Here is a 67006-nt window from a genome sequence, read left to right on the forward strand (position 1 = left end):
CATGCTCTCTCTCTCTGTCTCAAAAATAAATAAGATGTTAAAAAAAATTTTTTTTAAATAAAATGCTATTTCAGAAAAATAGTTTCTGTGGTAGCAAACTAGATAATATCAGCCCATCTTAAATTGGGCCCTTTGGAGGCTGGAAGACTGCTACAGAATAGGACAAACTAAAGAGGCCTAACAGGTAAATGCAACTTGTAAACTTTGATTGGCTGTTTAATCAGGAAAAAATATAACTGTAAAGAGTGGTATATAGTTCAACATATGGAAATGAGTTAAAGTGATAAACCATATTAACGAAATGAAGGATAAAAGTCGCATGGTCATCTCAGTAGATGCAGAGAGAGCATTTGACAAAATTCAACACACGTTCGTGATTAAAACTCTCAACAAACTAGGTACAGAAGGAATTTCTCTTAATATAATAAAGGCCATATACGACAAGCCCATAGCTGATGTCATACTCAACGGTGAAAAACTGAGAACATTGCCTTTAAGATCAGGAACAAGGCAAGAATGTTCACTATTGCCACTTACATTCAACATAGTACTGGCAGTCCTAGCCACAGCAGCTAGGCACCAAAAAGAAATAAAAAGCAGCCAAACTGGAAAGAAAGAAATAAAATAATACGTTTGCAAATGACATGATCTTAATATAGAAAACACTAAAGATTCCAACAAGCGAAAACAAAAACCCTGTTAGAACTAAGAAACAAAACTACAGCACTTAAAACGAGAGAGTACTGGCATAAAGACAGACATATAGACCAACAGAGCAGAATCGTGAGCCCAGAAATTAATCTTCAACAAGGCTGCCAAGAGCACACAATGGTGCTGGGAAAATTGGCTATCCACATACAAAGGAATGAAATCAGACCCTAACCTTACACCACACACACAAAATCAACTTAAAATGGATTAAAGACTTAAACACTAAAAAAAAAAAAAAAAGACTTAAACATAAGACCGAAAATATAAAACCCCTAAAAGATAACATAGGGGAAAAGCCTCTCTTTTTTATTTATTTATTTATTTATTTATTTGGGGGGGGGGGGGGCGGGGAGAGAGAGAGGGAGAGAGAAAGAGAGAGAGGGAGAGAGAAAGAGAGAGAGGGAGAGAGAAAGAGAGAGAGGGAGAGAGAAAGAGAGAGAGGGAGAGAGAAAGAGAGAGAGGGAGAGAGAAAGAGAGAGAGGGAGAGGGAAAGAGAGAGAGAATCCCAAGCAAGGTCCATGCTGTCAGCTCAGAGCCCCCATGTGGAGCTTGAACTCACAAACCTTGAGATCATGACCTGAGCCAAAATCAAGAGTCAGATGCTTAACCAATTGAGTCATCCAGGCACCCCAGGAAAAAGCCTCTTGACAATGGTCTTGGCAGTGATCACTTGGATATGACACCAAAGGCACAGAAAATAAAAACAAAAACAGACAAGTGGGACTTCATCAAACTAAAAACCTTCTTCACAGCAAAGAAACCAATTAACAGAATGAAAAGACAACCTACAGAATGGGAAGAAGATTTGTAAACCATATTCCCCATAAGGGGTTAATATCCAAAATACATGAGATTTCTACAATTAAAACAAAACAAAGCAAATAATCCTATTTAAAAATGGGCAATGTATTTGAATGTCTCTAAAAAAGACATACAAATGGCCAACCGATACATAAAAAGGTGAGGTGCTCAACATCACTAATCCTCAGGGAAATGCAAATCAAGAACACAATGAGATATTGCCTCATACCTGATAGGATGGCTATTATCAAAAACAATAAAAGTAACAGGTTTGATGAGGATGTGAAGAAACTAATACCCTTGTACACTGTCGGTGGGAAAATAAAATGGGGCACCTGCTATGGAAAGTGGTATGCAGGGTCCTCAAAAAATGAAAAGTAGCAATCCCACTCCTGGATATTTATCCAAAAGAATTGAAATCAGGATCTTGACAGATGAATACCTAAAATGTTCTATACACATACAACAGAATATTCAGTGTTAAAAAGAGAAAGAAAAGAGAAGAGAAGAAAAGAAAATCCTGCCATATGTGACAACATGGATGAACCTGGAGAGGACATTATGGTAGGTGAAATAAGCCAGTCACCAAAAAATCATATGATTCTTCTTCAAAATAGTTAAATTCAAAAAAGCAAAGAGTGGAATGGTGGTTGTCAGAGACTGGGGATAGGAGAAAATGGGGAGTTGTTCAATATATATAAACTTTCAGTTCAGCAAGATGAATAAATTCTGACAGTCTGCTGTTCAACACAGTGCCTACAGTTAAAATACGAACGGTGCACATAAAAAAATGTTAAAAGGGTAGATCTTACATCAAGTATTCTTACCAAAAACAAACAAATGAAAGGGTGTGAGGAAACTTAATGAAAGTGATGTGCATGTTTATTATCTTGATTGCAGTGATGGCTTCATAAGCATATTGCATACATCCACACTCGTCAAATTACCTTCATTAAATATATGTAGAATTTGTGTGTGTGTGCGTGTGTGTGTGTATATATATATATACATATATATGTGTGTGTATATATATATGTGTATATATATATATATATATATATATATATATATATATATATATGCTGTTAAGTTAAAAAAAAAAAAAGGAAGAATGGTGTGTCATTAAATTTTGTTTAACAACTAGCCAGGGGTAGGGAGGATCTCAGACTTCTAGTAATTGCCAATTTCCATGGTATAAATATTCCCACTACGACCAATGTCATGCTACTGTTATATCACTGAACTTGAAGTTGGAAGAGATGCACACATTGTCACTGTACAAGCCAACCTCAGCATGCCATTGGATAAGAACGTTTTGGAGACAAGGGGAGAAATTTGAAAGTAGACTGGATGTGTTGGATAATATCAGTGAATTTATATTGATTTTCTTAGATGTGGTAATGGTAATGTGATTGTGTGGGCAAATGCCCATATTCTTGTGAGATATATGCTAAAATATCCTGATGGCATCCTGATGTTTAAAGACTACACTTGTGTGTGTGCACGTGGGTGTGTGCACGCGCACGCACGTGCACGCATGGACACGTTTGGGAGGGGGGAAAGGATATATTGGTCTTCATTAACAAAATTGTTCTTTCAACTTTTCTATGAGCTTAATATTTTTAAAAAGGAAAAAATTAACTTGTGGCCAACAGAAGATATCATGTAAAAATCTGGATTTTCGTTTTCTATTGAAAAAAGCCTAAAAATGCAATTTCGGACTCATGCTTTCAAAAAGCACCATACCTGAACCTAACAGACAGGAGATGTGCTTGCCGATCAGTCTTACCTGGCCCTTTCCTCCTCTGAGTTACCTTCTTGACCCCTGTGGGCATTTGCATTTGAGCTCTGGGTCCAGAAACGGGTTCAGCGAACTCAAGATGGCCTTTTATGCTAGCTTCCAAGCACTCAATGGAGAAGGAAAAAAAAGAAAAAAGAAAAACAAAAAGATGGTGCCTATTTAGTATTCTGTTCCTGCTTCTGGAATTATTGTTTTCACTGTGCTCTAGGCTAAGATCTAAAACTAATTTTGTGCTTTCTCAAACTCATTTTACCAGCTCTCTCGGCTGACCCTTTCTGAAAGGATGACAGTATTTAAATTCCTTACAAGTTCTGGATTTTAGAATCATATTTCTCGGGTTAGAGACCTATAGACATGAAAGAACTTGGCGAGGTGATAGTCACCGAAATGACTTTGTCATTTGGACGGCTCCTAGGATGGCTCCGGGGACTAAATGACACAGAAGAATCTAGCAAGCAGAATGCCTGTTTCACGCAGGGCTGTGATGTTGGCGGTGACTCTGGCGCCCTCTAAAGGCTACTGTGAGAAAAGCAGCCGCTTACCACGTGCTTTAAGTTTCGGGCTTTGCCGGAAGTGTGACGTTTGGGAGGGAGGGGGGCAGAGGTCGTGTATGTTCTTCGAATCCAGAGCCAGTAATCTAACTCGTCATTTAGCCCTCCCCTCATATCGCGGAAGTAGCAAGCCCTTGTCCCACACAACTTTTCATCCTCAGTGAGGACGATACTCTCTGCTGTCACCAGCAAGACTGGAAACAGAGAACTTGATCAAAGTCTGCCATTCCTGTGTTGTTGTTTTTCTTTTAGAACAAAGAGTTTGAGATGCGAATTTTTTTTTAAGGCAAGCACTATCTTGTCTATTTGCTTTGAGAAATAAGTTGTCAGAGTATCTGCTCTGTGCCAATAAGGTAAGTGTGCTGGGCTATTCTTCATTGTCATTGTCTTTTTTTCTTTTCTTTTTTTTAAATGGGGAAATGTTTCCAGAAACCTCTTTTGCAGAGGATGAATATTCCCCCTGCTGAGTGCCTTCCTTAAGGATGAATGTCTTCTTCAGGAGCCTCTTGATCAGGGTGAAAGCAACAGAATTAAGGAGAAAGTCAGAAAGCAAAGGAGCTGTTGTAAGGAAACAAAGTTACGTGGTCGGGAGCAACCATCTGAAAGAAAGCTGTCAGTGAGAATAGCAGCATCTCAGGACTTTCTGTAATTCTCTTCTCCCCTCTGATGTCATCTTACGGATTACATAGGAGTGCCAAGCGTTGGGAAACATAAAATACTCCACAGGTGTTAGGAAATACTATAGCATTGGCGAGTGATAATAAGAAATATAAACAGATCAAATTCCAAACCCAAATGAACCATGATCGATCGCATGATTTGCAGATCACCCAAGTCTCTCCATATTTCAGAAATGATTCCTACATTTTCTGGTCTGGCAGGTCTGGGATGGGGTTTTCGTGCCGTTCAAAAGTCCAGTTCAATAGACTAGGGCTCATTTACCAAAGAACTCCGATTAGAAGCAACCTTTGAGCTACAGAGGACCTTACAGTCATAACACACGTTATAGTTTAGAGAGAGCATACACACACCTTATGTCCCACCACTCCCCCTGCCCTTCATGCCTGCGGAATCTCTCCTCCCCTTCAAATCACACCTATTTTGGTACCAATTACTTGGCATTCAGACATTAAAAACAATTCTCTTGGGCTGGAAGAGGACAAAGGGAAAACTACTAGAACCCTCTGTTTTACAAATGCAGGAACAATCTCATGGTGAAATAAAGAATTTTAAGTTCCTGCGGCCGGTCAGAGCCAGAACCAGAACCCAGATCTTCCTATTTCTAGTTCACTCACCAACTCCCCTCATTGACTCGAAGCATACTTTTTACATTTACGTACTTATTTTGAGAGCGATAAAACGAGACAGAGTATGTGGGTGTGCATGCGGGAGGAGAGGGGGCAGAGGGAGAGAGAGAGGATCTTAACCAGGCTCCTTGCCCAGCAAAGAGCCCGATGCGAGGCTGGATCCCACGACCCTGGGGTCATGACCTGAGCCAAAATCAAGAGCCAGACGCTAACCAACTGGGCCACCCAGGCGCCCCCCCCCTTTTTTTTTTATTTAAACTTTTTTATTTGAAGCATATTTTTTAAATGGCTGCCCCCACTCAGAAATTCATAATCTGCAAGTGTTGTGTAATTCCAAGAGGTGTAAATTCCTAATTTGTTTTTGCTGCCTGTACAGTTTCTTAAGTGGCTCTAGAAAGGACAAGGTGTTTTGCCCTGGAAAAACAAAGCCCACTCTGTGTCTCTAACCAACAGAGACATTGTTGCTCTGTGTTGCTCTGTGTTGCTGTGTTGTGTAGCCAAACAATCCAACAGGGCCTGTGAACGTTGGTACCTGGAGCACACAACCGTTACAGGAACGCACCACATGATGTCATGTGTGTCCACATCTCTCCATATGGCAGCGTCTCCTGTTACGGGGCCTTTTCTTATTACTATTATTTAGTCACTGTGCCTTCATCATCTTTGGGTCCCCACCCTTGGCTCTCTAACTGCACTTCGAGGTACCCGGGTGCATCCATCCATTCAACAGAATGGATTCATTTGCTGCTCGCCTGTTCACTGGAGCATGTTTTGCACTTTGCCAGTTCAATCAGCAACCATTTCTTTTGTGTTTTGATTGCAAAGACAGAACACAGTTGAGATCTACCAACTTCAGCCTTCTACCTAGTAGCCTAGAAATTCCAGTGTCCTCATTGGCAGAGGCCATTTACTTCTGTTTGAAAGCTGTCTACAAATCCTACTCCTCACCCCAAAGGAAGCTACAGGTATGTATGCCTCCTTATTTCCAAACTCGCTGATGGCTTTTGTCTGTGTGAGCTGTCTTTTCTAGGGAAAAGAGAGGAAGTGAGGGAGATAATTAGGGAGGTAGGGAATGAACACTGATAAATATTTGGTGCTGGGCACTTTTGTGTGAGTAATGTCACTTTGTTTAAAACTCAATTCTACATAGCTCTTTTTCTTATTTTATACGCAATAAATCTTAAGGTGTTCAAGTAGGTTGTTTGGAGTCACATGGCCAATCAGTTGCAGACACAGGGTTCAAACCAGTTCTGCTGCCTCTAAGTCCAATCTGATTGCAGCCTACCTAGCTCTTTCAATTCAATAGAGACTCCCAAGTCAACCAAGAGTCTAAGGGGAAGAAGTGTCAGTTTTGTCGTAAATAATGGAAGCCAGACCTGGAGGTCTCAACCCTACAAAGGGCAGGTTGGCAAGTAAGATTTGGAAACAGCCCTAAGAAATCCCTCTGTATCTCCTTGCAAGTCCCTGGATCTGCTCCAGGACCAGGTGAGTTCGAGGGTCTGAAGGGCTCAGAAGTCTTCCTCGCCCCCTGTAAAGTTGATAAATACACTTTGACTCTGTGCCTGGGGACTCTGATTTGATCTAGAAGGCAAGCTGCAAAGGCATACGACACATTCCGCCAAGTCCATCACAAAAATGTGACGGCAAACCTGAGCACAGGTGAGGGAAGGGGCTTACTGATGGGAACCACAGGACACCTTAGCCTCTCAGACCAACGAGATGTGCACATCCAACCTCAGAGTCAGAGATCTCGAGACGCTGCAGACTCAGCCCCTTACTAGCAGTGTGGCCGCAAATCATGTCACACGATGACGCTCTTTGTTTTCTCATTTACTGGTGCTCAGGTCTCAATAAATATTTTTTCTCTTGGTTCCCCAAGGCAAATAGCACTAGAATAAGCGGCATCACGCTACAAAAATCACATAAGGGTTACACAGCGAGATCTCCCCTCAAAAAAAATACCATGTCTTCAAAGGCAAAGCCAAATCAATTATACATATATATTTTTTAGAAAACAAATACTTTGACGTCTTGACTACTCTGTGTGTGTTTGGGACTGGCCAGGGGGCGCTGAGGGAAAGGCAGCACTGGCTACTGAATCCACCTGACATGTCGAGGGCCTCAGCGTGACATGTCTGATTTGCTGGAATCAACTGAGTGGTTCGCCCATCTGTCAAAGCAAAAGCTACGTTGGTGTTGACAGAAGCCCAAATTGTAGTACCAAGAAAAACTGGTTCTCAATCCCTATGACACTTATCTCCTCCGGTCTCTACTGACTGCCACGGACATCCCCATGTCCAGAAGACCTCATCCAGAATGCGCCACGTAGCTTTCCTTGGGGACTTTGTTCTGCGTTATGGTCAGCCAGTCTTGCCTCTGTGCGAAGTTAAGAACCCCCCACTCGATTCGTGTAATATCACCATTGCATGGTAGGGGATGACCCATGACCAGCCGTTCTTCAGGACTCTAGAGGCTATGAATAAAAACTAATCTTTTTTGCTAGCCACAATTCCTCAGGTCCAGAGAGACAAAGTGGAAGCAGAGGGTCCTTTTCATTGAGGGGATCTAAAGTCCCAAGGGCATCAAGGTCCTGACTATACTAGTTAATAAGAACTAAATTTAAGTGAGCACTTACTATGTAGGAAACAGACTTCTACAATCCTTCCGACATATCAATCATTTAATTCCATAACAAATATTTAAGAGCTATTATTATTATTTCCATCCCCACTGTACTAAAGAGAACACCGAGGCCCGGAGACAAAAAAAAAAAAAAAAAAAGCTAACCCAAGGTCACGCTGCTAGTAAGTGACACAAAGAGTTAAACCAGAACAGTCCCATTTCAAAGCCCTCATGTTTAACCACAATGTGAGTCTGCCCCAGATCAAAGATGACAAGAGGGTGTTTATGCCACCATGAAAGTTGAATGCTATGACAGGAGGCTCCTTCCAGTTTTGTCACAGGAGGACGCTCAGGCCACTCTTCTTCCAACAGGGTGCCATGGCCAGGCGAGTCGCAGTGATTGGGGCGGGTGTGAGCGGCCTGTCCTCCATCAAGTGCTGCTTGGATGAGGATCTGGAGCCTACCTGCTTTGAGAGAAGTAATGACATCGGGGGACTATGGAAGTTTACTGTGAGTAGCTCGTACCCTCCCACCTCTATCAATCATAATCTGGCTGTCGGCTTTGTCCCTGCTCAGGCATGGTGACTTCAGCCTATCTTGGGGACCACATAAGAAAGCAGCTCACTGGGTGGGGGTGGGCAGCCTGGGTGGCTCGGTCAGTTAAGCTTGCTGACTCTTGATTTTGGCTCAGGTCATGATCTCACAGTTTGTGAGATCGAGCCCCATGTCAGGCTCTTGTTCACATTTAGCACAGAGCCTGCTTGGGATTCTCTCTCTCTCTCTGTCTCTCTCTCTCTCTCTCTCTCTCTCTCTCTCTCTTTCAAAATAAATAAATAAACGTTAAAACAAAAAAAGAAAGCAGCTCACTACAACAACACGGGATTGTGCACGTAAGGTGCCAATACTGTGCAGGATGCAGTCTGACAGGTGATGAACCCGGAGACTTAGCAGGGCAGGGCAGGGACAGTTGGAGGAGGGAAGAAGGAAGAGTTAAGTCCGCTACACATAGTATTGGAAGTTACAGTGGTTTCTGGACCACATTCTGAGGCAAAGGAACAAAGTGTCACATAGGTTAAACTGAATGGTATTGGTGAATATGGAGCAATGACACTTTTAGAAGGACGGAGGTTGGCCTCAGGGAGTGAACCCCCAGCCCCCAGGCATTGTTTGGGTCTTCGGGAAGAGAACTGGCAAGAGTGAGGCAAGAATCCGGACCTTGTAGAGTTGGGGGTGGGTAGCTTTCACAGCAGTATCAGAATAAAAAAGGTCGAGATGCTGATCAATCCTAAGGAGAGGGGTGTGCATCCTGGGGGGTTATGCTTAGGGTTAGGCCAGCTGTTAGGTGACTTGAGCAACAGAAGTAGGGGCTGGAAGTGGCTCAATACCACCTGCCTCTGGCTGGTCCTGGGCATCACAGGGCCTTCGGCAGGGACCTAGGGATCTGTCCCAGCAGTGAGGTATAAAATGTCAGAAGATAGGAGGCCTTGGGGGGGAGAGAAAAGCAACATTCAGTGGGAGCTCCGCATGGAGGAGAGTACTTCAAACTGGTATGAATGAGGGAGGCCTTCATGGAGGAGGTGGCATTTGCCATTCATCGACAGATGGTGAAGAAAACAGAATAAGCAAATGTATGTAAGCGGAAATGGTCACAGCCCTGTGATTATAGTGTACTAGGGGAGAAAAGTTTCTTTTGCTGTACCGTGAGCCTGATGGAACCAAATGGAGCCAAATGTCAATGTGGACAGAAAACACTGGGTCTGGTTTGTGTCCCTTCTGCTATTTGACCCCACAGTTTGTTTGGTTTTCTTCCCCTAAAGTAAGATAGATAGGGGAGCCCGGGTGGCTCAGTCAGTTAAGCGTCTGACTCTTGATTTCCGCTCAGGTCGTGATCTCAGTCGTGAGATCGAGCCCCGCATTGGGCTCCGTGCTGAGTGTGGAGCCTGCTTGAGATTCTTTCTCCCTCCGGCCCACCCCATTTGTGTGTGCATGCGTGCACACACACGCTCTCTCTTTCTCTCTCTCTCTCTCAAAAAAATAAAGTAATATAGATAAATTTTAGAAAATAATACTGAGTTAAACAAAAAGAAAAGTACAAATTAAATATAATATCAATACCCATGAGAATTATATACCTGCACTATTAAAATTTCTCTGTATGTTGTACATCTGAAACTAATGTAACACTGTGTGTCAACTATACTCAAATTAAAATAATAATAATAATAAATTTCAATGTAATTTCTTTCAGTCATATTCATACTATTTCTTTTTCAAAAATGCAGTGATAGTATTAATGTTCACCCATTCACCAAGTACCTGAGTACCTGTGCTTATAATGTCCCTCTACCAGGATGGGGACAAAATAGACAAGGACCCTGCCCTCCTTACAGTCTAGTAGGGAACAAAAACAGTAAAACACATTGCACACTGTAAAGTGCAATGTGATCAGGGCTGTGTTGAGGGTGCAGGGTGCTATGCGGCCGGAACAGCTACCTTAGAGATGGTGTCTTATGGAAATTGACAGCTAAGAAAGATACTTAAAAGAGAAATAGAGATTAGCTTCAGCCATCAGAAGTTCATTGAGGCCTTATTTTTTAGAGAGAGAGAGAGAGAGAGATTGACAGAGCATGCAAGCTGGGGAAGGGGCAGGGGAAGAGAGAGGGAGAGAGAGAGAATCCTAAGCAGGCTCCATGCCCGGCACGGAGGCCGATGTGAGGCTCCATCCCGTGACCCTGGCATTATGACCTGAGGTGAAACCAAGAGTCAGATGCTCAACCAACTATGCCACCCAGGTGTCCCCATCGGTGCTTTTAATATGCATGTTTTTGTTTTGTTGGTACGTTTTTTGAGTGTGTGAGGTTGCAACAAGACAACAGTGAGTTGAAGAGTCGATGAAAAAACAGAGGCTGCCAGTATGTGATGATTTTTTTTCATGAAGATTGATATAGGACACAGAGAGACAAGGCTGGAAAGGGAATAGATATAGGTTGAAAGGGAGTGTTGTTTTGTTTTTAAAAATTAGAGTCTTCAGTATTTTAAGTGCTGATGGGAAGGAGCCAATAAAGAGAGAGTGATTGAAAATATACATAGACGATAAATACAAAAATCAGTGAGGAGTTCTCTGAGTAAAGTCAAGAGAAAGAGGTCTAGGGCATGAGTTGAGGGAGTGAGGATGGCAAAGAAGGGGGAAAAAATAAGCAAGGGAGACCATAGGCCCCATGTTCATGGAATCGCTTAATGGCATTGTTAGTCTTGGAGAACCCTGTTAAATTTGTTAACTTCTTTATAGTTTGATAAAGATACTATGTTTAATAAGTCCAATCCCAACAACGATTTCTGATAACTATAGCATAGAGACCCAGTGCTGCATTTCCGTGGAATTCTTTGGAATGGTGAGTGGAACACTGACTGCTAACGATCTCTTTTCTCTTCCTCCTGACTCCCCCACCCCATCAAGCTAACTGTGCTCTCACCACAGGAAACTTCTAAAGATGGGATGACCAGGGTCTACAGGTCATTAGTGACAAACGTCTGCAAAGAGATGTCATGTTACAGCGACTTCCCCTTCCAAGAAGATTATCCAAATTACATGAACCAAGGAAAATTTTGGGACTATCTCCAAGAATTTGCTGAGCACTTTGACCTTCTGAAATACATTCGGTTTAGGGTAAGACACCTTGGGTCATGGAAGGTTAATGAATGGGGGCTGCTCATTCGGCAATCTAATGGAAATGGGATATTTAAGTAAATTCATTCCTGATTTTATCTCTATATGAACAAGGCAGATAATAAAGACTCCTCACTTCTCCTGCTTCTCATGTTTTACTCAAATAAGGCATTAAAATACTGAATATCGTGGTTCCTCTTCTGAATCCAAATTCTTATTCAGGATGAAATTTAGAATGTTTTTCTTTTTGAGAGGAAAGGAAAAATAAATTTTGCTCATGAAACCCACTGGGAAGAAGTGACTAGGAATCTGGACCACAGAAATTATAATGAGCCAAAATTCATCTTCCTGTAAAACTGAATGTTTCTTCCTTCCAGTGAAGTCATTCAGATGTTTTGGGTCATGCTCTCTATGACTACTTTTGAGACTGCGTACAAGTTACTTAATTTCTTTTTTTTTTTTTTAACATTTATTTATTTAGAGAGAGAGCACGTGAGAGCACAAATGAGGAGAGAACAGTCTCCACACTGTCAGCACAGAGCCTGAGACCGGGCTTGATCTCACAAACCATGAGATCATGACAGGAACCGAAACCAAGAGTAAGACACTCAATCGACTGACCACCCAGGTGCCCCAAGTTGCTTAATTTCTTTAGGGGGGAGATAAACCAATATTGACAGACCTCCTATCCTGAGACTCACTCAGCCTGCTTGAAGTAACAAACACGGTTGCCATACCAGTCATTACATGAAGTCCAAAGGTGATTGATAGAAAGTGAGTGTTTGGGGGTGCCTGGGTGACTCAGTCAGTTGAGCGTCTGACTTCGGCTCAGGTCATGATCTTGCGGTGTGGGAGTTCGAGCCCCGCGTCGGGCTCTGTGCTGATGGCTCGGAGCCTGGAGCCTGCTTCGGATTCTGTGTCTCCCTCTCTCTGTCTCTCCCCAACTCGTACTCTGTCTCTCTCTGTCTCTCTCTCTCTCTCAAAAATAAATAAACATTAAAAAAAAACATTTTTTTTAAGTGAGTGCGTGTCTTTTACTTTCAGACCACAGTATGCAGTGTCACGAAGCGTCCAGACTTCTCTGAAACTGGTCAGTGGGATGTTGTCACAGAGACAGAGGGAAAGCGGGACCGAGGTGTCTTTGATGCTGTCATGGTTTGCACTGGACATTTCCTGAATCCTCACTTGCCTCTGGAGTCCTTTCCTGGTGAGTCACTTCTACCCGAGATCGTGCCTACTCTGCTGGGTTATTCTAGAAGAAAGTTGTTTATTTGCCATTGGAAATAATTCATGATGATTATAAGTGACTTGATGCTCAACCTCAGAAAAAGTGTGTACAAAATAACTTGGAAAGGTAGGAAGCTATGGAGGTGTCAGGCCTTATTACTTACTTATTAATATAAATGCTGTTATTATTTAAGCTTTATCGTGCCTGATCTGATTCAAGTTCAGTGATCACATAACCCTATCAGATGTGTCATAAAAAAAAAAAAAAATCCAAGCTTTTGAATTCTGTCATTGAATTACAGGTCATTTGAGTCAGGAGTAAACTGCAAATCAATAACTTAATTAATAAACAAACAAACAAACAAAGTGAGAGCATAAAGAAACTTGACAGATTTGTTTTTAAGAAACATAGCAGTTGGGGCACCTGGGTGGCTCAGCTGGTTAAGCGTCCAACTTTGGCTCAGGTCATGATCTCACGGTTTGTGAGTTCAACCCCCGCATCAGGCTCTGCACTGACAGTGTGATGCCTGCTTGGGCTTCTCTCACACCCCCTGCCCCTCCCATGCTCTCTTTTTAAAAATAAATAAATAAACTTTAAATATATATATTTAAGAAAGAAAGAAAGAAAGAAAGAAAGAAAGAAGAAAGAAAGAAAGAAAGAAAGAAAGAAAGAAAGAAAGAAAGAAAGAAAGAAAGAAAAAAGCAAGCAAGCTTTCAAGGAAGACTATGAAGAATAAAGCTTGCAAACCTGGGCCAATGAAGAAAATGAAATGTAAATCTTATAAACATAATCTCATTATCATCAAATTAACAAAATATCGTACTCAAAAAAATGTCTTAGAGACCCAGCGGGAGACCTCAATGCATACTATTGCAAAGAAGCAATATTGTAAATGATGGTCCAGCTTGCAGCTAGCCTGGGGGCTCAATCCACAATGACACAGCAGTAAAGAAATATAGAACCGCCTGTTATAGCAATGTTTCTATGGGGAGATGTGTTACAAGATGTGATACTATGTTTTGGAATATAGTATCTTGTCAGGTTTGGGTTGGCTCGCCCTCAGTTGTACTTAGACTCTGACTAAAAGATGCTGTTGCAAAAGATCAACCAAGAGCTGAGAGGTGAGGATCCTTGCGGCAGTATAATGTACATAATCTGGGAGAGCTGGTCCGAAGGAAAGAGACACAAAGGAGAATGACAAGGGAGTTTGGGATCAATACAAGAGCAAACATTTCTGCATACTTTAATGATCTCTGGGGCGGGGGGTGCGGCTGACTGCAGTAGAAATAGCCGTGTGCCCTTCTCTTTTGCCACAAAACCCAGATTATAGAGAAGGAAGAAATCCACACATACAGATGTCAGAGACTCCTCCTGAGGAGGTCTTAAACTAAGACCAGACTTCAGAAGGATTTGTCACAGGAGGACACCAGGCCAAATATGCCAATGTCCTCTGTGTTCCTAGCATGGGGTATCTTGGTGAGTAGGCATGCTTTCAGGTTTCCAAAGAGTCCTGGTCTGCTACAGTTCCCCCGGGGACATTGGCCCTTGGTGATAAGTGGCATTTAACATAATAGTTATGAACAAAGTTCTTCATGCCCAGCCCAACATGGGGCTTTAACTCATAACCCTGAGATCAAAACCTGAGCAGAGATCAAGAGTCAGACATTTAATTGACTGAGCCACCCGGGTGCCCCTAGGAGCAAAGGTCTAAAGTCTGGAAGCCCGGACCACATGCCAGCACTAATTGCATAATCCTGGGCAAACTTAACCCAGTGATTCCATTTAGAGAGTGGTTTAAGAATTAAATGAGTTCAGGGCACCCGGATGGCTTAACCAGGTAAGCGTCTGACCAGCTCAGGTTCGTGGGTTCGAGCCCCGCGTCGGGCTCTGTGCTGACAGCTCAGAGCCTGGAGCCTGTTTCAGATTCTGTGTCTCCCTCTCTCTCTGTGCCTCCCCCGCTCACGCTCTATCTCTGTTTCTGTCTCTCTCTCTCTCTGTCTCTCTGTCTCTCAGAGCAGGCCTGCTCTGTGGGGCTTGCCCTTCCTCTCCCCTGCCACGCAATCTCGGGCCATTCCCACCACTTTTCTGTCAGATCACGGCAAGCCCTCTCATCGCTTTAAAATCACCCAAGAAAATTCTCATTTTCCTAACGAAAACATCTTGCCTCGTGGAATAGTCAAAACTTGCAACCACATGTAACGGTGGGGCTTCCCCTCCCCCGGCTGGAGCCTGCTTTGGGCTGGACGCTCAGTGGGAACAGGAGGCACCCATGGCTTTCCCCCTTCCTCTCCCAGTGCCTCCTCTTGCCAAACCCGTCACCCACCAGCTACAGTCTCTAACCCTAGACCCTTCCGGAATTAGAGTCACAGGGGGCAGGGAGGGTCTTTCTTGACTGGCACCAAGCAGGCGCTAGTTTTCTCTGGCCGCAGACGTGCCTAAGACTGACACTTTGCTGGGTGCTTTCTTGGTTCTGCTTCAGAGGGACATTCCATGAAGGGGGATCTCTCAGGGCAGCCCCTTGGCATGGGCCGCACCCTCTCGCTGACCACGCACAGCTCCTTGAACCCTAGCTCCTCCCCCAGTCATCTCCACACAGACTGTCTTTAGGGTCTCATTGCCTGGACAGATAGATGCCTGTCTTATGCAAAGTTCCTTTCAGTTGGCATCAGGGGCACCTGGGTGGCTCAGTCGATTAAGTGTCTATTGATCTCAGCTCAGGTCTTGATCTCAGGGTCGTGAGTTCAAGCCCTGCGTTGGACTCCACCCTGGGCATGAAGCCTACTTAAACAAAAAATTGGGCTCCTGGGTGGCTCAGTCTGTTAATTCTTGATTTCGGCTCAGGTCACGATCTCACAGTTTGTGAGTTGGAGAGCCCTGCATCCGGCTCTGGGCTGATGGCTCGGAATCTGGAGCCTGCTATGGATTCTGTGTCTCCCCTCTCTCTGTTCCTCCCCCAGTCATGCTGTCTCTGTCTCTCTCTCTCAAAAATAAACATTAAAAAAAAAAGTTGTTTTTAATAAATAAATAAATGTTACTGAGTAAATGAATCAGTCAATCACTGTGATAGAAGATTGATATATTCTAGGAGACAGGTTCATTTTTTTATATTAAAATTTCAAATGTACTTGAAGTATTGGGGTGAGAAGCTTTTAAACTCTAAACTGCAGGGCTTCCTTCCAGATTCTTCATCAGAGTTTCATCTCACTGATGGTCACTGTCCCCATCACTCTTGTTTCCTCTGCCACCTCATAATGTCCATTTCTGCAGCCACCGCTGGAAATACCTCTACTTCCGCTGTTGCGACCAGTCTTCATTTTTATGAATCCATGGCTTATGTCTTTTATACGTGCCAAGGACATAATTACCAAAAATAAATCAAGAGAAGAAATATTTGGATACATGAGTCCTTCTCATGTATACAAATACCATAAGAGTGATACTTGTATCAACGGTGTTCGGAACTTGAAAAACCAGTCAGTAACACAAATGTAAATAATGCAAGAATAGAGTATAAATAAGCATATGGTATAATAAAGCATTAAGCCTATAATAAAGAATAACGTAAAATAAGCATAGAGTATAAGTAGCAAGCCTAAGCCACAAAAGTCATTATGTATAAGAGAACTTGCCACAAAATTTCTTTTGTGGAAAATTATAATTGAATTAAAATTCACTTGTAAATATGTTCTATACACAAACCATTTTCTTATAGAATATATCTGTTGGGTAAAATAACATGCATCGGCAATCTACTTCTTGCTTACGATGTTCAGGGTCGTGCATGAGATGTTTCTTATGGTCTGCAGTGACCTTGATTTCCCCAGGTAATTGCTTTAAAAGGGAGCACTCATGTGGAATTTAAATTCTCCCGTATTTTTAAATCTCCTGCAGGTTGTACTAAAGCTATACCCAGGCTCAGAGAATCCAATGGGAGAAGAAAATGATACGTGGCTTCTATGTCCTGCAATTAGCAGCAGGAGCAAAAGGCTGACATATTTCTGGAATGTTCCTTTTCCTACAGACCCTATGCCTGCATACTAGGGAGTTATAAAACTTTAGACGCTTCTGACTTTCTGATCCCTCCCTCCCCTCAGGTATTCATAAATTTAAAGGCCAGATCCTGCACAGTCAGGAATATAAGAGCCCAGAAGGCTTTCAAGGCAAACGCGTGTTAGTGATCGGTCTTGGGAACACTGGAGGGGACGTGGCAGTGGAACTCAGTCGAACGGCAGCTCAGGTACACAAGGGTGAATCCACACCCCCACCCCATCATCATTTCTGGTGGCTGGAGAGAGGGATACAAGACTATAAAGCACATTGGCCGATTACTAAATCATGTGGACCCAACGTGAGTGAAAAAAAAAAAAAATCCACACATCACAGAATTGAAACATCTCCAAGAGGGGTCAAGGACACTGTGTGGATGCCAGACCACGAGGCGTTTTTTCAGAGGCACTGTCTCAGGAACAAGACCAAATGAACAAATTACTCCACCCAGACCACTGATCTGTTTTTACACTCTCTCTTCATAATTCTGGCGAAACCCCCATATAAAAATAGAAAATGGAAGTTATTTTCTGAACATGTCCAAATTTTCTATTAGAAGTCACATTTAGAATTTGTTTTCAGATAAAAACAGCCTTCACTTTGCCCACGAAGTGTGCAGAATGACTTTAGAAAGTCCAAGCATAGATTGGCAAATTAGAAATCTGTTCCACTTTAACATATATTATAGGACATTATTAGATTTGGGAAAGAGATGTTGAAGGTTTCTATTGAACTCAGTTAAAATTGCTTTCCCAAAACTCCACTTTACATTCTGTATTATTTATATGTAAAAGATTGCCAGGTCAACAGTGCGCATATCTACTAGCACTATAATTTTTATAGTGAACATGATAAAAATACTTAACAGATATAAAGATCAGGTAAAAGTGACTTATAAAAACGAAAACAACAGAAACAGTCATTTGTAGTTCTTTTTTTAAAAAAATTTTTTTTTCAACGTTTATTTATTTTTGGGACAGAGAGAGACAGAGCATGAACAGGGGAGGGGCAGAGAGAGAGGGAGACACAGAATCGGAAACAGGCTCCAGGCTCTGAGCCATCAGCCCAGAGCCCGACGCGGGGCTCGAACTCACAGACCGCGAGATCGTGACCTGGCTGAAGTCGGACGCTTAACCGACTGCGCCACCCAGGCGCCCCGAGTCATTTGTAGTTCTATGTACAAACTCACCAGTTAAAAACAGAAGCTATGAAGGAAATCTTGCCATTTGCAACAACATGGATGGAGCCAGAGAGTATAACGCTAAGTGAAATAAGTCAGTCAGAGAAAGACAAATACCCTATGATTTCACTCACGTGTGGACTTTAAGAAACAAATGAGCAAAGGGAAAAAGAGGCAAACCAAGAAACACACTCTTACCCACAGAGAACAAAGCTGAGAGCACCAGAAGGGAGGGGGTGGGGGGATGGGTGAAACAGGTGATGGGGACTAAAAGGGCACTTGTCGCAATGAGCACCGGGCGATGTGTGCAGGGGTTGAATTACTATATTGTACACCTGAAACTAATATAACACTGGGTGTTAATTAACTGGAATTAAGATAAAAACTTCTTTAAAAAGGACAGACGTTATAAGAACATTTGAAGCACATCAAACAAACATACTACAAAATGATGTACATATATTTATCCTTCCTTACTTTTTAGGTACTTCTCAGTACTAGAACTGGTGCCTGGGTTATCCACCGCTGTTCAAATGGGGGTTACCCCTATAATATGGTGATTACAAGAAGATACCTTAATTTTATGGCGCAAGTTCTGCCCTCGTGTGTACTAAACTGGATTCAAGAGAGGCAAATGAATAAAAGATTTAACCATGAGAATTATGGACTAAGTATTACAAAGGGGTACTTAAATTTTTTATTTAATGGGAAAATTATTGAACCAATAATTTTAGGGCACCTGGGTGGCTCAGTCAGTTAAGTGTCCAACTCTTGATTTCGGCTTAGGTCATGATCCCAAGGTCATGAGATCAAGCCCCCAGTCAGGCTCTCCACTGACAGCATGGAGCCTGCTTGGGATTCTGTCTCTCCCTCTCTCTCTATGCCCCTCCCCCACTCACTCAGGTGCATGCACGTGCTCTCTCTCTCTCTCTTTCTCTAAATAAACATATTTTCAAAAAACAATCAATAATTTTTAATTCTACTTTATTCAGAACTCAAATCTTCAGTAATTATTATACTGCCTTTATTTATTCTGCTCTGGGCTTAGTTCTTAAGACAATGTCCATCAGGTACCACAAATAGGAATATTCTCTGTCTGGTAACAAAAGTAGTAATTCATGAGGCTAGAATATAATGAAAGATAAAAACTTTTCATTTCTTGAAAAGTCAGGATGTTAGCTTGAAAGTCAGGATGTTAAAATTGGCTTTGAGGAGTCTTGAAATGGGCACCATCTACAAATGGAATATTTGCAGCATCTTGAGTACAGATGGCCAGCTCTTGCCAATGATTCTCTGGCTGAATGATTAGAGGATGAATTTCCAATAGGAGTTCCTAAAATTAAACATTTTAATATAACATGCATCTGTATGAAGCTGCACATGGCAAGGAAAAGAAAACTTTTGAAATGAATGTAAGGTCATTAAATGTGACTTCTATTTTATGCTTGACCCAAATATTTTTTTTTTCATAAGACAGCTCTCAACTTACAAAGAAAATTAACGGCAGTGGATGATTTGATATGTCAATTTTATAAAGACATTATATGTGCCATGATTAGATGGAATGATGTTCGTAATAAAAAATATTTTTCAGCATAACTTGGTTCAGATTTTTTTATTTTTATCCAAAAAGTTTCTTGCCAGTTTCCTCTTTGTCTAACGTCAACCCTTTGAGGCCTGGGTGATGTGAGACCCGATTCTTAAATGGATTGCTGTATACTCCGTCCTAATTCTTCGAGAAGAGCATTGCTCCAGAAATGAATTTCAAGAGACAGAGAATTTTAAACCCCAGGCAGGAAAGAATAGGTTTAGCCATTTTCCACATGCCTTCTACTGGAAGCAGAAAAACAAAAGATGCTATTGAAACAGTAAGTTGGGTAGACAACTTTGAACAAGACATTGGTCAATTCACTCCCTTGGCTTAGCAGATAATTCCCCTGAGCTGACCAAATAAATAATTTGCTCAACCATCTCACAGATACAACTACAATGAATAATTTTCTCTTCTGTGTCAAAGGAGAAAACCAAAATTCATTGTGAATGATGAACTGCCAATCTGTATCCTCTGTGGGACGGTCACTATGAAAACCAGCGTGAAGGAGTTCACGGAAACCTCTGCTGTCTTTGAAGACGGAACAGTGGAGGAAAACCTCGACGTTGTGATCTTTACGACAGGATACACATTTTCTTTTCCCTTCCTTGAAGAGCCTCTCAAAAGCCTTTGTACAAAGAAGATATTCCTGTATAAGCAGGTCTTTCCTTCAAACCTGGAGAGGGCAACATTAGCTATCATTGGCCTCATCAGCCTTAAAGGATCCATCTTATCAGGCACAGAGCTCCAGGCACGTTGGGCCACAAGAGTATTCAAAGGTAACTTGACTCTATTTAAAGCCCTACGTGATCAACTGAGTTTCCAATTAGTGTCTTGTGATTCAGCCAAAATGGAACAGATGTGAGCTAAAGTACCATAAGATATTTCAAGTTTAGGAAATATTTAATTTCATATATGAGTAATATTGTCATGGGTGCGCTTATGTCACTAACGTGACGGTGGAAAAAAGGTTTTGGTTGTGTGGATGGGATTAATTTGCACAGCAAGATATAATCATGTTTCTCAGATTAACTGAGATTGTTGGAAGCTTTGGGATCCTGTATTCTGTTCTACTCTAGCTTATTTACTTCTAAATCTTTCTATTTATTTCTAGAAGTAGAACTCTATATCCCTTCCAAAGGAAGTTGCTGGAATAATGCAGACTGTGAATAAAGTTGAGTTCTGAGGAGATGGTAACCTTTGAGTAATGCCTATAAAAAAATATTTTAGACACTAGACACTAACTGCTGTCAGTTTTCACAGTAAGAGTACAGATGATGGAGTCGGGGTTACCAGGGTCTGATCCCGACTCTAAAACTCACTATCTTTGTGAGGACCTCTCTGAATCTCAGCCCCTTCGTCTGTAAAATGTGGATAATAAAACCTCTTTCACAACAGTTTTGTGAGATGGATAATGTCTGCCGACCACTTATCGTGGTACCTGGCACACAGTGAACTCTACTAATTGGTAACTGGCATTCTTACTCTTACTGTTACTATCATACCTCTCCAAAGTAGGGCAGGTTTTAGATTAGTAAGCATTTTAAAGAATTGCATTTGCATGATTTTTTTTATTTTTTTAATGTTTATTTTATTTTATTTTATTTTGAGAGGGGGAGAGACAGAGCGTGAGCAGCGGAGGCGCAGAGAGAGAAGGAGACACAGAATTCGAAGCAGGCTCCAGGCTCTGAGCTGTCAACACAGAGCCCGACACGGGGCTCAAACTCACAAAGTGTGAGATCATGACCTGAGCCAAAGTCGGATGCTTAACTGACTGAGCCACCCAGGCGCCCCTGATTTTTTAACTATAAACAGCAATCACAATTGAGCCAACCAGGTGTTCTTTAGCAGAATTGTGTCATTAATGAATAAAAACAATCACCAGTAATTTATCAATAGTATATAACGCAGTACTAAGTTGTGTCGACTTCGTTCACCCTCTACAAATGTAATAGACCTCAGATTCTGCACATTTTCATTAAATGATCACAAATATTTCTTTCTTTAAGGCCAATTAAAGTGCTTTCACAACATTATCTGGTTATATTAAAACCTCAGAAGACTCTTAAGTACGTGGTGTTTTGAGGTTTTTTTAATGTTTTGTAATGAGCTCAAAAATGCTCACCAGAATGATAGAGCTGACAAAACAAAACTCAATTAGATGACGCCACAGGAGGAACTGCATGCTCCTCCAGAGAGCCTCCAGACGCAATCTGAGAACCAGTAGGTAAAGCCTTGCCCGCTTTTTACAGGGTAAAGTGACTCTAGTGGCAAGCACACGATGGGGCTAAGTCAGACCTATCTCAAGCGGATACTAACCCCCCACCCTGGAGCCAGCACTTGGCTCCGGTCGGAAGAGCAGAGTCCAAGAGCTGAGACCGTCTAGGAGAGAGACCGAGAAGGAACATGCCCACAACCACTCAAGAGGTCAGAGCCTAGTCTCTCTGTGAGGCTGAGGGACAGGAGTGAAGACATGTCACAGCAGGGCTATAAAAACAAGGTCATTTTAAGTAGTTACATTTAACCCACAAATAGCTTTAACACACACATACAAATACAAACGGGTATACAAACAATAGAATACAAACAGTATATATGAATATATGTAATGTGCAAGCGGGTAAATGAGCTGGAGCAGGTACCGATGACCGATGGGTCAGCGCAGGCTGAGGGCTGGGTGACAGGGACGTCCATCCTCATAATTCTGGCAGTAGAATGCCACGAACCCTGGTGAAGTGAGTTTGGAGGGGCATTATACTTCCAGAAATTACCTCTAGTTCCAGTCTAAGCTTTGACTATTACACGTCCTAAGGATAGAGCAGTGGGGGGCCAGAAACGAGGGAGAAGAGAACGCAAAGGAAAAGGCACATGTGACGTTAATGTTCTTTCCAATGTTTCTCACAGGACTCTGTAAGATACCTCCGTCTCCAAAATTGATGGCTGAGGCTACAAAAAAGGAGCAGCTCATAGAAAGGTATGACACGACATGCAGCTTCTTCGGGAAAACCTACCAATGTATTTCCGTACCCACAAACCTGCATCGGAGCCAGAAGAATATGCTTTTAATCCCAACTGTTCCACCAACTAGATGTGTGGTCTCGGATGTGTTAGGTGGGGGTACCAGCTCCTCTCAGCAGAATACAGAGCCAGGGCCCCAACAGGTGGCAACCTTGAGCTCACTTGGCCCCCAGAACCCCCTTGCGTCTTTGTTCTTGTGTCTCTTAGGCTGCTCTTTCTCTGCAATTCCTGGTGTCACCTCTTCCTCGCTCCTAAAAATTGGTGAACCCCAACCTTAATCCTCAGATCCTTTCTCACTTCTACGAACACCCACTCCTAGGCGGCCTCACCCAGGCCTGTGGCTCTCAATTCCATCACATAGTCATGACTCCCAAGTCTCTCCCTCGAATTCCAACTCCTAATCCAAGTCCCTCTAGATATCTCCACTTGGATACCACTTAGATATCTCAAATTTAATACAGCTAAGAATGAACTCTAGCCCTCTAACACCTGCCCACTCATCCTGCACCCGGGCTGCTCTGAGACTTTTCTTCCCCTTCTCAGTCACTGGCTACTCACTCTGGGTGATCAGCCAGAACCCCTGAGTGATCCTTTTCTCCTCTTTTTCTCTCCATACCGCACATCAGCAAATACTGTCAGCTCCTACCTTCGAACAGAAGGTAGAAATCCAGACCCTTCTAGCTACCCCCACAGCCACCCCAGACCAGGCCACTGTCACCTCTCACTAGGACACTGGCTGTCACCACTTATCTGGTCTCCCGGCCTCCTCTCTGCTCTTCTACAGAGAGTGTCGAGTCTTGACACTGCGGCAGAAGTGAGGAGCGCCACATTGTCCTTCTGGTCAAAACCCTCTGATTGCTTCCCATTTCACTCCCAGAAACTTCCCTGGGGCTCCCCAGTGCTCCAGAGCAACCAGCTATCTCTGTGCCCTCACTGCCTACTGTCCTCCCACCTCACCCATACTGCTCCAGTCCGAGGCAGCCTCCTCCCTGGTCCTCAAACACCCCAAACCTAGCCCCCTCAGAACCTTTGCACTTACTCTAACCTCTGCCTGGAATGTTCTCCCCTCCCCTCCCCTCCCCCCATACCTACAGGCTCACTCTGTCAAATATCGCCTCTTAAGAGAAGCCTTCTCTGACAACACTGTATAAATATGGCAGCCTACTCAATCCCTTCATTGCATTCCCCCCCTCCTTTATATCTCTTCATAATACCTATTACCACCTGATTTATTATATATCTGCTTGGCTGAGGGTTTTTATAGCCTGTTAATTTCCTCACTAGAAGGTAAGCTTCTTGTCAACACAGACTTTGTTTTATTCATTGTTAGAGTCCCGGCAGCTAGCATGATGCCTCATGTGATATTTATTGAAGGAATGAATGAATGAATGTCATTAGGACATCATGAAAGTTTACTAACCACAGAAATAGATAGGAATAAAGCTTTCATATACATGATACCCACATCTGTGTCATGTTCAGGGCCCCATGTATGGCTCTCTCAACTCACAATTAATGTCAATAACAGTAATTTAGGTGGCCATATATGTGATGCTTTCTGATCATGTTCATTCGTTCAATAAGTGCTGTATTGAGACTGGATGAGATTTTACCCTTATATCAAATTCAAGAACCTAAAACATTATCTAGAACTGCTCTTCCAATTGCCTCCTTTTACCATCTCCTTTAACAAAATTACCTTCCCAAATACCTTCTGTAGATAAACTCTTACTTTTTTTGCTTTGCAACATAGAAAAACATTCCCAAACATGGCTTGACTGTGATAAAAAGAAACAAAATGGCGGGAGGAAGGGTGACTTATAACTTGAAACTGAAAAATGATCCATCTTTTTCCCCTGCAGGGGTGTGATGAAAGACATCAGTAAAGACAAACTTGAGTACATCACCTACATGGATGACATTGCCGCATGCATAGGCACAAAGCCCAGTGTCCCATTTCTGTTCCTCAAGGATCCCAGACTCGCTTGGGAAGTTTTCTTTGGACCGTGTACTCCTTACCAGTACCGCCTAAAGGGACCTGGGAAATGGGATGGAGCCAGAAATGCCATCCTGACCCAATGGGACAGGACACTGAAACCCTTAAAAACTCGAATCGTCCCTGATTCCACCAAGCCTGCCTCCATGTCACATTATTTAAAAGTTTGGGGGGTACCTATCCTACTTGCCTCTCTTCTGCTGATCTGTAAATCTTCACTTTTTCTGAAGTTGGTGCAAGAATTTCCTCTTACCAGTAAGTATTTGGTGAGGATGAATCTGATTGGTTACAAGGGTTGTCCCGAGCCATATTAATTCTATCTCCAAATATTTGTGCATCCCTCCTCTCCTCTCCATCATAACCGCTATCTTTCAAGTTCAAGTCCAGTCATCTCTTACCTGAATTATTATACTTACTGCCTTCCTCTCTAGTCTCAGTGCCTCCTTTCTTGCCTCCCTTTCCAATCCATACTCTACTCTGCTACCTAAGCAATTATGTAAAATAAAAATATTGTCATTGTTTCCATAAAAATGCTGATTGGAATAAGATGACACTCAAATTAGTTAATTTGGTGGAAATTTTAATATAGAGATTACTACAAAAGGTTTGGGCAGACTGTAAGGAAATCATTGGGATAATGAAATACTCCCAGACTAGTAACAATGAGGTATTTTTACCATTCTGAGGCCTAATGAGGCAAGAGGAGAAAACAATTATAAATGAGACAGAGAGACTTCTTTGTGGAGAGGGCTACATCTCAAGAGTTACAGCCTTCAGCTGACAGATGAAGGCAGTCCATGGTGACCCCAAAAGTGCAAAGCTTGGGAATAAGTTCCCTAAGTTTATTTTCTTCCCTCCCTCTGATCCCCTGCCCATGCTCCCCAATGGCCTAACCCAGCCAAAACTCAAAGGGCAAGGTTACCAACTATTGTGGATTGAATTGTGCCCCTCAAAAAGTTATATGCAAGTCCTAACCCCTGGTACCTATACCTTGTTTGAAAATAGGATCTTTGTGAATGTAATCAATTTAAGATGAGATCATACTGAAGTAGGGTGAGCTAAATGCAATACGATTGGTGTCCTTATCAATGAGGATAAGACACACCAACAGAGACACGGGGGGAAATGTTGTGTGAAGACGAGCAGAGGTCGGAGTGATGCATCCACAAGCTAAGGATGGCCCAAACACTGGAAGCTAGGAGAGAAGCATGAACAGACTCTCCCCCAGAACCTCCCGAGGAAATCAATCCCGCTAACGCCTGGGTTCCAGACTTCCAGCCTCCAGAACGGTGAATGAACAAGCCACCTGGTTTGTGGTATTTTGTGGTGGCAATCCTAGGAAACTAACGTACCGACTGATGCCATCCACGGAAGTCGGCCTCCTAAAGTACAGACGGAGCAAAGACAATGGACAGCACAGAAAGGGTCCAGTGCAGACTGTTTACGATCCTTCAAAATTTCTCCTTTGATTAGAGATAATCGTCCAAATTACTGAACCTGGAAGAGGAGACCCTTCGTGATCTGACCGCATTTGCCCAGGTCGCCAGAGTCCTGTCCTACAGCTTCCCCCACTCCACTCTGGACCTACCATCCAACACTACTGAACTATCAGCTGCGCCATACCTCCTCTCTTTGGCACAAGGCATTGCCTCCACTGGGAACTCGAATCCACCCCAACTCTCTTTCGAGAGAGAGGTCGATTATCTCCCTCTGTGAAGCCTTCCCTGGATCCTTAAAGCAGAGTCGACCTCCCATTCGTAACGACTGCCCTTCATGTACTGCTTTGTCATTGCCCTTTTCTTACTGTCATGTACAGTTGACCCTTGAACAATGCAGGTTTGAACTGCATGGGTCAGGGGCGCCTGGGTGGCGCAGTCGGTTAAGCGTCCGACTTCAGCCAGGTCACGATCTCGCGGTCCGTGAGTTCGAGCCCTGCGTCGGGCTCTGGGCTGATGGCTCGGAGCCTGGAGCCTGCTTCCGATTCTGTGTCTCCTTCTCTCTCTGCCCCTCCCCCGTTCATGCTCTGTCTCTCTCTGTCCCAAAAATAAATAAATGTTGAACTGCATGGGTCTACTTATATGCAAATTGTTTTCAATAAATACAGTACAGTCCTATAAGTATGTTTTCTCTTCCTTGCGATTTTCTTCATAACATTTTCTTTTCTCTATTACTTTATAGGAATACAGTCTATCATACAAATAACACACAAAATATATGTTGATTGACTTTATGTTATCAGGATGGCTTCCGGTCAACAGTAGGTGATTAGTATACTAGTAGAGTTAGATTTTGGGGGGAATGAGAAGTTATACAGATGTTTTACTGGGCAGTGCTGCGTTGTTTAAGGATCAACTGTAACATTATTTTTGTGTCTGTCTCCCAGCAAATGAGAAGTTACTGAGGGGAGTTGTGTCTTGTTCAGCTAAAACACTGCCTGATCCAAAATATTGCTAAATAAATATTTGGTGGCTTACCAGTTGCCTCACCAGCTGACATTTCTTGTCTGTGTTCTCCTACCCAGATTCTTTCTCCTGCCAACATGATAAACATCCTCAGGTTCCCTCAGCCATGCAAACGAACGAGAACAGTTCACCAACAGCAAGAAATCCATATGGCAAATACAGTCAATATGGCTATACAATAACTAGCAACCATGTGTCCTGGTTGAAAGCACTCTCTCTGACTTGGATTATAATCCCAGTTCTGCCATGAGCTGTGAGGGCTTGGCCAAGTGACTTAGCCTGGCTAAGCCTCAGTATCCTCATCTGGAAAACGAGGAGAAAGGTAATAATGGCATCTACCTTAAAAGCAAACAGTGAGACAATACAGGATGTTAGCTACCCAGTAAATTAACTATCAATAGCTGATGAGCCCGAGGACATTTTCAATTCTCTGACTTAAAGGATTTGAAACCTGTTGCCTGGCTCCTTTCCCTCTTGTCTAATCAGAAAGCATGGCCTTTGCTCTCCGTGAATCCCCTGGTAGCACTTTCCAGCTAAGATCACTCTTTTGTCTTCGTGACCCCCACCAAATCACTGAGGCCCCTTGCCACCATCATGGCTGCCGTCATCACCACACACACCCCACTCCGGTGGCCCCCCCCAGAATGCAGAGGGAAACGTCAGCAAAGGAGGAATCATTCTCAATCATTAGGAGTGGAGCCCCTGACATAACTTGTTGATATGTCTGGATTTTTACTAACAACATCACCTAGTAGAAGGGACACCTAATTCCAAATCTTCAAATCTGACCAACAAGAGCAATGTCATATTTATCTATGCCCAAGTTCTTGAAGGAGAAAGCAGAACTGAGATGTCTTTATTATCTCATTACATGTAATGTTGCGATTTATTTTTCCATGTATTAATTTTTAGATGAGAAAGCAAACTCCGAGAAGTAATTTTCCCCGATTCACAGAGCAAGGGAGAGACAGAACAGAGATTTGAATCCAAACATATGCAACCCTAAGGCCTTGAGATTGAGTTGCCTTGAGAGAGAACTCCTGCAATTCACCCCTTACCACCTTGATTTGCTTATGGATGACGTTCCAAGCTGGACATTTCCTCCCTGAACCTTGAATAGACTTCTGAATATTCTACTTATCACATGCCATGACCCTAGTTCCCAAAAAAAAAAAAAAAAAAGTATCATGAAAAGGCCACTGCAGGGGCAGTTGGTTATGCATCCTACTTCGGCTCAGGTCATGATCTCATGGTTCATGACTTCATGCCCCACATCGGACCATCCAGGCACGGAGGCTGGAGCCTGCTTCAGATTTGGGGTTTCTCTCTCTCTCTGCCCCTCCCCCATTTGTGCTCCGTCTCTCTCTCAAAAATAAACAAACATTTAAATGAAAATGTTTTGATGAAATACAGCCAGATCAACACTAAACCATCCTGCACACCTAGAAAACTGATCTGAGGTTTAACACAACAATCTGCACCACCTGAACCACAGAACTCAGCAGGTACACGGCGCGGAGAGGTGAACTGGGGGAGAGAGAAGCCGGGAGGGCAGGATGCTGTTTTTCCGTGTGGAGAGGACAGAGACGGGGGCAGGGGGAAATACGGGAAAAGCACCCCTCCCAAAGCAGCTGGAGAGAAGGTGGAAAAGTGGAAACAGCCGCAGGGACTTAACTAAAAAGGGAGAAAGGAAAGGGCTTAAATTGCATTAAGACTATAAACAGGGGGAGCTCAGAGGCTGAAACTCTGCAGCACCATACCTGGCGGAGCTCGGGTGGGAAGGGCGAATCTCCAGGAGCAGAGAGGAGTCCGGGGATCTTCAGACTGAACGGGAGAGGTGGTTCCCGGGACAGCTGGTAGAGGCTGTGTGGATCCCCCAAAGGCAAGGTCCCAGTGGACCGGGGAGAACAACCTGGTGCTGGAACAAGGTCGCTGCGGGCGGAGCCCGGTGCCAGATGGGTGTTGTGATTTTCCATAATCCCTGAAACGCCGCTGCTACACAATCGTGCGAACTTTCTCTGGGGCAGGCTGGCACCCGGCTGCAGTATCTGGGCAGCAGCAGCAGCAGCCAGCAAACGTTCCTGGGTGCAGCGGGCACCCGGCCACCGTTCAGTGAGACCCTCCCGCAGAGGAGCAGAACGGGTCAAAGCCGCAGTCCCTCAGAAGTAAGGGGTCGGGAAAAACAGCCGCATCTGAGATAAAACTCACGAGGGAGGTGCTGCCTGGGGTTCGGTTGCAGATGGTGTAAAAGCGGGGAGTGGAGGGAAGCTGAAGACAAAGGACAGGTGCACAATTGCTAAGCTAATCCCGGAGAAGGGAGTTACATACTAGAGACCAGGTATCTGGGCGACACCATTTTCACCACTCCCGCGCATGCGCATGCGCATGCGTACCTACAAGCGGCACGACAACCCACCCCAGTAAGCTAAGCAGCGCCATCTAGTGGAGAATGGAGCCGTTACACTAAGCCCCGCCAACTGGGCCAACCTCGCTCTTCAGGAACACAAGTTTCTCCGCCTGCTTACTTTATGGACTATAAAGTGCTTCATAGTTTGACTTCTGGGGGAAATTGAAGTAATTTCAGTTGTATTTCGGTATGTTCGCCGATCCATCTATTCAATTTTCTTTTTTTTTCTTCTTTTCTCTTTTTCGTTTCTTTTCTTTTTCTTGAATACAGAAAGAGAAAAATTTTTATTTTTATTTTCATTTTTATTAAAAATATTTTTCTTGGAGCGCCTGGGTGGCGCAGTCGGTTAAGCGTCCGACTTCAGCCAGGTCACGATCTCACGGTCCGGGAGTTCGAGCCCCACGTCAGGCTCTGGGCTGATGGCTCAGAGCCTGGAGCCTGTTTCCGATTCTGTGTCTCCCTCTCTCTCTGCCCCTCCCCCGTTCATGCTCTGTCTCTCTCTGTCCCAAAAATAAATAAATGTTGAAAAAAAATTTTTTTAAATAAAAATTTAAAAAAATATATTTTTCTTGAATTTTTTTCTACCATATTTTTTACTTTTGTGTAAATTTTTTCAAATTCTATTTTACTTCCATCATTTCATTTTATTCTACTTCACTGCATTCATTTTTTCAAATTTTCAAAAGATTTCCTTTTTTTTCTTTTTGTTTTTTTTTATTCCCCTTTTTTCTCTAATCTATCAAATCTCTTTCAACACCCAGACCAAAACACACCTAAGATCTAGCATCATTTACTCTATTTTGTGTGTGTGTGTCTGTGTGTGTGTGTTTAATTTTTTTAATTTTAATATTTTTTATTTAATTTTTTAATTTTAATTTTTTTACCTCATTAATTCCTTTCCTCCCCTCAAAATGACAAAATGAAGGAATTCACCCCCCAAAAAAGAGCAGAAAGAAACGACAGCCAGGGACTTAACCAATAGATACAAGCAAGATGTCTGACCAGAATTTAGAATCATGATAATAAGAATACTAGCTGGAGTTGGAAATAGATTTGAATCCCTTTCTGTGGAGATAAAAAAGTAAAAACTAGTCCAGATGAAATAAAAAATGCTGTAACTGAGCTGCAATATTGAATGGATGCCATGGCAGCAAGGATGAATGAGGCAGAGCAGAGAATCAATGTTATAAAGGACAAACTTATGGAGAATAATTAAGCAGAAAAAAAAAAGAGGGAGACTAAGGCATAAAAGCACAATTTAAGAATTAGAGAAATCAGTGACTCATTAAAAAGGAACATCAGAATCATAGGGGTCCCAGAAGAGGAAGAGAGAGAAATAGGGGTAGAAGGGTTATGTGAGCAAATCATAGCAGAAAACTTTCCTAACCTGGGGAAAGACACAGACATCAAAATCCAGGAAGCACAGAGGACTCCCATTAGATTCAACAAAAACCGACCACCAACAAGGCATCTCATAGTCAAATTCACAAAATACTTAGGCAAGGAGAGAATCATGAAAGCAGAAGGGGAAAAAAAGTCCTTAACCTACAAGGGAAGACAGATCAGGTTTGCAGCAGACTTATCTACAGAAACTTGGCAGGCCAGAAAGGAGTGGCAGGATATATTCAGTGTGCTGAATCAGAAAAATATGCAGCCAAGAATTCTTTACCCAGAAAGGCTGTCATTCAAAATAGAAGGAGAGATGAAAAGTTTCCCAGACAAACAAAAATTAAATGAGTTTGTAACCACTAAACCAACCCTGCAAGAGATTTTAAGGGGGACTCTCTGAGAGGAGAAAAGACAAAAAAAAAAACAACAACAACAAACAAACAAATAAATAAAGACCAAAAGCAACAAAGACTAGAAAGGACCATAGAACACTACCAGAATCTCCAACTCTACAAGCAACATAATGGCAATAAATTCATATCTTTCTGTACTCACTCTAAATGTCAACGGACTCAATGCTCCAATCAAAAGACATAGGGTAACAGAATGGATAAGAAAACAAGATCCATCTATATGCTGTTTACAAGAGACCCACTTTAGACCTAAAGACACCTTCAGATTGAAAGGAAGCGGGTGGAGAACCAACTATCATGCTAATGGTCAACAAAAGAAAGCCGGAGTAGCCATACTTATATCAGACAATCTAGACTTTAAAATAAAGACTGTATCAAGAGATGAAGAAGGGCATTATATCATAATCAAGAGGTCTATCCACCAAGAAGACTTAACAATTGTAAACATTCATGTACCAAATGTGATAGCATCCAAATATATAAATCAATTAATCACAAACATAAAGAAACTCATTGATAATAATACCATAATAGTAGAGAAGTTCAACACCACACAGCAATGGATAGATCATCTAATCAAAACATCAACAGGGAAACAATGGTTTTAAATGACACACTGGACCAGATGGACTTAACACATATATTCAGAACATTTCATCCTAAAGCAGCAGAATATACATTCTTCTCCAGTGCACATGGAACGTTCTCCAGAATAGACCACACACTGGAACACAAATCAGCCCTCAACAAGTACAAAAGATAGAGATAATACAGTGCATATTTTCAGACCACAATGCTATGAAACTCAAACTCAACCACAAGAAAAAATTTAGAAAGGTAACAAATATTTGGAGACTGAAGAACATCCTATTAAAGTATGAATGGGCTAACCAAGAAGTTAAAGAGGAAATTAAAAAGTACATGGAAGCCAATGAATATAACACCACAGCCCAAAACCTCTGGGATGCACAAAGGTGGTCATAAGAGGAAAATATATAGCAATCCAGACCTTCGTAAAGAAGGAAGAAAGGTCTCAGATACACAACCTAACCTTACACCTTAAAGAGATGGAAAAAGAACAGCAAATAAAGCCCCAAACCAGCAGAAGACAGGAAATAATATTCGAGCAGAAATCAATGCTATCAAAACCAAAATAACTGTAGAACACATCAGTGAAACCAGAAGCTGGTTCATTGAAAGGATTAACAGAATTGATAAACCACTAGCCAGTTTGATCAAAAAGAAAAAGCAAAGGACCCATATAAATAAAATCAAGAATGAAAGAGGAGAGATCACAACCAACACTGCAGAAATAAAAACAATAATAACAGAATATTAGGAGCAATTATACACCAATAAAATGGGCAATCTGGAAGAAATGGAAAAATTCCTAGACACATGTACACTATCAAAACTAAAACAGGAAGAAATAGAAAATTTGAACAGACCCATAACCAGTAAAGAAATCGAATTAGTAATCAAAAATCTCCCAAAAAACAAAAGTCCAGCACCAGATGGCTTTCCAGAGGAATTCTACCAAACATTTAAGGAAGAGTTAACACCTACTCTCTTGAAGCTGTTCCAAAAAATAGAAATGGAAGGAAAACTTCCAAACTCTTTCTATGAGGCCAGCATTACGTTGGTTCCAAACCCATACAGAAACCCCACTAAAGGGGCGCCTGGGTGGCGCAGTCGGTTAAGCGTCCGACTTCAGCCAGGTCACAATCTCGCGGTCCGTGAGTTCGAGCCCTGCATCAGGCTCTGGACTGATGGCTCAGAGCCTGGAGCCTGTTTCTAATTCTGTGTCTCCCTCTCTCTCTGCCCCTCCCCCGTTCATGCTCTGTCTCTCTCTGTCTCAAAAATAAATAAAAGTCGAAAAAAAAAAAATTAAAAAAAAAAAAAAAAAAGAAACCCCACTAAAAAGGAGAACTATAGACCGATTTCCCTGATGAACATGGATGCAAAAATCCTCAACAAGATATTAGCCAACTGGATCCAACAATACATTAAAAAAATTATTCACCACGACCAAGTGGGATTTATACCTGGGATGCAGGGCTGGTTCAATAGCCGCAAAACAATTCACGTGATTCATCACATCGATAAAAGAAAGGACAAGAACCATATGATCCTCTCAATAGATGCAGAGAAGGCATTTGACAAAATACAGCATCTTTTCTTGATAAAAACCCTCCAGAAAGTAGGGATAGAAGGATCATACCTCGAGATCATAAAAGCCATATATGAAAGACCCAATGCTAATATCATCCTCAACGGGGAAAAACTGAAAGCTTTCCCCCTAAGGTCAGGAACAAGACAGGGATGTCCACCCTCGCCACTGTTATTCAACATAGTATTGGAACTCTTAGCCTCTGCAATCAGACAACACAAAGAAATAAAAGGCATCCAAATCAGCCAGGAGGAGATCAAACTTTCACTTTTGGCAAATGACATGATACTCTATACGGAAAACCCAAAAGATTCCGCCAAAAAACTGCTAGAACTGATTCATAAATTCAGCAAAGTTGCAAAATGTAAAATCAATGCACAGAAATCGATTGCATTTCTATACACCAACAATGAAGCAACAGAAAGAGAAATCAAGGAATCCATCCCATTTATAATTGTGCCAAAAACCATAAAATACCCAGGAATAAATCTAACCAAAGAGGTGAAAAATCTGTACACTGAAAACTATAGAAAGCTTATGAAAGACGTTGAAGACGACACCAAAAAATGGAAAAAGATTCCATGCTCCTGGATAGGAAGAACAAATATTGTTAAAATGTCAATACTATCCAAAGCAATCTACATATTCAATGCAATTCCTATCAAAATAGCACCAGCATTCTTCAGAGAGCTAGAACAAACAATCCTAAAATTTGTATGGAACCAGAAAAGACCCTGAATAGCCAAAACAATCTTGAAAAAGAAAACCAAAACTGGAGGCATCACAATCCTGGACTTCAAGCTGTATTACAAAGCTGTGATCATCAAGAGAGTATGGTACTGGCACAAAAACAGACATTCAGATTAATGGAACAGAATAGAGAACCCAGAAATGGACCCACAAACGTATGACCAACTAATCTTGGACAAAGCAGGAAAGAATATCCAATGGAATAAAGACAATCTCTTCAGCAAGTGGTGCTGGGGAAATGGACATGCAGAAAAATGAACCTGGACCACTTTCTTACACCAGACACAAAAATAAACTCAAAATGGATGAGAGACCTCAACGTAAGACAGGAAGCCATCAAAATCCTCTAGGAGAAAGCAGCCAAAACCCCTTTGACCTTAGCCGCAGCAACTTCTTACTCAACACGTCTCCAGAGGCAAGGGAAACAAAAGCAAAAATGAACTATTGGGACCTCATCAAAATAAAAGCTTCTGCACAGCAAAGGAAACAATCAGCAAAACTAAAAGGCAACCAATGGAAATGGAGAAGATATCTGCAAACAACATATCAGATAAAGGGTTACTATCCAAAATTTATCCAAGGATTTATCCAAGGGATACAGGTGTGCTGTTTCAAAGGGACACATGCACCCCCATGTTTATAGCAGCACTATCAACAATAACCAAAGTATGGAAAGAGCCCAAATGTCCATCGATGGATGAATGGATAAAGAAAATGTGGTATATATATACAATGGAATATTACACAGCGATCAAAAAGAATGAAAGCTTGCCATTTGCAACTACGTGGATGGAACTGGAGGGGATTATGCTAAGTGAAACTAGTCAGTCAGAGAAAGACAAATATCATATGACTTCACTCATATGAGGACTTTAAGACACAGAAATGAACATAAGGGAAGGGAAACAAAAATAATATAAAAACAGGGAGGGGGACAAAATAGAAGAGGCTTAAATATGGAGAACAAACAGAGGGTGCTGGAGGGGTTGGGGATGGGCTAGATGGCTAAGGGGCATTAAGGAATCTACTCCTGAAATCATTGTTGCACTATATGCTAACTAATTTGGGTGTAAATTTTAAAAATTAAGTAAATAAATAAATAAATAAATAATTTAAAATTAAAAATAAATAAAAATTTTAAAAGTAAAAAAAAAAACTTAAGAAATAAAAGGCCACTGCAAGTGAATCATTTTAAACAGGAATCGAAATGTCATAGTAAATAGTTGGGGGAGGTAAGAATTTAGGTTTTATCAAGAGGTAAATTTGAGAAATAAAACCAGAAATTAGAGAAATAAATTTCTTAGCCTTGTATTTAACCAAATTTTATTATAATTGTAACTATGCACTAACAAGAATTGCCTAGTTATCTGACAATTTATAAAAGAGCAAGCTAGAACATCTTCCACTTCATTCGTTCTCCTAACATTTTTTACTTCACGTTTGACTTCCAAAGCAAAATTACAAGACTGGTCATTTTGTAAAAATTTCCAAAGTTTTCATTGATATTATCAAGTAACTCTTTTTTTCCTTAATTTTTTAATGTTTATCTATCTTTCCAAGAAAGAGAAACAGACAGAGCACGCGTGGGGGAGGGGGCAGAGAGAGAGGGAGACACAAAATCTGAAGCAGACTCCAGACTCTAAGCTGTCAGCATAGAGCCTGATGCGGGGCTAGAACCCACAAACTGCAAGACCATGACCTGATCCGAAGTCGGACGCTTAACCGACTAAACCACCCAGATGTCCCTATCTTTTTTTTAATTTTTTACCATGTAACTCTTAATTCTTTGGCATTTAAATCATTCCCTTTTGAAACTCCTGTCTTGTCATTATGCTTGTGAGTTACCTCTATTTCAATCTCAAATTGTTTTACCTGACATAACTGCTAGATTTGCCAATGGCTTAGCAGTTCTCCCATATTGTCTTTATCAACTACATGAAGTCCTTCTTGTTTTGAAGGTTCTGTCACTTCACTTGCTGTTACATATTTTGCATTTGTCTGGTATGCGATATCAGATGATCATTAGCGACTGACCACAAAGACATTCGTGAAAATGATACCCAGGGTAGACTCTCCTATTGAGTAAGTACATGTGTTTGAGAGAAAATAAAATTGTAAGTGGTCAGCTGATTCATGAATTCATTCAACAAACATTTATTGAGCACCTACTATGTTCCAAACACTATTCTAGACCATGATGCTACTACGGAATTGACTAACGAGAAAGAAAACCCTTGGCTTCATGGAATTTATAATCAAGTATGAGAGGCAGAAAATGAACAAGAGAGTGGTGGATAGTGACAGATGTGCCGTGAAGAAAAATAGAGTAAGTTTAAGAGACAGAGAGTGATGGGGGATTAAACTGGGTGCTCAGACAAGACCTCTTTGAAGAAGTCACTCTTGAAATGTCCTTAGTAGTACCTGCAAAAAGTAAGGATACCACCCATGTGAATATTTTGAAATATTTATTTATTTTTTTAACATTTTATTTTTGAGAGACAGAGCATGAGTGGGGGGGGGGGGCGGGCAGAGAGAGGGAGACACAGAATCAGAAGTAGGTTCCAGGCTCTGAGCTGTCATCACAGAGCCTGACACAGGGCTCAAACCCACAAACCATGAGATCTACCTGAGCCAAAGTCAGATGCTTAACTGGCTGAGCCACCCAGGTGCCCCTACAGTTGAAATATTTAAAGACTGTAACACCTCCTTTTTTTCTTTCACTGATAATCATAACATTGAAAGGTTTTTGTATTATAAGAATAGATGCGAGTCCATTCCAATTTTTTCAAAACAAATAATTGGAAAAAGACAGCTCAAATTGGGGTACCTGATTGGCTCAGTTGGTAGAGTATCCAACTCTTGATCTCAGGGTTGTCAGCCCGAGCCCCATGTTGGGTGTAGAGATTACTTAAAAAATATATTTTAAAAAAAAACATAGCTCAAATTAGTAGAAGGGGCATGCTTGATAAGAGCATTCACCCCACAGGCAGTTTGGAGGCTAAACTAAAAGAGTACATTTGGCCACAAATGCACAGAATTAGCTGTTGCATGTAAAAGTAGGAATTTCAGCCTTCGGTTGGGAGCTGCACCTGCCAGGAACCCCCACCCCCCTCAACACCTCATCCACCATCACCACTTTGATCGTTCACCCCACCAACTTCACTAGCAAGTCCACAGTCCCTTGTCCACGGTGAACAATGGCAAACTCTACAGGCCCTGCTAAAGTAAACGCCCGACGGTTCAGCTCAAACGTAGCACCCTCGCCTCACACTTGCCGCTAGAGGGGGACAAGGCAGAGCATGCTGTTAGGCTGCTCTCCGTCTCAGGGTCCTGCACAGGCACTCCGGTTGCCCCTGTCTCACCTGGCCAAACGGGGGGCGGGGGGTGGGGTGGCTGATGAGATCAATTTCTTCAGCATAGTGGGCGGAAGCTTTGTATTTAGCATACCCACAAGGAGAAAATGTGGCAAAGTGGAAGCGATGGGGAAAGAGAGTGAAAGGAAATGCACACCAGTAGGAAAACATTCAGTGAATATTTTTGTACTATGACAATGTCACTTTCCTACACAGTCTTGTAACTTCTGAGATTCGGATAACAAATCCCCAGACAAGAAAAGACTTGTGATTATGTCTTCACATCCTTCCGAGTTATGCACTCTTTGAACAGAAAGTAGACTGATTGAAAGGCAATTCAGGGGCACCCACACAGCTCAGTCAATTAAGCATCCGACTCTTGATTCCAGCTCGGGTCATGACTCCAGGATCGTGGGATCAAGCCCCACATCAGGCCCCAAGCTGAGCGAGGATCCTGCTTAAGATTCTCTCTCTCTCTCTCTCTCTCTCTCTCTCTCTCTCTCTCTCCCCCTTTGCCCCTCTCCCCCGCTTGCATGTATTCAATCTCCTTCTCTTTCTCTCTCTCTCTTTCTCTCTCTCTCTCAAAAATAAATAAATTCATTTTTTTTAATTTAAAAAAGAAAAAATAAGGGCAGTTCAATAAAGCAATCCATTGAATTTAATTGGGCTTCCCTAGATTAACAAGGCTTCTCGATGTCTCACAGATTTATTTTCAGTAGGCTCTGGGAACAGTCTAAGGACTAGAGCACTGGGACTGAGGTCTTTGGGCCGTTAGCAATTTCAATGTCTGTACCTCTGGGTACAAGAAGTGCATTATCAGTTCTCCTAGGTCAGCAGGAGAAAAGAGAGGTCAATGGTCAGTGTTCACTAAAAATAGCTTTCTTATACTCCAAAACTTCAAACTTACCCAGAAGAGGATAAGACTGAACTCGAACTTGACCAAACAGGGTCCAGGAGTTGACTCTGCTTGAAATACTGCTTATAGGGAGACAGAGAGTTGTGGTGGCCCACATGGGGGCCACCATCTCTGTAACTTCCCTGTATCACTCTCCTTTCAGATTCTGTATGTGCCCAGATACACTTCTTCCCCATTCCTAATGCTTCCTTCCTATGAAAGGACCTGAATTAGCATAGCCCTGGGCCTCTCTCCATCACCTTAGTCATCCTGCTTATGGATCAGGGCAGGTACAATGACGTATCTGACAAATTCAGGGAGAACAACTGGTTCCCCATCAGCTCTGCGGGCATTCTGGTGGGAGTGAGCCTGCCCACAGAAAGCATATGTTCTCCTCTGCCCCGGGCATTGGGTGGGGAAGTCGCCTAATTCTGAAGTTCCGGGTTGATAGACCCATATAGTCCAGCTTAACCTCTGTCCATAACCAAATGAGCATTTTGGACTCAATCGTCACTCTTTGTTTTATTTTATAAATTGTCCAGAACCCAGGTGAAGAAATTAGGTGCTAGTTACGGGTGGAGACTCTGAGACCCCAATGCTGTACCTTAGCAAACTGCCTTTTAACTGTACCCCTAAGTCCCACTTCTGGCTTTTCTTTAGGAATGACATACTTTGCTAGGACATCATCAACATGCCAAATAAAACTCTCTTTACTATCACTATCATCAACATCATCAACATGCCAAATAAAACTATCTCTTTACAGCTGTTCTATCAGCTTCCCACCTTAAAGGGTTGTCAACATACGTTAGCCCAACAACTTCCTCTCCATCGACCCTACCTTGGAAACAGAGAGCAGCTGCTGGTAAAAGTTGACAGGGGAAGCCTAGATAGGCCCACCCTAATCCCAGACACCATCACCTCTTAATCCACTCAGCAACCTAGGAGGTAAGTACAATTATTCTGACACAGATGTGTCACAGAGGAGGAAATTGAGGAATTAAGAGAGGTTCCTTAATTCACCCAAAGCCACACAGCTAGTAAGGGATGGAACCAGGGCAGATTTCATTCTAGAGTCCCACACTTGACTACATATAACTGTGGAATAGGAAAAACTTAGGGTCCCTGGCAGAGCCTGAAAATTAAACTGACAAAGACAGGTTAGCAAGAGAGAAAGCATACAAATTTTGAATTTTTGCATGTGCACAAGAGCCTTTACAAGAGAATGAAGGCCTGCCGAAGCGACCAGAGCAAGAAGCTTTTATACCTTTTGGACAAAGAAACAGTAAATATGTAAAGAATTGAAAAGATGGAGAGGTTTGGGCTAGGAATAGTAAATGGTGAAGAAGTAGCTAGGACGATAAGGTTTAGTTTAATAAGGTTTGTTTGTATAGATTTCTAAGCCCCAAATTCCCTGTCTCTGGTGATAACAATGTTTTCCTTCCTCCTGGTACAGAGAGGGTACCTTTCACATGGGAGGTTCATCACCTGTATCAGCGAAGGAGAAGGAGGTTAGGGAGAAGTCAGAGTAAGCTTCCTACACCTGCTGTTTTCTCAAATTGTTTCAGCTTACGATATTCAATGTGCCTGGGTGCCACATTTTAGGGTCATGTGTCCCTAAAGTTAGATATCCAGGTTAGAATGAAGGTTACCAGTTGACATTTAAGAAAAATTATACAGGGGCTCCTGGGTGGCTCAGTCGGCTGGGCATCCAATTTTATTTCAGCTCAGGTCATGATCCCAGGGTCATGGGATCGAGACCCACGTCGAGCCCCACATCAAGCCCCACATCGGGCTCCATTGCTGAGCATAAAGCCTGCCTGGGATTCTCTCTCTCTCTCTCTCAAATAAAGTTTTTAAAAAATTTTTAAAGAAAGAAAAATTATTCAAAACACAGAAATAAAACCAAGAGAATGCCTGTGTGCCCTTGCAATGTCACACTGAAGCATTATTTGACAATCCTCTCAAGGATTATTTCATTTTTTGGAGGAGTTACCATTTTCTGACTTTTCTATTTACTACTAATTAGGGGCCCATATTCTGTGAAGTTATGTTAACTTGTAGATTTATGTCCAATAAAGATGCAAATGATTTCTCTCTAGTAGAAGAGATAATAATCCCAAAGGTTATGGTTTATTGCCCTGTAAAACATTAATCAGTTTTGTTTCTAACCCAGATAATTTTTTCTACGATTTCTTTATTAAAGTGCCTTAAACTTCCAAAAAGGCTCTTTAAACTGGCTTGACTGTTGTACTGGTTCCCTCACTAATTAATGAGATGACTAAATCTTTGACATAGATTCCCCTCTATGTTTGCAAAAAACAAAACAAAACAAAAAAGGTTACTTTTAACTCCTGCAAATTATACATCTAGGAGTGAGCCATTTACAAGAACTCTTCTAAAAAGTTCTTTTTTGTTTATTTTTTTTTTAATTTTTTTTTCAACGTTTATTTATTTTTGGGACAGAGAGAGACAGAGCATGAACGGGGGAGGGGCAGAGAGAGAGGTAGACACAGAATCGGAAACAGGCTCCAGGCTCTGAGCCATCAGCCCAGAGCCTGACGTGGGGCTCGAACTCCTGGACCGCGAGATCGTGACCTGGCTGAAGTCAGACGCTTAACCGACTGCACCACCCAGGCGCCCTTTTGTTTATTTAAAGCCTAGCAGACTTGGGTTCAAACATGACCTTGTTGACTTTCCAGCTCAACAATTTGAGGAAACTCACTTTCTTATTTTAAGTCCTACTCCATGTCCAGGAACTGAGGGTAAATATTTCTACAACACAGACTTAGTGTGAGCATTAAGTGAAGTGATATACCCAGTATCTTAGCACTTGAGTCCTAGTGGGTGATTAGTATGAATGTCAGTTACATTCCCCTTCTCCCAGGGGGATGCCAACAAATGTCTCACAACTGGCTTTCCAAAAGAAAATCCCATTTGTAGTGCTTGCAGATTTTCACAATGCAAATATTCCCACCATGACTGGCTGATCTCACCCCACCCACCAACCTGAATGTGGAATTTGGAGGAAATACCTACAATTGACCCATGCACAAGCCAGCTCACTCTCCTCCTGTTCTTTACCTGGTAACTCCTTCTCTTTCAGATCTCAGTTCAAACACCTCTTCATCAGGGGAGCTCCCCTGATCCCCAGACTAGGTCAAGTGTCCTACTATTTTTTTCACAGTACTGTGTGTCCTTGCTTCAGACCCTTCTCACAATTTGTGGTCATACATTTATGATTGTTAGTTACCTCTATCACACCCGTTAGACTGTAAGTGCCAGAATGACACAGAGCACATCTGCTTTGCTCTCCATTATACCCCCCGCACCTAGCTCAATGCATGGTATAAAGAAAGAGCTCAATAAATATGCGTTGGTTTAACCAAGCAAGCAAGCGATTGAAGATGAATAGGCGCATGGATGCATGGATGGGTGGAACTGAGTTTTTGTTCCTCTTCCAAATTTTACAGTCTCTGCCCTTCTAACTGGTGTTCAACCCTCCTCTGAACATTTGCAGTCATTCAAATCAGTCTTCTTTAGAAGCAAAACATTTTCTGACCACATACAGTGGCATACTTCCGTAATGGCAGTCACCTGACTGGTTGACACCCAAGGACTAAATGTCACTTAATTTCTTCAGGCTGAGTTCCATCAGTAAAATGGATACTCCACTGCCAGCCACTGCCTCTGTTGAGTATGAGCTTGCCACCCACCCACTGTGGATCAGTCTCTGTAATTGAGACCATTCTCCAGAGTCCACTTTGGAACTTGGGCCCATTTCCAATTTCCTTTCCTTCTACATATGTTTCTTACCACTACTCATACATAATGCTATCTATCTAAGTTACAGATCAAGATCAACATTTACTCAGCTTGACTTTTCCAGAGAAATGATTTTTGTTTGTAACTAGAAATATTTTCCCACAGTCAGAATGATCATTCCACTACTCTAGATATATATTTTTTTTCTGCAAGTGGATTTTAAAAAATGAAATCAATTCAGGGCACCTGGGCGGCTCAGTCGGTTGAGCATCCAACTTTGGCTCAGGTCATGATCTCATGGTTTGTGGGTTCGAGTCCCACATCGGCCTCTGTCCTGACAGCTCGTAGCCTGGAGCCTGCTTCTGATTCTGTGTCTCCCTCTGTCTCTGCCCCTCCCCTGTTCATGCTCTGTCTCTGTCTCTCTCTCTCTCTCTCTCTCTCTCAAAAATAAAATAAACATTCAAAAAAAATTGTTTTTAATGAAATCATTTCAAATATGTTAAAAATGACCAAAGAAGACAATTTAGGTGATACAAACTTTAATACATGAAGCAGATATTCTGCATTGGGAAAAGTCAAAACAAGGCAGAAGGTAGGAAGCTTTTCTAGGCTAAAGAATAGAGAACAAGGAAGAGAAAAATAGAAAACATCTGATTGGCTGGGCCTGGTAGTCAACTTTGTTTAGGATGAGTAGGAACAAGGAAATAAGTATAGCGCCCAGAGTCGCCTTGGTATTTGGGGTTTGGCCGACTGGATATATTGTTTCCAGTCAAGTGGAACATTTACAAAAACATGAAATTTACCTAAGTTTCAGTTTGCTAACATGGCAACCCAGCAGGAGTGGCCTAGCAATTTATTCCAAGGAGTGTAAGGACTTAGTACTATTTATTAATAACCTAAGAGCTCTCCCTATTTAGCCTTCTTATACAGGCTTTAACATATACAAATTTGGGGGAGAAAAATCAAAATTTAAATAAAAATAATTTGCATGAACAGTCAATTAGAGACGTGTGATATTTTTTTGCCTTAAAAATGTTTATTTTCCAATTTTTTTTGTTTTTTTTTAATTTTTATTTTTTAAAATTTATAGCCAAATTAGCATATAGTGCAACAATGATTTCAGGAGTAGATTCCTTAATGCCCTTACCCATTTAGCCCACCCCCCCACACACAACCCCTCCAGTAACCCTCAGTTTGTTCTCCATATTTATGAGTCTCTTCTGTTTTGTCCCTCCCCCTGTTTTTATATTCTTTGTTTCCCTTCCCTTATGTTCATCTGTTTTGTCTCTGCAAGTCCTCATATGAGTGAAGTCATATGGTTTTTGTCTTTCTCTGACTAATTTCACTTAGCAGAATACCCTCCAGTTCCATCCACGTAGTTGCAAATGGCAAGATTTTATTCTTTTTGATTGCCGAGTAACACTCCATTGTATATATATACCACATCTTCTTTATCCATTCATCCATTGATGGACATTTGGGCTCTTTCCATACTTCGGCTATTGTTGATAGTGCTGCTCTAAACATGGGGGTGCATGTGTCCCTTGGCAGGACAGAGAAAACTTAACTTCAGGAGCTTCATTTCATGAGGAATTCTAAACAGAATTTGGGCTAAGGTAGAGAATTAGTAGGGCTCTAAATTTTCTATCTCTGGTGATAAGGATGTCTCTTTACCTCCTGGTACAGGGAGGGTACCTTTCACATGGGAGATTTATTTCTTGCTTTCTGGGGTCAAAGGGGAATGCAGAGGTCAGAGTGTTCTTTTCACATTGATTATTTCTTAAGTAACTTTTGTTTAAAATAATCAAATACGCCAGGGGCTCCTGGGTGGCTCAGTTGGTCAAGCGTCGGATTTGACTCAGGTTATTTTCTCACCTTTGGTGAGTTCCAGCCCCACATTGGGCTCTGTTGACAGCTCAGAGCCTGGAGCCCGCCTCAGACTCTGCCTCCCTCTGTCTCTGCCCCTTCTGCTTGCACTCTGTCTCTCTCTCTCTCAAAGATAAATAAACATTTAAAAAATTTTTTTTAAATAATCAATATGCCACAGTTACACATTTTGGGGGCAGCCTGTCCTTGGCCAATAAAATCCACACCTTGACCTATGCATCTCTTATATCTGGCTGTTCCTGAGTTATATCCTCTTATAATAAATTGGCAATCTAGCAAGTAAACTGTTTTCTTGCGGTCTCTGAGTCATTGGAGTAAATTAACAGAACCTGAGGAGGGGGTATGGGACCCTCCCATCTATAGCTGGTGGGTCAGAAGCACGGGTGACAACCTAGACTGGAGATTGGCCTCTGATATTGGGGGGTGGGGTGCAGGAGTCTTAGGTTCCAGAATTGCTTGATGTGTGGAGAGCCAACGCACCTGGTGTCAGAAGTTAGGAAGTGTGGAAGAGCACTGAGAACAGGGGAGACCCAGAAGAGTGCTTTTCCTTTATAAGACACCCACAACTCACCTAAGTAAACATGTGGGGGTGAACCATTACCTTCATGAGACTTTGCAAACATTTCATCCGGCATTGCAAAATTCTTTCAGGCAGACGTTTGCAATTTATGAACAGAGCGTGACCTGCAGGCTATACTCTGGCAACCTAAGTTGGCAGTGCAGCTTGGAATCTAATTTGAGGAAGCCTAGAATCCTAACAGTGGAGAAACTGAGATCCACTTAAAGAAATTCAGCCCAGGGGCACCTGGGTGGCTCAGGCGGTTGAGTGTCCGACTTCAGTTCGGGTCATGATCTCGCCTGCTCATGGGTTCCAGCCCCGCGTCGGGCTCTGCGCTGACAGCTCGGAGCCTGGAGCCTGCTTCGGATTCTGTGTCTCCCTTTCTCTCTGCCCCTCCCCCACTCATGCTCTCGCTCCTTCAAAAACAAACATTAAGAAGAAGAAGCAGCCCAGCCCTGGTCTGACTCTTGCTGATCAAGTATTCCTGATCAGATCTCACAGATGGGGAAGGACTCGTGAAGTGCCCGACCAGCTGTGTGTGCGGTGCTCGCAATTCCCTGGGAGACGCAACTGACAGATACAGTCTGGGACTGGACTTGATCCTTTCTAAGGGGTCATGGTTCCAGCTGATGCTGAAGCAGGTTTCCCCCAGAGCAGCAGCTATGGGTCTTTTCACTTCCTCAGTCAAGAATGGGGGGGGGGGGGCACCTGGGGGGCTCAGTCAGTGAAGCCGACTTCGCTCAGGTCATGATCTCATGGTTTGCAAGTTCAAGCCCCCCATTGGGCTCTGCGCTGACAGCTCAGAGCCTGGAGCCTGCTGTGGGTTCTGGGTCTCCCTCTCTCTCTCTTTGCCCCTCCCCCACTCATGCTCTATCTCTCTCAAAAATAAACAAACATTAAAAAAAAATTTTTTTTTAAAGAATGAAACACAGGTTCCAGGGATGATCCATAATTCCATAACATTTTTAAAATATTATTATAGTCACTTTATCTTCTATCACTTATATAATTTATATTTTTAAATATAAAAGTATAATTTATGTGAAAGAATGTAATATTAAGAAACATTATGAGGCAAAGCACAGTTTGCAAGGTCATTCAAGGAAATTAAAAATAAACCTGCTGGGGCTGCCTTGGTGGCTCAGTCATTTAAGTATCTGACTCTTGATTTTGGCTCAGGTCATGTGCTCATAGTTCATGAGATCGAGCCTCACACTGGGCCCTGTGCATGGACCCTGTTTGGGATTCTCTCTCTGTCTCCCTGCCCCTCCCCAGCTTGCTCTCTGAATAAATAAATAAACAAACAAACAAACCTGCCGTAAAGGTCTCTTGCCCAATAATAAAATGTGTTCAGAGTTCAGCATTACAATCCAATGCTTCTGTTAGGTAATTTATGAACATTTATCTCCCCAAAAGGAAATCCTTCAAGTGAAGGGGAAATCATTAAAAAAAAAAAAAAAAAAAAAAGACTAAGCTTCAGAGACTGCATTTTCTAGCTTAAAAGCAGTACATATACTAACTTAAGAGGAAATAAATAAAGCACTTAGTTTCTTGGACTACCCTAGGCACACAAGTTCGAACATCTTGACCCTCTCCAAGCTGAGCTCACTATAGCTCTTCAAGTCGACTCTTGAGAGTCATTGGCAAATTTGCCATTCGCTCTGCAAAACAGAAACAGAACTATATGCACACCCACGTATGCATAGAGCTCCTGTGACCTCCCTTCAGTCACACCAGGCCATCTGGTCTCCCTCTACCACCCTCAGTTAATTTCCAGGTGCCTACGGATGAACAACAGTCAACAAATCAGACGTAATCATTCCACTGGCGACAGCCAACACAATAATAGAAGCAAAAAATATATAAAATAAAATAGAAATAGAAATGGACAAAAGCGGAGAAGAGGAATAACTAAGAAGGAAGACAGGGAGAGGCAGGAACTCCAACTCCAACGGTAGAGTACTCTAGAGTCGTGTGGGAGAATTAAACCATTTTCCACAACTTTGGGGAACACCACTAACTTGAAAGAAAACCAGTCTTTGAAACCACAATACCACAGCTTTCTGGAGCCATTGTGGCAGAGGGCACCCAAGCCTCTCTAATGATCTGGCGGCAGGGGGGTGGGGGGGGGGGGAAGGGGAGGCTGAATAACAGCCTGGTCCTATAATCAAGACACATTAGACAGACTAAATCATCTTCTTCTGAGAGGAAATTTGGTTTCTGAAATTGGCTAAAAGTCAAGAACCCACCATGGGTGTAAAAGGTATAAAGACAAAGTAAGAAATTTCCTTTCAATTCAAAATAAAATGTGGGGGTGCCTGGGTGGCTCAGTTGTTTAAGCGTCTGACTTCAGCTTCTGTCACGATCTCACGGTTCATGAGTTCAAGCCCCGCATCGGGCTCTGTGCTGACAGCTCGGAGCCTGGATCCTGCTTCAGATGATTCTGTGTCTCCCTTTCTCTCTGCTCCTCCCCCACTCACGCTCTATCTCTCTCTGTCTCAAAAATAAATAAACATTAATAAAGAAATTTTTTAATAAAAAAATTAAAATGTGATATAAATAATGAAACTCACTTGCTTTTGTGATTCCAAACAAAGTGTTCAAAAACTAGAGAAAGGGTGCCATGGCTAACCTAAGGAGACCACTGCTCAAGAGAAGGAACCTTCATTTTGAAGTGTTTTCTAGGGTGTTGGATAAAAACCAGTCTTACTAAAACTTCTGGTTAAACATGGCGGATAGAACACATGTTACTATGTTTCTTTCATTTCCTTCAAACCCCACCAAAACAGCAGTAAATGAAAACAAAAACTAGTGGGAGACAAGGGCTCATGGACAATGTCATCACATTTTAAGTAGACGAAAAGCAGATGGAAAAGTAATGACTAACAAAATGGAGGAAGTTTACAGCCTAAACTATCCCAGACACTGTCCCCTTTAAGTAGAGCAGAGAGTAATTTTCTTCAAGTAAAAATAATAACAATGAGTTTACTCAAGAACAACGGAAGAATTACAGTTGGTGAACCATGGCAAGTCTGAAGAGACAAAGGGAAGTTCGGGTTTTATTAGGTTTTAGAAGGCAACTGGAGAGGATTGTCTTGAACAAAAGTTTATCGGAGAACAAGAGTTTGAGGTTCTGGGGGTTTCTCGGTTTCTCGTTGGCTACAGTGGTGGTTAGTGCTTTGTTTCTGGGGAAGAGAGGGAAGGACTTTGCTTTCCTTTCTTAAAGGCAAGAGATAAAGTCCTGTGTGAAAAGAGCCCTCCCTTGTCTAAATAATGATCTTCTCACCCTGCTGGTTATGCTGGCTGAAACAAGGCGTACATACATGCGAGCTCCCCCTTCCGGGCTTCCAACTCCATTTAAAAAAATTTTTTTAATGCTTGTTGATTTTTGAGAAAGCGAGAGAGTAAGAAAGAGCGCAAGCAGGGGAGGGGCAGAGAGAGAGACACACACACAGAATCCGAAGCAGGCTCCAGGCTCTGAGCTGTCAGCACAGAGCCTGATGCAGGGCTCAAACCCATGAACCCCGAAATCATGACCTGAGCCGAGGTCAATCGCCTGAGGGACTCAGCCACCCAGGCGCCCCCCTCCGACTCCATTTTAAAGGAGGTTTTCTTTATTTTCACGAAAGACATATCACAAGAAGCCACAGCACCTTTGAAACGCTCAGGATCTAAGGACATCTGGGTAGCTCAGTCGGTTGAGGGTCTGGTCCTTGATCTTGGCTCAGGTCATGATCTCTCACAGCTTGTGGGATCAAGCCCTGGGTCAGGGTCCACTCTGATAGCACATAGCCTGCTTGGGATTCTCTCTCTCCTTCCCTCTCTTCACCTCCCCTGCTCTCTCTCTCTCTCTCTCTTTCTGTCTCTCTCTCTCTCAAAATAAATAAATAAACTTTTTTAAAAAAATTTTAAAAAGAAAATCTCAGGATATAGAGGCACCCAGCATGGCAAAAGGCAGAGATGGGACAAGTAGACATAACCAGGTGTGTTAATTTAAAGTCTCCATTCTGCAGTAATCAAGAAACTCCCAACGAACCAAAGCACAGGACCAGATGGCTTCACAGGTGAATTCTACCAAATATTTTAAAGAAGAGTTAATTAATACCTATTCTTCTCAAACTATCCCAAAAATAGAAGAGAAATTTGGAAAACTTCCAAGTTTATTCTATGAGGCCAACATTACCCTGATACCAAAACCGGATAAAGACACTATAAAAATAGAGAACTACAGGCCAATGTCTCTGATGAACATAGATGTGAAAATGCTCAACAAACTGAATCCAACAATACTTTCAAAAAAAAAAAAAAACCATTCACCACAATCAAGTGTTATTTATTCCTGGTTTACAAGGTTGGTTCAATAGTTGCAAATCAACCAACGTGATACATCACATCAAAAAGAGAAAGGATAATGGGGCACCTGGGTGGGTCAGTCGGTTAAGCGACCGACTTTGGCTCAGGTCATGATCTCACAGTTTGTGAGTTCAAGCTCCACATCAGATTCTGTGCTGACAGCTCAGAGCCTAGAGCCTGCTTCGGATTCTGTGTCTCCCTCTCTCTCTGCCCCTCCTCCACTCACACTCTGTCTCTCTCTCCTTCAAAAATAAATAAACATTAAAAAAATTGTTTAAAGAGAGAAAGGATAAGAACCATATGATCATTTCAGTAGATGCACAAAAAGCATCTGACACAGTACAACATCCATTCATGATAAAAACCCTCAACAAAGTAGGTTTAGAGGGAACATACCTCAACATAATAAAGGCCATATATGAAAAACCCACAGTTTCCTTAATGGAGAAAAACTGAGGGCTTTCTCCCTAAGGTCAGGAATAAGACAAGGGTGTCCACTCACACCACTCTTATTCAACACAGTACTGGAAGTCCTAGCCACAGTAGTCAGACAACAAAAAGAAACAAAGCACATCTAAACCGGTAAAGAAGAAGTAAAACTTTCACTATCTGCAGATGACCTGATACCAGATACAGAAAACCCTAAAGATTCCACCAAAAATTTATGAGAACTGATAAATGAATTCAGTTAAAGTCATAGGATACAAAATCAATGTGCAGAAATCTATTGCCTTTTTATACACCAGTAACAAAGCAGCAGAGAGAGAAATTAAGAAAACAATCTCATTTACAATTGTGCAAAAATAAGATACCTAGAAATAAACCTAACCAAAGAGGTGAAAGACCTTTACTCTGAAAAATATAAAACACTGATGAAAGAAACTGAAGATGACACAAAGAAATGGAAAGACATTCCATGTTCATGGATTGGAAGAACAGACATTGTTAAAATGTCTATACTACCCAAAGCAATCTACAGATTTAATGCAGTCTCTATCAAAATACCACCAGCATTTTCCACAGAACTAGACCAAAGAATCCTATAATTTGTATGGAACCATAAAAGACCCCAAATAGCCAAAGCAAACTTGAAAAACAAAAGCAAAGTTGGAGGCATCACAATTCCGGACTTCAAGTTATATCACAAAGCTGCAGTCATCAAACTGGTATGGTACTGGCACAAAAATAGATACATAGATCAATGGAACAGAACAGAAAACCCAGAAATGAATCCACAATTGTATGGTCAATTAATCTTTGACAAAGCAGGAAAGAATATCCAATGGTAAAAAGACAGTCTCTTCAACAAATTTTGTTAGCAAAAACTGGACAGCAACATGCAAAATTAATGAAAATGGACCACTTTCTTACACCATACACAAAAATTAATTCAAAATGAATTAAAGACCTAAATGTGAGACCTGAAACCATAAAAATCCTAGAGGAGAATATAGGCAGTAACCTCTTCAATATCAGCTGGAACAACTTCCTTCTAGATCTGTCTCCTGAAAGAAGGGAAACAAAAGCAAAAATAAACTATTGGGACTACACCAAAATAAAAAGCTTCTGCACAGCAAAGGAAACAAGCAGCAAAACTAAAAGGCAACCCACAGAGTAGGAGAAGATATTTGCAAATGACATATCTGATAAAGGGTTAGTATTTAAAATATATAAAGAACTTAAAAACTCAACACCCAAAACCAAAAAACCCAACTTTTTTTTTTTAATTTTTAATGTTTACTTATTTTTGAGGGGGTGGTGTAGGGGCAGAGAGAGAAGGAGACACAGAATCCAAAGCAGGTTCAAACCCACGACGCAGGGCTCAAACCCACAAACCGAGATCATGACCTGAGCCAAAGGCAGACAGTTAACCAACTGAGCCACGCAAGCGCCCCAATAATTTCCTTTAAAAATGAGCAGAAGATGGGACACTTGGGTGGCTCAGTCAGTTGAGTGTCCGACTTTGGCTCAGGTCATGATCTCACGGTTCACGGGTTCAAGCCCCACATTGGGCTTGCTGCTGTCAGCATGGACCTGCTTTGGATCCTCTGTCCCAGTTTCTCTCCGCTCCTCCCCTGCTCTTGCTCAATCTCTCTCTCTCTCAAAAAGATATAAACATTTTTAAAAATAAGCAGAAGACACGAATTGACATTTTTCCAAAGAAGACATCCAGATGGCTAACAGACACGTGAAAAGATGTTCAAAATCACCGATTATCAGGGAAACACAAATCAAAACTATAATGAGGTATCACCTTATACCTGTCAGAATGGCTAAAATCAACAACACAAGAAACAATAGGTATTGCTGAGGATGTGGAGAAAGGCACTGTTGGTAGAAATGCAAATTAATGCAGCCATTCTGGAAAACAGTATGGAGGTTCCTGAAAAAGTTAAAAATAGAATTACCCTACGGTCCAGCAAATGCACTACTGGGTGTTTACCCAAAGAATACAAAAACACTACTTCAAAGGGGCACACGCACCCCTAGGTTTATAGCAGCACTATTTACAATAGCCAAAGTATAGAAGCAGCCCAAGTATCCATCAACTGATGCATGGATAAAGATGTGATGTATATACACACAATGGATTATTACTCAGCCATAAAAAAGAGTGAAATCTTTGGCACAAGAACAGACACTCAGATCAATGGAACAGAATAGAGACCCCAGAAATGGATCCACAAATGTATGGCCACCTAATCTTTGACAAAGTGGAAAAGAATATCCAATGAAATAAAGACAGTCTCTTTCAGCAAGTGGTGCTGGGAAAACTGGACAGCGACATGCAGAAGAATGAACCTGGACCACTTTCTCACACCAGACACAAAAATAAACTCAAAATGGATGAAAGACCTAAATGTATGACAGGAAGCCATCAAAATCCTCGAGGAGAAATTAGGCAAAAACCTCTCTGACCTTGCCTGCAGCTACTTCTTACTCAACACGTCTCCAGAGGCGAGGGAAACAAAAGCAAAAATGAACTACTGGGACCTCATCAAAATAAAAAGAAGAAAACGATCAGTAAAACTAAAAGGCAACCGAAAGAATGGGAGAAGATATTTGCAAATGACATATCAGATAAAAGGTTAGTATCCAAAATCTATAAAGAACTTATCAAACTCAACACCCAAAAAACAAATAATCCAGTGAAGAAATGGACAAAGGACATGTATAGACACTTCTCCAAGGAAGACATCCAGATGGCCAACCAACACATGAAAAAATGCTCCACATCACTCATCATCAGGGAAATACAAATCAAAACCACAATGAGATACCACCTCACCCCTGTCAGGATGGCTAACATTAACAACTCAGGCAACAACAGATGTTGGTGAGGATGCAGAGAAAGCGGATCTCTTTGGCACTGCTGGTGGGAATGCAAGCTGGTGCAGCCACTCTGGAAAACAGCATGGAGATTCCTCAAAAAATTAAAAATAGAACTACCCTATGACCCAGCAATCGCACTACTAGGCATTTCTCTATGGGATACAGGTGTGCTGTTTCAAAGAGTCACATGCACCCCCATGTTCATAGCAGCACTATCAACAATAGCCAAAGTATGGAAAGAGCCCAAATGTCCATTGATGGATGAATGGATAAAGAAGATGTGGTATATATAATATACAATGGAGTATTAGTGATCAAAAAGAATGAAATCTTGCCATTTGCAACTATGTGGATGGAAGTGGAGGGTATTCTGCTAAGTGAAATTAGTCAGTCAGAGAAAGACAAAAATCATAGGACTTCACTCATATGAGGACTTGCAGAGACAAAACAAATGAACATAAGGGAAGGGAAACAAAAATAATATTAAAACAGGGAGGGGGACAAAACAGAAGAGACTCATAAATATGGAGAACAAACTGAGGGCTGCTGGAGGGGTTGTGGGAGGGGGGATGGGCTAAATGGGTAAGGGACACTAAGGAATCTACTTCCGAAATCATTGTTGCACTGTATGCTAACTAATTTGGATGTAAATTTTAAAAAATAAAAAATAAAATTAAAAAAAAAGAATGAAATCTTGCCATTTGCAACACCATGGGTGGAGCTAAAAAGAATAATGCTAAGCAAAATAAGTCAGTCAGAGAAAGGGTGAATACCATGTGATTCTCTCATGTGTAAAATTTAAGAAACAAATGAGCAAAGGGAAAAAGAGAGAGAGAGAACCGAGAAACAGACTCTTAATTACAGAGAACAAACTGATGGTTACCAAGGGGAACAAGGTCAGGGGGTGGGGGGTGATATAGGTGATGGGGATTAAGGGGTGCACTTGTGATGAACGCTGGGTGATGTATGGAATTGCTGGATCACTAATATAATACTACGGGTTAGCTAACTAGAATTAAAATTAAAATTTTAAGAAAAAGATTAAACGTCCCCATTCTGAAGAATGAGCCCCAGACATCCCTTCTCGTGCCTTGTATCCAGAATTCCAGCAGCCCGGAAGAAGACAGGCACTTTCCTCTCTAGAAAATCTGAAAGACTCTGAAGAAAAACTTCTGGATTCTAACTTGTAGAAGCTCCCCAGCAAAAAAAGTGGGGATCCTAACAATCCCAGCCTGATTACTCCATGACCCATCTCACCAGTTGAAAAGTCCTGCATAAGCCTATCGAGTCACAAATCAACGGTTTGGTGCTGAGCTCTGAAACATGAAGAGAAATCAAGGGCTGACACTCGTTTCAGAAAATCATCTAATACAGAAGGCAGAGACCAAAACAGACACGGAAGAAAAGTAGTTGTAGGAAATGAAAAAAATGCATGAGGTAACATCAGAAGAATTAGAATCCAGGTCCTCTGAGAGATAAAAGATAGTATTGACTCCATGAAACAATTAACAGAATATTATCGTAAAAAGGAAAAATAGAGGGCTCAGTCAGTGGAGCATGTGACTCTCGATCTTGGGGGTTGTGAGTTCGGCCCCACGCTGGGTATGGAGATTACTTAAAAATAAAAAATTTTTTTAAAAAAAGGAAAAATAGAATAGGAATGGGCTTATAGAAGTTTAAAAATAAGAATGAAAGATAAAGATCAGGAATCCTCACAGAAAGTGGAACAAAAAAATAGAAAATTATGGATAATTAAAAAAACTAAGAAAATTTGAGGATGCACCTAGGAAACCTAACATCATGATAATAAGACTTTCAGAATCTTTTTTTTTTAGTTTATTCATTTATTTTGAGAGAGAGAGGGAGAGAGCACACACCCACGTGCACACACACAAGCAAGCGAGGGACAGAGGGGGAGAGAATCCCAAGTAGGCTCCATACTGTCAGCACAGAGCCCCACGCAGGGTTCGATCCCACACATCATGAGATCATGACCTGAGCCTAAACTGAGTCGGACACCCAACCAACTGAGCCATGCAGGCGCCCCAAGACTTTCAGAGCATCTTAATAACAATTCTTGTCATTACTTATTTCAAAGAAATAATACAATTTTCTTCCCCAAACTGAAGCCCCAGACCGGAAGGGCCCACTAAGCACCCAACACAATGAATGAAAAAACTCTCAAAGTGAAGCACAACAGAGTTCTGTGTAGATACACGAACTTTGAGCAGCTGTTACCAACACCAGTGAGAATATCACATAGAGGGTAGATACGAGAGTCGAGAGCTCCGGAGAGAAGTCAAGATTAGAGATGTAAATGGTGATTCATTAGCTTATAAAAGTACCTGAAGCCCTGACAGCAAATAGAATAATCTATGGAGAGTTCAATAGAAATGGGGAGAAGGAGAAGAAGAAACAAGACAAGAGGGAGAAGGGCTGTGTTCAGAGCACAATGCTGCAGAGGAGGTGGGTGATGTCCAGGTAAACGTGACTTCTCAGGGAACCAAGAGGAGAAAGTACTTTGGAATGTGAACGAGGTCAACTTGTCAAAGGCTGCTAGGATGGACAGAAACAGGAATACAGAGATTTGGTGTTAGACTTAGTTGAGTGGGAGAACACTGGCGATCTTAGGAAGAATCACCCATCTTTCAGAAGCATTCATTTAACTCAAAGAGTAGAGTCGGGGTAGGGTGGGATGTGAGAGATGAAGCATAGTAATCACTTAGGTGGCAAATAATATCAAACATTGTGGGGTTTTTTTAATGTGTATTTATTTTTAAGAGAGAGAGCTTGAGAGGGGCAGGGGCAAAGAGAGAGGGAGACAGAGGATCCAAAGTGGACTCTGTGCTGACAACAGAGAACCCGTGGTGGGGCTTGAACTCATGAACTAGGAGATCATGAACCTAGCTGAAGTCGGACGCTTCACCAACTGGGCCACCCAGGCGCCCCTCAAACAGTGTTTTAACAGTGACGTAATCGTGAACAACTTATGGAACAAAATACAGTATTTGCATTAATGTTTGAGATGAATCCGGAGACTTCAAAGAAACTGGGCCATGTGGGGGCTCTGCTTCTATGTGCTCTTTCGCTCCCAACCCTCAGAAGTACTTTGCTGAGTGCCCAGGCCTTTAGTAGTATTAATGCATGAACAGGCCTGTAGGAAAGTTTGAGAAGCCCCGCCGGAAACACGGAAACATTAATGAACAGCTCCCCCTGCTGACCTCATCCTTAAAGAAGCTTTCAAAAGTCACCCTCCTGGAGGACATTTAGTGAATCGTCCTACAACACTGACTGGTCCAGCTTACACATTATATTACTCCTGGGCGGCCTCCTGTCACTGTAGGATGCATTAATATCTGCCATGCATTTGAGGAAATTTTCTTCTATATCTTCCTGAGGAGCCATTTACAGAGTCTATATTTCATTCAATGAATTGTGTGCCTCTGCGTTTTAGTGAGGGACACAATCCCACATGGATCGATGGGACTAGATCAGTGGATTTTTGGCTCCCCTGTTACCTATTTCAGAGGACCAAAGATACTTGAATGCAGGAAAAAAAACACTAAAGCATGGCTTAGCCACAACCCCACTCCCACTCCTGCTTTGTTAGGTTTTATATATTGGAGTACCCAGTGAGATTTTATTAAGGAAAATGATGCCCTGCTAAAAATTCGGAAGCCACTCATTCCCACTAATAGAAAAGAATTCTATGTGCAAATGTTACACTCAGTCATCTTGCTTACTCTCATTCCTGGGTCTGCATCCAAGCAGCGATGCCTCGTGGGTAGTTGGACAGTCATGTCTAGCGCTCCTGAGAGACAGTGTGTTCTCATAAGGAGACCTCTGCTGAGAAAGAACACTGCATTTCTGCAATAAAGTCAGCAGGAGTATTTCTGAAAATGTTGTTCTGTGTATTGACTGTAAAAGTAAAAGTCACTAAAAGCAATTCTGAGAGGGACCAAAATATCGCAGTACAAATGAGCAAAGTACCTGATGTTTTGCAAAGATTACACATATTCTGTAGAAACCTTTGCAGAATATTATTCTTCCCAAATGAGCGTTTGGCAAAACTTCAACTCCCTACAGATATGTGTTCAATTAAAGGAGTGTCTGCACTTGGACAATCAATCCTGCCAACGTATATAGAAATAGTCGACAGCTATGAGGACCCAAATTTTTATACCATAGAGCTTGTCTGTAATAACGTTAACCGGAGCTCATGTTGCCAACCACCCAAGTGGTAAAAAGGAAAAATAATAATAACCATAAGACTTCAATAAAGTGTTTCTATTTGAATTTTAGCAGTGTACTTTGCGATGAACCCTTCAAGATATTCTAACTGCAATATGCAATCCTGGGTAATTACATGAATTGACCTGCTTGTTTATTGTATGCAAACCAATTAAATGTTGGAGGACACCTCCTGAAAATGAGTATATAAATGTGGTGTGGCCCCTGCCCTCTCAGAGCTTACATTCAAGTGCGAAGATGGAAATCAAACGAATCACCCCAAAATGAATATATCATTTCAGATGGTGAAAAACGCTTTGAAGGAACAGTCCAGGTAGAGAGAATGACAGAGTGACCTAATTTCAGCTGTGAAGGGATGCGTTAAGGAAGCTCTCTGAGGAAGTGACCTTTAAACTGAGATGTAAAAAGCAGTAATAGCTCCCCACTGAAGAGTGAGGGATTAGGGGTATTTCGGGCAGAGGACAGGGAGTAGGAAGTCCCTGGGGCAGAAGAGAGTACCGTAGAGCATATTTCTGGGAGTAAGTCCTATGGACTAGCTATCAGCGAGCAAGATGGGTAAAAAGGAGGATTCGGAAGAATCAAAGCCAGTCAAGCCAAATAAATCAGGACCTTATCGGTCATGGGAAAGATGTCTGCTTTTACCTATGTATTGCAAACAAGAAGTACTAGAGGGATTTTTATTGTAAACAGCCTTACTGAAGTATAATTGACCTACCATCCGGTTTATCCACTGTCAGCATACAGTTTGATGAGTTCTGATAAATTTTATACAGTTGTGCAGCCATCATTACAATCACCCAAAAAAGTTTACTTTGCCCATTTTATACCTATTTATTCCCACCCCAGCCCAAGCCAACCACCTCTCTGATGTCTGTTTCCATGGTCTTGTTTTTTCTAGAAATTTCATATAAATAGAATCATATGCTATGTAGGCTTTCGTGTCTGGCTTGTTTCATCGAGGACAACAATTTTGCGGTTCATTAGTGGCATTGTGGGTATTTGCAGTTTGTTATTTTTTTATTCCTTAGTAGTATTCCAAGGTGTGCATATAACATGTTTTATCCATTCACCAGCTGGTAGACGTTTGGATTGTTTCCAGGGGGTGTCTATTAAGAATGAGGCCACTGTGAACATTCATCTACCAGTCTTTGTATGGACATATGTTTTATTTCTATTGGGCAGATTCCTAGAAATGGCATTGTTAGGTTCTATGAAAAGTTCCTATCTAACTTTCTAGGAAACTGCCAAACTGTCTTCCCAAGTGGCCGTATGGTTTTACATGCTGACCCAAAACACATGAGGCTTCCAATTTCTCTACAGCCTCATCAATACTTGTCTGACTTTTTCTCTGAGTCATTTTAGTGGGTGGGTAGTAATATCTCTTTGTGGTTTTAATTTGCGTTTCTCTAATGAATGATAGTGTCAAATATCTTTTCTTTTCTGTGCTCATTTCCCTGTGTATAAAGTGTTTAGTGAAGAATTCATTCAACTCTTTTGCCTGTTTTTTAAATGGGGTTGAGGGCGCATGAGTGGCTCAGTCAGTTAAACATCTGGCTCTTGATCTCAGCTCAGGTCTTTATCTCAGGGTCATGAGTTCAAGCTCTCATGTTGCTCTCTGCACCGGGCATGAAGTCTACTAACAACAACAACAACAACAGCAACAACAACAACAATTTTCATGGGGTTGTTTGTGTTATTATTGAGTTGTAAGAGTTCTTTATATATTTTGAATGTGAGGGTTTTTTTTTTTTTAATGTTTATTCATTTTTGAGAGACAGAGTGCAAGCAGAGGAGGGGCAGAGAGAGAGGGAGACACAGAATCTGAAGCAGGCTCCAGGCTGTCAGCGCAGAGCCCATGGCGGGGCTCGAACCCACAAACTGCGAGATCATGACCTGGGCGGAAGTCGGACGCTTAACTGACTGAGCCATCCAGGCACTCCTTGAATATGAGTTTTTTAGATCAGTTATATGATTGTAAATATATTCTGCCACTCTGTGCCTCATCTCTTCATTTTCTTACTATATAGGAATTTTAAATAAATTGAATAAATGGGGATAACAGTATATAAGTTATGAAGCTATTGCTCTAATACAAGCAAAAGATGTTAGTCTTAATGGGGGCAGTGAAGGTGGAGACGAACTAACAGATTTCAGATATATTCTGAAGATAGAATCCATTGGACTTGGTGATAGATTGGACATTTGATATGAAGGAAATAATATCAAAGATACTCGTGACTTTTTGGCATGAAAATAGATTAGATAGAGGCACAATTTTCTGATATGAGGGTGATGGGATGTGAGTCCTATTTGAGAATGGAAACATCATGAGTTCAGTGTTAATAGGATGGGAGGTGTGCTTTTGAGATGTTTGTGAGACATCCAAATGGAGCTAGCCAGTGATGAATTAGAAATGGAAATAGGGGGTGCATGGGTGTCTCCGTCAGTTGAGCATTCGACTCTCAATTTCAGCTCCGGTCATGATCCTAGGGTTGTGGGATCAAGCTGAGCAGGGAGCCTGCTTAGGATTCTCTCTCTCTCTTTCTTTCTCCCTCTGCCCCTCCTCCATTTGTGCACACACACACACACACACACACACACACACACACACGTGCATGCACTCCCTCTGTCTCTCAAAATAAAAAAAAATTTTAAAAATTAAAAAGAAATGGAAATAGGGGTCTAGAGCTCAAAGACAATGAGTAATAATGAATAATATGAATAATAATTTATAGGATAGATTCCTAGAAATAGAATTGTTGGTTCGGTAGATAAAACAATAGATAATACTGTTAAAAAACAAAATTCGACTGAGTAAATTGTAAAGGTCTTGTTGGCTTTATCAATGATTCATGAATCAGGCAGCATCCAATCTAGCAGAAAGGAGCTCCGAGGAGCTGTACAAAATGGACTTTTATAGGCAGAAGGGAGCAGGAACAAGGAAGTTATGCTGGACGGAAAAGCTGATCAGTTATTGCAAGGCCATTTTCCTTTAGAGAATGGCAGGGGTCTATCAGACAGATTGCCTAACTCATGCTGATCAAATGATTCCTGACTGACTGGCTTAAGATTCCATTTCCGGCAGATCTGAAACTGTAACTAAGGTAAGTCTCAGTTTAATGACATGGGCTTAGCGTACATGACTCCGTTTGGGGCCTGCTGTCTTGTTTGTAACATTGCCAAACACTGTTCAGTGTCCTTTCCTTCACACCCTTGCCAAACCTAGATAGTATCAATCTTAACAAAAAAAATTATAAGGAAAATACACATCCAAATGGAGTTGGCAGGTGGTGGGGCTGGAAGATGTGGGAAAAACTTAAGTCCCCAAACACACTGCCCAAACATGGCTTCCTGCAGTGGAGGAGAGTGATTTGTCCCCTTCTCCGAACTGTCTTTTCTAATTCCGAGAAACTGCTCCCAGCAGGCCTCGACCCAGGGAGTGCCATGTTCCAATCTGCTCTCTTCCCAGGAATTTGGGACAGGTTGTATAGTTCCAGGCTTCCAAGATACAGAAGACAGTATAGAGAAGGGTAGGATGTTGCAGCCATTTGTTCCCGTGTGATGCCCAGTCCAGTCCCAGCCCTCGGTATTTGTTGATGCCAAAGACACGAACTCCATGGAATTGGGGTAATTTAGGCAGTGCGACACTGGGCAGTGAGGCCATGTTGATGAGAAAGTGAGCAGCATCACACGGGGGAGAAGCGGGGCAGGAGGTGGCTGGCATTCAGGGCATCTCCCATATCTCCCCCTGGACTCACGGTACAGTCAGAGAGAGGCAAAGGAATTTGCAGGAAGAGGTAAACTACAGCCTGTACTTTACCTTCCCCCAGGATGTCAGTAGCCAAGACTTTTCCCTGGTCAGGAGTCTCAAGGGTGCCCTCCCACCTTATGCAAGAAAAGCCCACCAGCTTCAGAAGCCCATCCAGCTTGAGGCATGGCGCTCACTTCTACCAGTAACAATCTTTTCTCTCAATTGGCCCCTCGTATAATTTCTATCTCCTATATTTTAATTTATAAATAAACGTGAAAAGCCAAATCTTATTCTGGTCTCATATCTACCTGATTCTTGGCTGAGCAACTGTGATATTATGATTTATAAGAAATATTTATATCTGGTCATTCAGACGACCAAATATATATATTTCTCATATATATTTGGTCTTATCCACAGTTCCTGGCTCACAGCTCCCAAAACCCTTGGAATTTCCTCAGCAGTAAGAGCAGTGGGAACATCTTTTGTCATAATATTTGGTCTCCTGCACTCAGTTGCTACAGAGCCATAAAAATGAGATGGGTGTCTTGTTCTTTATAAGATCCTTTCCACCACAACTGGGTTTCTGTTGATGAGGTAACTTCTGGAAAGCACCTAAGGTTGGGAGTTGCTAGGGGAACCTACTTGAATAGAAGGTTGGAATTTTCAGTTCCGTTCCTTGACCTCCAGAGAAGGGAAAGGGGTGGAGGTTGAATCAATCATGCCCATGTAATGAAGCCTCTCTAAAAACCCAAAGGGAAAGGGTTTGGAAAGCGTCCAGGCTGGCGAACACATGGAGTTTTGGGGAGACTGGTATGGTCTGGTAGGGTGTGGAAGCTCCAGGCCCTTCCTACATACCTTGCCCTATGAATCTCTTCCCTCTGGCTATTCCCGAGTTACATCGTTTTATAATAAACCAGTGATCTAGTCAGTAAAATGATTCTGAGTTCTGTGAGCCACTCTAGCAAGTTAATCAAACCCAAGGAGGGGGGCGTGAAAATCTCTGATTTACAACCAACAGATCAGAAGCACAGGCAACAACGTGGGACTGGTGACTGGCATCTGAAGCTGGGTGGAGGGGAGCAATCTTGCACCCTGAGCCCTTCGCCGGGGCGATCTGAGGCTGGCTCTTGGTAGATGCTGCCAGCATTGAGCTGAATTGTGGGACACCCAGCTGGTGTCAGAGAATTGCTGACGGTGGTGGTGTGGGAAAACCCTCTCTCCACACCCACTGGAATGGGATGCCGAACGTTTAGCAACTTTTTAAGCAAATGGTCCACTTGTATTTCTTCCTTTGTGGTTCCACAATTACCACTGTTTGGGTTTGTTTTGTTTTGTTTTGTTTTTAATTAACGATTACAGGAGCTCTTTTTGTTGTATAAATGTTAACTCTCTGCCTATTGTATATGTTGCACAGATTTTCTCCCTGTCTTCCTCTTATCTTTTACTTTGCTTATGGTCACTTTCATCATGAAAACACTTTTAATTTTACAGGGGTGTTTCTGGTTCTCTGTTTCTTTGGGGTTCCTAAGTTTGGTGTCTTACCTGTGCCTTCCCCTCACAAAAATTACTAAGAAAATCTTCGTTTTATTTTAACACATTATAGCATGGTTTCTTATGCTTAGGCCTCTAAACAATCTGGAATTTATTTCAGGGCACGCTGTGAGATATGAATAAACTTCTTTCTTTGTCTAAATAATGACTGATTTTCTCAATAGCATTTATCAAACACTCCATCATTCCTCTTGGCTTTGAAATGCCACCCTTAAGATGCTAAATTCCCATAAATCCACACACACAAGTGTTACTGGATTCCTTAACGCTGATCTAAGACATTCTTTTTTACAGTAAGAGATTACAGTAATTCCTGATAATAAAAGCGTGGTATCAGCAGATGGGAGTGCTTATCTCCTTAGCAAGGGGCCATCCACCCAGCTCAGGGAGAGATGATGTCAAGCCATTACAGACGAGCTGCTTTAAAAGGAAGGTGTAGACTTGATCATATTACATTTTACTTCCAGCTGAATTAAATTTATCTATTGACCCAGATTTTCATGATGCTATTAAAGTACAGGTTCTACATTAGCTTCAGTAGCTCTGGGGATTCTATGAAGTTAAACGGCTAAGTTCAGAATAGATTCCTGACCACAGAGGCAAAGGCCAAGGAAAGATCAATAAAAACTGCAAATAACTGTGTGCTTAGGAAAGATATTTCAGCACAAGGTGATGAATTAGATGGTGGCCAATAATGGGAAGAGCCATACCTAATTCTCCCTGCCTCGTCCTGTAAACCATTTGCCCAAGAGACCCCAATTTGGAATTTGTCCGGGAAAAAAACTTACTGGCCGGCATTTTAGATTTCACAACTAGTGAATTCAAGGTCTATAATCTGAGGAATGGAGAACGGACCTTTCAGAAATGGAATAGACCAAACTTTAAGTCCAACCAGATGGGACCCTTGTAATGGGGTTAAAATACAAGCACGTGCTGCAAATTAAAGCCACTATTCCACAAGTCGTGAACATCCTAGAGGCAGAAGATTTCCACTAGACACTTTGTTTATTGGGGCCATGCTGTGTGAGGGTGTTCTCAGTCAGAAAAAAGGTTTAGGGTCGATTTCCTTACTTGGTTTTCGTCTATTGTTCTATTCCTAAGAAAATAAGAAGGAGGATTTTGAGTTGGATCCATTTTTTCCAATGTTTTTATTCAAAAGCAGAGCAATTTATTAAATCCTTTCTTCTCAAACTCCATATCAAATTAGCTCCTGTATCACCATCTCTCTTTTACAGATGAGGGAACTGAGGCTCAAAGAAGTTAAGTAACATAAAATTCCGTGTACGGCATGCCATGATTGAAATCGAGGTCCAGCTGTTGATTCCAAAGCTCATTCTCTTAACCCTCACACCACACCAGTTCAAAGTAGGGAATGGCTGGGAGGGCTAGGGCCAGGAATGCTCACTAGGTAGGTTGTCATCCTCGTGTGGCAAAGAAACTATTTAAAAAAATGGATTTCAGGAGAGCCCGGTTGGCTCAGTCGGGGGAGCGTGCAATTCTTGATCTTGGGGTTGTGAGTTCAAGTCCCACGTTAAGCGTAGAGATTACTTAAAAATAAAATATTTTTGAAAAAAAATGGATTTTCTCTAAATTCCTCTAGAAAGAAATCAGAGGAAGCAGTGTTTGTTTTCAATAGACCCAGGTGCATGAATCATCCTATAGCTGTAATGCTTAATTTACAAGGTACAAATAAAGAGGGAGGCAAACCATAAGAGACTCTTCAATACAGAGAACAAACTGAGGGTTGATGGCGGTGGGGGGTGGGGGGATGGGGAAAATGGGTGATGGGCATGGAGGAGGGCGCCTGTTGGGATGAGCACTGGGTGTTGTCGGTAAGTGATGGATCACAGGAATCTACTACTGAAGCCAAGACTGCATTGTATGTGAGCTAACTTGACAATAAACTTAAAAAGAAAATGCTAAAAGAAGTTGATACTTAGTAATTTAGATGAATTTTAATCTGTTGTTGCTGTTCGTCTACAACAAAAGGCAGACTCACTAAACCAGCCTAAGTTGCCAGTGATTTCATCAAAATTAATGTCTATTATTTAATGTTGGCACAGACCATATTAAATTCATTTTAAGCATGTTTTCTGATTTAATGTTATTAAAAACTTGGTTTTATGATCATACAAGCAGCAATTATGAGCAATAGACTTTAGTCAAATGTGCTGAATAGACCAGGTCAGTCTATGTGGGCCAGAGTAGGGTACAGGGATATACTCAGTGTATCTGATAAAAACTAAAAGTCCCAAAAGGTGGAAAAAGAAGTACTTTGCTGAATGGGACAATGTGTAAAAGACAGAATGAAATCCAGGACTGTGTCACTGTTAACTTGTGGATAAAAATGCTAAGAGAGGGGCGCCTGGGTGGCTCAGTGGGTTAAGTGTCAGACTCTTGATCTCAGCTCAGGTCTTGATCTCGGGGTCGTGAGTCTGAGCCCCACATTGGGTGGGCATGGAGTCTATAAGAACAAATGAACAAATGAACGAAAAGAAGGAAAGAAGGAAAGAAAGAAAGAAAGAAAGAAAGAAAGAAAGAAAGAAAGAGAGAGGAAGGAAAAAAGAGGAAGGAAGGAAGAGAGAGAGAAAGAGAGAAAGAGAGAAAGAGGAAGGGAGGGAGGGAGAGAGGAAAATAAATTTTTTACAAATTAAATACTTGCCATTAGAATCTAGACTCCACTACCTCTCCATTTCATAACCATCCATCCACCTCCCGTTACTCACCCTCATTCTTTGAAGTTTTAAAGCTCCTGGTTTGCTATGTCCCTTGTTAGCACAGCTGCTGTCACCAAGATTGCACAGCCAACTATGCGAGCCAAGAAACAACTTGGCCTCTCAAGTCCTTGACATCTGGGTCTCCAATGACCACTGCCTGTCTCTGGAATCTTGCTCCAGACCTCCCATGCTGAGGTTTCCACTTCCCAGATCTCCACATTTCCTGCTCCCCTCAGTCAGCCTTCAACCTCCCCAGAATCCACTGTATTGATGCCAGTATTTTCACTGTCCAGCATTACCCCCCCTCACCCATTTCTCTAGCTTGTACTCTTATGGTCCACCGTGATACTCACTCCTCGCCAGCACCATCAACTGCCCTGCTCCTCTCTTCAGTTTTCTTAGTTGGAGGCAAAACTTGGATCTGGTGAAAACCAAATCTCTACCTACCTAGCACCTGCACCCAGACGGCTGAAAGTGGCTCGAGTAACTAACACACAGTGGTGCTGACTGGTTCTAACTTGGAAATTAGGGTCACAGGTCTCAATCGGGCTCTTAGCACTGTGGAGTGATCTCACTTGACACCCTAGTAAATTCACTTTACCTCTCACCCAAATGTCTATTTCATACTTCTTTCTCTCCAATCCCTTCTTGGCATGTCTTTCTCTCCTTGAACATGGTTCAGTTCTGAGTCCCCTTCTGTCTGTACCTAAACTCTCCCCAAGACTTACCCAGACCATGGATGTAATTGCCAACTGTACAGTGAGCACCAAGATTTATTTCTCCTCAAGGCCCCAGATTTGGACACTCAACCAACAGCTCCCCTTGAATGTCCGATACGCATCTCGAATCCACCATAGCCAAAATCTATGTTTCCCACACCAAAACTCCGCTTCCCCTCCAGTTATTTCCATCTCATCTTCTGAGTTGCCCAAGCCAAAAACTTACGAGTCATCCTTGGTTCTTCTCTTTCACTCACTCCGCACATCCAATCTACCAACAAGATCTGTGTACTTCATAACTCATGAATGGAAACTGGCTTTTCAATACCTTCACAGCTACCACGGGAGCCCAAGCCCCCACACTCCATCCCTCATCCGGACTAAGGCAAGAGCCTTGCTGCTTCCACCCTTGCCCTATTTTAACAAAGAGCAAAAAAACTGTGGGAAAGTGACAAGACAAAGAAAGCGGTTTGGGCTTCTAGGGCCGGTAAATTACAGGAAGTTAAATACAGGGCGGAAGCAAATGGAAGATAAAGGCAATTTTAGTAAGAAATGTTATGCAGACTCAATCTCACATAGGCTTCAGGGGGATAAGAGTGTTTCCAGTGATTAGAGTTCTCTTTCTTCTTTCTGGTTTGGAATGGGGACGGGCACACCTTCACAAAGACAAATGGATACCCTGTCTTAGCCACGAAGGGGCAGGATAGACAGCTTTTCTTGTATCTGCTCTTTCTCAGTTGCCTTCAGCTCAAAATAATCTTCATGCCAAAGTAGCATATTTCAGGGTAGCGTACTCTGGTCGCCTTCACATGCCCAGCTTTTCCTATTCCTCACTATACTTACTGTTCTCACCAGTTGGAACACTCCCTAAGTTTTCTTGCCATGATGTTTTATACAAGTTAACCCTCCGCTGAAACTGTCACCTCCATAGAGGTCATTTCTCATCACTACATCTAAAACACCCCCATTGGGGCAACTGGCTGGCTCAGTGAGTAGAGCATCTGACTCTTGATCTCAAGGTGGAGAGTTCCAGCTCCACAGGGAGTGTGGAGATTGAAAAAAAAAAAAAAAAAAAAAAAGACATTTTCCTCTCCTCCCAGGTTCCAAGTATGATTTATTCTTACATTAATACTTGGACATCCTGATCTCTTTTTCAGAATCTATATTTTTTTAGTGTCCAGACTGCTCAGAATTTAAATACATTTAAGTGGGTCCTTAGCCATGCTGGCTGGTCCTTTATATTTAGTTGCATTTAATTATATATGGTAAATGCTGCTATAGAAGTCTCATTAAAAATGAATTTTTAGTCAGAGCAAGATAAATATCATATGATTTCACTCATATGTGGTATTTAAGAAACAAAACAGATGAGCATAGGATATGGGAAGGAAAAATAAGATAAAAACAGACAGGGAGACCATAAGAGACCCTTAAATACAGAGAACAAACTAAGGGTTCCTGGTGGGGTGTTGGGGGGGATGGGCTAAATGGGTGATGGGCATTAAGGAGGCCACTTGTTGGGATGAGCACTGGGTGTTACGTGCAAGTGATGAATCACTAAACTCTACTCCTGAAACTATTATTACATTATATGTTAATTAATGTGGATTTAAATCAAATAAATAAATTAATATAATAATAAAACAAAATAACATTTTTCTTTAAAAAATAAAAACAAAATAATAAAATGCCTATTTCTCAAAAATTTTTTTCCTTTAAAGGCAATTTGCATAATATGTTTAGAAATAAGTACCCCTA

At 41.9% G+C, this 67006-nt stretch overlaps 1 protein-coding gene across 5 annotated transcripts; it reads left to right on the plus strand.

Moving 5' to 3' along the window:
• The first annotated feature begins 3961 nt into the window (after positions 1-3961).
• Positions 3962-25051, plus strand: FMO4 (flavin containing dimethylaniline monoxygenase 4). Of its 5 annotated transcripts, XR_006591683.1 has the most exons (11): positions 3963-4217; positions 5997-6136; positions 8166-8303; positions 11272-11460; positions 12505-12667; positions 16783-16925; positions 18400-18599; positions 19933-20285; positions 21759-21933; positions 22411-22480; positions 24387-24448. XR_006591683.1 is itself a non-coding variant. In XM_006942693.4 (10 exons), the coding sequence occupies exons 3-10, from the start codon at positions 8172-8174 to the stop codon at positions 24832-24834; spliced, it is 1698 nt and encodes a 565-aa protein (XP_006942755.1). In that variant the 5' UTR covers positions 3962-4217; positions 5997-6136; positions 8166-8171; the 3' UTR covers positions 24835-25051. The 5 variants fall into 5 exon arrangements, 4 of the variants coding, with proteins under 4 accessions (XP_006942755.1, XP_003999246.1, XP_023103261.1 ...); XM_006942693.4 differs by lacking the exon at positions 21759-21933 and having other exon boundaries at positions 3962-4217; positions 24387-25051; XM_003999197.5 differs by lacking the exon at positions 21759-21933 and having other exon boundaries at positions 3962-4217; positions 6001-6136; positions 24387-25051.
• The last annotated feature ends 41955 nt before the right edge of the window (positions 25052-67006 follow it).

This window comes from Felis catus, chromosome F1 (assembly GCF_018350175.1).
Source record: "Felis catus isolate Fca126 chromosome F1, F.catus_Fca126_mat1.0, whole genome shotgun sequence".
Classification (NCBI taxonomy): Eukaryota; Metazoa; Chordata; class Mammalia; order Carnivora; family Felidae; genus Felis; species Felis catus.

Bases quoted from the DNA above. Each gene is read 5' to 3' on its own strand.
- FMO4 (XM_006942693.4), top strand. From the start codon at position 8,172: ATGGCCAGGCGAGTCGCAGTGATTGGGGCGGGTGTGAGCGGCCTGTCC. The intron at 18,600-19,932 runs GTACTTAAATTT...TCTGTGTCAAAG, and splicing joins GGACTAAGTATTACAAAGGG to GAGAAAACCAAAATTCATTG. The intron at 22,481-24,386 runs GTATGACACGAC...TTTCCCCTGCAG, and splicing joins AAGGAGCAGCTCATAGAAAG to GGGTGTGATGAAAGACATCA.